The 68,985-nt window shown below is 58.8% G+C and overlaps 2 long non-coding RNA genes across 4 annotated transcripts; one reads left to right on the forward strand and one right to left on the reverse strand.

The window, feature by feature from the left end:
* Positions 1-24,888: 24,888 nt before the first annotated feature.
* On the forward strand, positions 24,889-36,323 carry LOC124080768 (uncharacterized). Its single transcript, XR_009225157.1, has 2 exons — positions 24,889-25,116; positions 36,101-36,323. It is a non-coding gene; the product is annotated as an uncharacterized LOC124080768 (long non-coding RNA).
* Positions 28,980-39,135, reverse strand: LOC124080766 (uncharacterized). Of its 3 annotated transcripts, none has more exons than XR_006847841.2 (4): positions 39,013-39,135; positions 36,069-36,207; positions 34,911-35,020; positions 28,980-34,752 (listed from the first exon to the last, which is right to left on the reverse strand). It is a non-coding gene; the product is annotated as an uncharacterized LOC124080766 (long non-coding RNA). The 3 variants fall into 3 exon arrangements; XR_006847842.2 differs by lacking the exon at positions 39,013-39,135 and adding an exon at positions 37,721-38,755; XR_006847840.2 differs by lacking the exon at positions 39,013-39,135 and having other exon boundaries at positions 36,069-38,755.
* Between the last annotated feature and the right edge of the window lie 29,850 nt (positions 39,136-68,985).

Genomic DNA, 68,985 nt, shown 5'->3' on the forward strand with positions numbered 1-68,985 from the left:
ACTCTCCCCTGAAGAAGAAAGAAGATGCTATAAAAATAGCAAGAGAGTGACGGCCTGCTTCAGAGCTGCGGCTTCCCACTGCTCTGCCGGCACAGTGCCCCAGGGCAGCCATGGGCCCCAGGCCCTTCCCCAGGGCCAGTGCCTCAGCACAGCCGGTGGCCCCTCAGGGCCAAGCCTGGGCAGCATTCGATTCCTGCCCCTCTGGATGCTCCCGGCACAGGGCCAAGGTGTCCACGGGATCACGTGTGCACAGGTCGACCCTCGGTGCCAAGTGCTGCTCTCGGATGTGTTTTCTAACTTGTTTCACGACAGAACGGGGGACCTTCCCAAGTGAGGAGGGGCGCCCTGCACATCTCAGTGTGGTTTTCCCTTCCTGTCCCGCACACGGAAGCTTCCGAGCCACAGGGACAGAGGGTGAGCTCTGAGAAGGGCCAGCGGTGATCTCGCTCCCTCCGCCGGCTCCCAGCCTGTCCTCCTGTGGAGTGCTGGCTTCCGCCCGCTCCTCCCGTCCCGAGAGGCTGAGACGCTTTCCTGGGTCAGTTCACACCCGAGCTTTGCTCTCATATTATGAACTGAAAGCGGAAACGTCGTTGTCTTAAGAGAGACATCAAAAGGGAAGGTGTGGAAGGTGACGAGCCCCCTCTGACCCGGGATCCCCCGAGCCTGCCTTCCTGCTGCGGTTGCCTGGCGGGAGTCAGGAGCGTCCCCTCCGAGAGCCCGAGCAGAGCCAGGAGCCCGAGAGCAGAGTGCCCGCCCCGGAGAGCCCGCACGGCGCCCCAGAGGGCCCTGCGGCGCTTCCTTTCCTGGGCATCCCTGAAACGCTGTGAGCACAGCTGCCTCTGGAGGGGCAGACACCCCCGGAACCTTCTTTAGAACGGGCGGGAGGCGGGACGGGGAGGGACTTCGGAGGGGCACCGGGGATGCGAGGTGCGCAGCCTGCCTGTGGCCACCTGACCCCTCTGTGTGCACACCAGCCTTGGTGCCTGCACACCAAGGGGACTTGGGGACTTGATTGCAGCATGAGTTGCAGGCCTCATTGCAGGCCTCATTGCAGGCCATTGCAGGCCACGCCAGGCCACGCCAGGCCACGCCACGCGGAAGGCTTTTGGCACACAGAGGCTTGTCCCCTCCAGCTGAGCGAGCGGCCTCTGGGTGCAGAGGGTGGGCTGAGGTCTTGGGCTCTCCTCGAGACGGGGCAATCCGGGTGCTGGAGTGAGGAGGGCAGTGGGGGTGTGCTGGGGACCGGCCGGCTCTAGGCCTGGGAGCGGCCATAGCATGGCTTCCTAGCTGCGCACACAGAAGCAGAGAACGGCTGGGGGCCCACCCGGTTCCCTGGGCTCCCCTCCTTCTGTGGACTGTGGGGCTGGGCAGGGGTGGGGCTCACCCTCGCTGCCCCTGCCAGGGAGGACCCAGCGTGTAGTTGCTCTGAAGCCTTGTGACAGATGTGGCTCCTCTGCCAGGTGTTAAAATGCTGCCAAAGAGCTCTGTGGAGGCAGCAAGGGCAGTGGAGGCCCAGTGGCCACAGGAGCCCAGGGACCAGGCATGAGAACAAGGTCCGGATTCAGGCTGGGCTGGAGGGAGGAGTCCCTGATGGCCGGCTGAGGATCTGCAGTGGAGGCGCCTGGTTAGCATGAGGACAGCGCCTGTGGCCTGGAGAAGGTGACAGCGAGGAGATGACCAAACAGCAGCCCTCTACAGCCAGGGAACGTGGCTTGGCCAGGCCGTGTCCCTGTTGGTGTCCGCACAGTCACTCGTTTGGGACTGGTGATTCTGTCCTCACAAGTAGGCTCTTGGGGCCCAAAGGTCTTGGCTTTGAAGGTCACAGGGACACAGCAAGTCTCAATGAGCCCTGAGCCAAGAGACCTGCAGTCCGGGAGGGACCTGCCACGCTGGCTGGGTCATCAGGAGGCAGGAGGGGCCAAGAAGGACGGCCGGGGGCTGGGGCTGGGCTCAGTGGTAGAGCGCTGGCCTGGCATGTGTGAGGCCCTGGTTCGATTCTCAGCACCACGGGTAAATAAATAAATAACATAAAGGTGCATCAACACCTTAAAAAATTAAAAAAAAAAAAAAAAAAGAACACGGCTGGTGTCTCCTGTGCTCTGGGTTGTTCTAGGTGGAGGGTCATGGGAAGCAGGGCGCTGTCCCCTCGGGGAGCCACCTTTCCAAAAGAGGTGCTGTCGGGGCAGCGAGGATCTCTGGGGGAGGAGGGGGAGGAGGGGGAGGAGCAATGCTGGGCTCCCTGGGAGCGGCCCTGCAAGGTCGGGCTCACCATGTGGTGAAGGTCACGTGGCCCACAGTCCATGACATGGGCACACTGTGCTGAGCCCCCAGTCCCCAGCCAATCGGCTGTTGGCGGCCAATGGCTCCTGTCTGGGTCCCTCCTGGGAATTTCCTTTGCCCCAAACGAGCTGCCTCACCCAAGCTGGCTCCGTCCCCAGGAGCTCATGTGCCCATGGCCGTCCGAGGCCCCAGGTCCACCCTGGCTCCAGAGACCTCTGAAGGCCACGGTGCAGTGGTGGGGGCTGCCACGCCCGTTATCCTCCTACTGTTCTGTCTGTGGTGGGGACGGCTCCTGGGGCCTGTCCCTCTGTGCTGCGTGGCCCCTTAGCCCCACGCTCCAGCTGAGCTGCAGCAGCCTTTCCTGTGTGAACGATGACTGTCGTGCTGTGCAGGTGAGGGGTCCCCAAAGCTCCCGTGTGAGGCAGAGCAGGAAGGTCTGAGGTGACGGTTGTGACCGCGACCCAGGCCATCAGTGAGTCAGTCTCGGCTGACTGGGTGGTGACTGCAGGCAGTGGGTGAGGCTGCAGCAGGTGGGCCTTGGGCGTGTGGCTTTGTATGCCCAGAGTGGAGCCTCTCTCTCTGCTTCTGATCATCATGTGAGCCGCTTCCCTCCACCACACTCTCCCGCCATGATGTGCGGCCTCACCTGGCGCCCTGGGGAATGAGACCCTCAACGCTGCGCCCTCACCTACGCTTTCCCTCCTTACAGTCCCCGTCCCGTCTTTAAGTCGCAGCAGTGACAAGCTTCCTAACCCACCAAGGGAGCTCTGGATCTCTGTGCTGCTCAGAAAGCCTTCGGGGGCACAGCGCCCCCCCACCTCGGCAGAACCCTCCTGGGGGATCTAAAGCCCCGCGGCGTTTCCCCGTCTCCAGGTCACCTGGGTGACTCCTGAGCACAGGGCCAGATGCAGCCTCAGGATCTGTCCTATCCTACGTCCAGGACCCGGCATGTCCTTGGCCACTGGATTTAAACACTAAGCACACAGCCGCACTTCCAAGGGGCCCTGGCTGAGGACAGCTTCCCCAACTCACCCAGTGTCACAGACCTGCACATGGCCTGGCCTCTGAACACATGCCTGCCCCTGGTGCCTCCCAGAAACCTGCTCATAACTAGTTCCAAAGAAGTAAGAGGGCGCTGTGCGTGTCCCCCCTGAGGAGCTCTGTGTCCCGCCTGAGGAGCTGTGTGTGTCCCCCCTGAGGAGCTGTGTGTCCCCCCTGAGGAGCTGTGTGTGTCCCTCCTGAGGAGCTGTGTGTGTCCCACCTGAGGAGCTGTGTGTGTCCCCCCTGAGGAGCTGTGTGTGTCCCTCCTGAGGAGCTGTGTGTCCCTCCTGAGGAGCTGTGCATGTCCCTCCTTAGGAGCTGTGTGTGTCCCTCCTGAGGAGCTGTGTGTGTCCCCCCTGAGGAGCTGTGTGTGTCCCCCCTGAGGAGCTGTGTGTGTCCCTCCTGAGGAGCTGTGTGTCCCTCCTGAGGAGCTGTGTGTCCCTCCTGAGGAGCTGTGCATGTCCCTCCTTAGGAGCTGTGTGTGTCCCTCCTGAGGAGCTGTGTGTGTCCCCCCTGAGGAGCTGTGTGTGTCCCCCCTGAGGAGCTGTGTGTGTCCCTCCTGAGGAGCTGTGTGTCCCTCCTGAGGAGCTGTGTGTGTCCCACCTGAGGAGCTGTGTGTCCCTCCTGAGGAGCTGTGTGTCCCTCCTGAGGAGCTGTGTGTGTCCCTCCTGAGGAGCTGTGTGTGTCCCTCCTGAGGAGCTGTGTGTCCCTCCTGAGGAGCTGTGCGTGTCCCTCCTGAGGAGCTGTGTGTCCCACCTGAGGAGCTGTGTGTGTCCCTCCTGAGGAGCTGTGTGTGTCCCACCTGAGGAGCTGTGTGTGTCCCACCTGAGGAGCTGTGTGTCCCTCCTGAGGAGCTGTGTGTCCCCCCTGAGGAGCTGTGTGTGTCCCTCCTGAGGAGCTGTGTGTGTCCCACCTGAGGAGCTGTGTGTGTCCCCCCTGAGGAGCTGTGTGTGTCCCTCCTGAGGAGCTGTGTGTGTCCCCCCTGAGGAGCTGTGTGTGTCCCTCCTGAGGAGCTGTGTGTCCCTCCTGAGGAGCTGTGTGTGTCCCACCTGAGGAGCTGTGTGTGTCCCTCCTGAGGAGCTGTGTGTGTCCCTCCTGAGGAGCTGTGTGTCCCTCCTGAGGAGCTGTGCATGTCCCTCCTTAGGAGCTGTGTGTGTCCCTCCTGAGGAGCTGTGTGTGTCCCCCCTGAGGAGCTGTGTGTGTCCCCCCTGGGGGGCTGTGTGTGTCCCTCCTGAGGAGCTGTGTGTCCCTCCTGAGGAGCTGTGTGTGTCCCACCTGAGGAGCTGTGTGTCCCTCCTGAGGAGCTGTGTGTCCCTCCTGAGGAGCTGTGTGTGTCCCTCCTGAGGAGCTGTGTGTGTCCCTCCTGAGGAGCTGTGTGTCCCTCCTGAGGAGCTGTGTGTGTCCCACCTGAGGAGCTGTGTGTCCCTCCTGAGGAGCTGTGTGTCCCTCCTGAGGAGCTGTGTGTGTCCCTCCTGAGGAGCTGTGTGTGTCCCCCCTGAGGAGCTGTGTGTGTCCCACCTGAGGAGCTGTGTGTCCCTCCTGAGGAGCTGTGTGTCCCTCCTGAGGAGCTGTGTGTGTCCCACCTGAGGAGCTGTGTGTGTCCCTCCTGAGGAGCTGTGTGTGTCCCCCCTGAGGAGCTGTGTGTGTCCCCCCTGAGGAGCTGTGTGTGTCCCTCCTGAGGAGCTGTGTGTGTCCCTCCTGAGGAGCTGTGTGTGTCCCTCCTGAGGAGCTGTGTGTGTCCCTCCTGAGGAGCTGTGTGTCCCTCCTGAGGAGCTGTGTGTGTCCCACCTGAGGAGCTGTGTGTCCCACCTGAGGAGCTGTGTGTGTCCCACCTGAGGAGCTGTGCGTGTCCCCCCTGAGGAGCTGTGTGTGTCCCTCCTGAGGAGCTGTGTGTGTCCCACCTGAGGAGCTGTGTGTCCCTCCTGAGGAGCTGTGTGTGTCCCCCCTGAGGAGCTGTGTGTCCCTCCTGAGGAGCTGTGTGTCCCTCCTGAGGAGCTGTGTGTGTCCCCCCTGAGGAGCTGTGTGTGTCCCCCCTGAGGAGCTGTGTGTCCCTCCTGAGGAGCTGTGTGTCCCCCCTGAGGAGCTGTGTGTCCCTCCTGAGGAGCTGTGTGTGTCCCCCCTGAGGAGCTGTGTGTGTCCCCCCTGAGGAGCTGTGTGTGTCCCTCCTGAGGAGCTGTGTGTCCCTCCTGAGGAGCTGTGTGTGTCCCACCTGAGGAGCTGTGTGTCCCTCCTGAGGAGCTGTGTGTCCCTCCTGAGGAGCTGTGTGTGTCCCTCCTGAGGAGCTGTGTGTGTCCCCCCTGAGGAGCTGTGTGTCCCTCCTGAGGAGCTGTGTGTGTCCCACCTGAGGAGCTGTGTGTCCCTCCTGAGGAGCTGTGTGTCCCTCCTGAGGAGCTGTGTGTGTCCCTCCTGAGGAGCTGTGTGTGTCCCCCCTGAGGAGCTGTGTGTGTCCCACCTGAGGAGCTGTGTGTGTCCCTCCTGAGGAGCTGTGTGTCCCTCCTGAGGAGCTGTGTGTGTCCCACCTGAGGAGCTGTGTGTCCCACCTGAGGAGCTGTGTGTGTCCCACCTGAGGAGCTGTGCGTGTCCCCCCTGAGGAGCTGTGTGTGTCCCTCCTGAGGAGCTGTGTGTGTCCCACCTGAGGAGCTGTGTGTCCCTCCTGAGGAGCTGTGTGTGTCCCTCCTGAGGAGCTGTGTGTGTCCCTCCTGAGGAGCTGTGTGTCCCTCCTGAGGAGCTGTGTGTGTCCCACCTGAGGAGCTGTGTGTGTCCCCCCTGAGGAGCTGTGTGTGTCCCCCCTGAGGAGCTGTGCGTGTCCCACCTGAGGAGCTGTGTGTGTCCCTCCTGAGGAGCTGTGTGTCCCTCCTGAGGAGCTGTGTGTGTCCCACCTGAGGAGCTGTGTGTGTCCCCCCTGAGGAGCTGTGTGTGTCCCTCCTGAGGAGCTGTGTGTCCCTCCTGAGGAGCTGTGTGTGTCCCTCCTGAGGAGCTGTGTGTCCCTCCTGAGGAGCTGTGTGTGTCCCTCCTGAGGAGCTGTGTGTCCCTCCTGAGGAGCTGTGTGTGTCCCTCCTGAGGAGCTGTGTGTGTCCCCCCTGAGGAGCTGTGTGTGTCCCCCCTGAGGAGCTGTGTGTCCCTCCTGAGGAGCTGTGTGTGTCCCACCTGAGGAGCTGTGTGTGTCCCTCCTGAGGAGCTGTGTGTGTCCCTCCTGAGGAGCTGTGTGTGTCCCACCTGAGGAGCTGTGTGTGTCACTCCTGAGGAGCTGTGCGTGTCCCTCCTGAGGAGCTGTGCGTGTCCCACCTGAGGAGCTGTGCGTGTCCCTCCTGAGGAGCTGTGTGTGTCCCTCCTGAGGAGCTGTGCGTGTCCCCCCTGAGGAGCTGTGTGTGTCCCTCCTGAGGAGCTGTGTGTGTCCCACCTGAGGAGCTGTGTGTCCCCCCTGAGGAGCTGTGTGTGTCCCTCCTGAGGAGCTGTGTGTCCCCCCTGAGGAGCTGTGTGTGTCCCTCCTGAGGAGCTGTGTGTGTCCCTCCTGAGGAGCTGTGTGTGTCCCCCCTGAGGAGCTGTGTGTCCCCCCTGAGGAGCTGTGTGTGTCCCTCCTGAGGAGCTGTGTGTCCCTCCTGAGGAGCTGTGTGTGTCCCTCCTGAGGAGCTGTGTGTCCCTCCTGAGGAGCTGTGTGTGTCCCTCCTGAGGAGCTGTGTGTCCCTCCTGAGGAGCTGTGTGTGTCCCTCCTGAGGAGCTGTGTGTGTCCCCCCTGAGGAGCTGTGTGTGTCCCCCCTGAGGAGCTGTGTGTCCCTCCTGAGGAGCTGTGTGTGTCCCACCTGAGGAGCTGTGTGTGTCCCTCCTGAGGAGCTGTGTGTGTCCCTCCTGAGGAGCTGTGTGTGTCCCACCTGAGGAGCTGTGTGTGTCACTCCTGAGGAGCTGTGCGTGTCCCTCCTGAGGAGCTGTGCGTGTCCCACCTGAGGAGCTGTGCGTGTCCCTCCTGAGGAGCTGTGTGTGTCCCTCCTGAGGAGCTGTGCGTGTCCCCCCTGAGGAGCTGTGTGTGTCCCTCCTGAGGAGCTGTGTGTCCCTCCTGAGGAGCTGTGTGTGTCCCTCCTGAGGAGCTGTGTGTCCCTCCTGAGGAGCTGTGTGTGTCCCTCCTGAGGAGCTGTGTGTCCCTCCTGAGGAGCTGTGTGTGTCCCACCTGAGGAGCTGTGTGTCCCACCTGAGGAGCTGTGTGTGTCCCTCCTGAGGAGCTGTGCGTGTCCCACCTGAGGAGCTGTGCGTGTCCCTCCTGACGAGCTGGGGATGAGGGGCCCAGGCTGGCTGCGGGTCCTCACAAGGTCTCTGGCTGGGTGACAGCAGCATGGGGAGGAATGTCCCCAGAATCCGGACAGCCCAGGGGAAGTGAACCCTGCAGGTCAGCAGGCCAACGCAGGCCTCTGCTGGGGAAGGTGCCAGAGGCCTCCGCTGGGCCGGCAGCACTGCCAAGTGGGCACCTTCCGGGCGAGCTGCAGGCCCCTGCGGCCACTCGGATTGCTTTCTGGCCTCCATTCTCAGGGACCCCATGACGTGCCCTCCCAGCACACCCCAGTGGGGCTCCTTTGAGGGAGTCCCACAGGAATCCACCCTCCTCCCACTGGGGACCAGGGACGCTGACTCACTGGACAGTGAACAGGCCACCAGGGTGGCCCACTGATCTCCCTCCCCAAGTGTTTTCCAAACCTGGAGCAGTCCTGCCCCTACCTTCAGGAGGGTGGACCTGCCACCTCTCTGGAAACTGTGAGGAAGCAGAGAAGCCCCAGGACTGAGTGTGGCCCGGCTGTCCTCTGAGCTGTCCGCGATGCCATGCCCGGGAGGAGGCTTTCAGGACCCGACGTGTCCGGAGCTGCCTACATCAGGCTCAGCAGCTTGCGGCAGTCCGCGCTGGGCCCAGCGTAGCCCCTTGGAAACCCTGCAGCTCTGGCTGCCTCTCCCTGGGCCGCCATGAGCCCCCCGCTGGGCGACACCCACCGTCCTCAGCCCGTCTCAGGAGGCACGGCCAGACTAGAGGGCCAGAAGCACGGCGATGAGCTTTAGATGAGATCAGAGCTGAGGGATGTGTCCAGAGCCAGGCCCCTGTCCTCGGAACACCACAGGGGACAGAACACAAGTCACTTAACAGATATTTCTTGGATGGCGGCTGTGGCTAAGATCTGGGGTGGTGGAGATCCTCCCGATGCACCGGCATTCACCGGGTGGGGCTCTGTGCTGGGTGCCGGGACGTGAGGGGACCCCGCTGGAACCTCGATCCTGAGCTGGACTTGCGGTGTGGTTGAGGAGAACTGGGGCCCACCAGGTGAGGCAAAGGCACCATGAGCCCAAGGGAATGGTCCTCTCTCTGTGCCTTGGACATCTGACCTGCCCTACGCTCCGCTTGGTGTGAGCAGGACCGTGATGGAGGAAGGAAAGAGGGAAGGAAGGGTGGATGGATGGACTGAGGAATGGCTGCTTGCGGGACGGAGATTTGAAGGGGTGAAGGTCTGGAAGCCCTCTGTCCTGGTGGGTCAGGCTGGTGTGAGTCCTGACTCCCCCACGTGGTGTCGTGGTCTGAGCGTGCTCCCACGGCCCCACGTCTTACAGTCTGTCGACTCCTCCTCGCGCTCTGGGAGCTGCTTTCTGGTGGCTCTCTTCTCAGAATTCTGAAATGCACCCCGCGGTGGGTGACCCGTTGGCACGCTCTCTGAGCCGCCCCCAGCCCTGGGGGCCACACCCTGGCCGTCTGGCCTCTGCGGCTCTATCCTCCGTGTGGTCTGGGCCCTTGGAGATCATGGGCGTGGCGACCTCGCAATGTCTGGAAAACATTCTTCTGTGCAGTCCAGTGTCAACGATTTTTTAAGACGCTTGTCAACATACGATAATATATGAACATATTTTCTTTTTACAAATCACACATGACGCTCATCCTTCTGGTGCTGTGCCAGTTCACAAATCAGGGAGTTCAACAGTGAGTCTCCAGAGGTCTTCCTTCACGTTTTTTCTCTAACAGCAGCTATGTGTTATTCCGACTCCTGACTCACTGTTCCTAGGCTCCGTGCACTGCTGTGTGCTGAGTTCTGGGCGTGCCACGTGCCAGAGTCGGCAGTGTGCTCTTTTGTGTCCAGCTTCTCACCCTTAGCATGGACTTAGCGTGGACTTTCAAGGTTCATTCGTTTGCAGAGACACCAGAACATCAACCCTTTATAGTAACACCACGTTGTGTGAATGGGAATCGGCTGAGGGGTCTGTCCCAGGACCCCTGGGCATGCCCAGATCTCTTCTAGGTCCCTGGTGGGGACCCACTAGAGCACCTGCCTCCTGGACACTCCCTGTCACCTCTGACATGACATGAGCGCATGTGAGGCGCTGCTACTGCATGGCTCAGGAGTGGCAGGAGACACACGTCCACACATCGTCGGCGCAGACACCTGGACCCCCGTGTGGTCAGTGGGGTCCAGGACTGGAGCCTGCAGGTGTGGAGGGCACTATGCTGCATTTGGTGCATCTGGTCCTGAGGCTGGTGGACCTTAGGTCACTCATACCTCCCAGCTACTGCGTGAGAGCCTGCGATGCGTCTCAGCCTGGAGGTGTCTGTCCCCAGTCCTCGGGCACGGGAACCTGGGAATGGAACTGGAGGGCACGTGGGCTCCGTCTCTGCCTGCGGAGGAGGGCCCAGCTCCTTCCAAGGAGGAGGATCGATTTCTAGCTTCCCTCAGGTAGGAGGGATGTGGCTTCCCAGCCCCCTCAGCACCTGCTTTTAGGATTATTATCAGCTCACATTTCAGTCTCCTGACGGGGGGAGGGTGGCATTGCAGAGCGGTTTGGCTTGTAGTCCCTAATGACATCTTTTTATGCTCCGATTGATCACTTGTTTATCTTATTTGGAGGCAAGAACCCATCAGATCCCTTGTCCATTTTGACACTGGACATCACTGGGAGATGCCTCTTTTCATGACTGGTTATGAGAGTCCCCTAACTCAAGTCTGTGACTTGAAAATACCCCCGCCCCTCAGTTTCTGGATGGTTCCATGTGTCATATAAAAGTTTTAGATTCTGATTAAGTCCAACTTTTTCCTTTGTGGTGTGCTTTTTGTGTCATATCTAAGAGTCCATTTGCTAACTCAAGGTCACCAGGATTCACCCCTTGTCTTCTCTTGTTTTTCTAACTTCGCCTCTTCCATTAGGGTCCATTTTGAGCTTCTCGGTATGGTGCAGGGTCAGACTTCATTCTTCAGCCTGTGGGCAGTTTTCTTAGCACTAATTTGTTCTTTCCCAATTAAACTGTCATGGATCCCTTGTTGAAATCAATTGGCTGTAAGTTTAAGGGTTTATTGGAATTCCCTTCCATGATCTGTATGTCTGTCACTATCTAGGGGCAGGCTGCTCGGTGACCACAGGTTGGCAACTTTTGAAATTGGGAAGTGTGGGTTTCACAACTTTGTTCTTTTCAAATTCGTTTTGGTTGTCATCAGTTTCACATTTCCATATGAATTATAAGGTTAGCTTGCTAATTTTTGCAAAAAAAAGTCCAGTTAGGAATTTGATAGTGATTGAGTTGAATCTATTTCAATTTGTTGAATATTTACCATTTTTTAAATAAATCTTCTCACCTGTTTAGATACCAGTTCCCTCCCAAAAGCTCCCGGGTGAGAACTTGTAAGTATGTTCAGAGGTGAAAGATAGATTAGGAGAGCTGTCCCCTAATCAGTGGATTGACCCACTGACATGGATTAATTGGGTGGTGACTGCAGGCAGGTGGGGTGTGGCTGGGGGGAGGTGGGTCCCTGAGGCTTGGCTTTGGGTATACATTTTGTCCTTGGTGAGTGGAGGCTGCACCTCCTGAGCTGCTCCCCACCCCCTACCTTTCTGCCATGAGGTCTGCCCCAGGCCCAGAAGTGTGCAGGCAGCCATCTGTGGGCTGAACCTGTGAAACATGAGTCCAAACAGACCTTCCTCCTCTCAGTCCTTCCCGTCAGGTTTTTGGTCACAGTGACAAAAAGCTAACTGAAACACCATCCATGGTGTGGGCTGCCTTTCCATGTACTGAGCTCACCTCTGATTCTTGCAATGCTGTGTACTTTCAGTGAAGAAGTCTTATAATTCTTTTAGTAACTTTATTCCTAAGTATTTATTTTTATTTTCTGGAGCGATTAAAAATGAAGTCGTTTTTCTTAATTGAGTTTGGATTGTTCATCGGAAGGATAAATAGTTTTTTCTGTAGATTTTGTATTTTGCAGCTTGCTCTTGCTTATTTCTATTTCTGTATTGCTGAAATTAATAGGTGCTGAATTTTGACAAGGGATTTTCTGCGTTGGTTGACGGGGTCATTCGGCTTTTCTCTTGTATCCCACTAATTTGTGCAGACACACATGATGTATACCATGTGTGTGTCATGCATGCACAAGATGTCTGCACACGCGCACGCCCGTGGAGAGTTACGCACAGCTCTGTGTGGTTTTATTAGGTGGTTTTACTGGATGCCTACAAATCTGGATTCTCTTTTCTCTCCTTTCTTGTTATCTCATCAATTCTTTCCCTTTATTTTTCCTTCTTTTGGTTTGTTAGACACTATTTAAAAATCTCTTTCCCCACTGCTTACCTTGGAGCTTGAAGACCTCACCCTGGACACTGGCACCTGCCACTCGGCAATGCCGTCCCTCGGGGTTGAGCTGGAGTGGCCCCTCGGGCTTTCCTGCCGGGCACTTGCCCTCTCCACCCGCTTCCTGCGGCTGCCGGCTCCGTGGGCCCTGGGCTGTGACCCACCACGTTTTCCTTGCAGGGAAACTCGCTGCTGTCTGCATCTCTCAGCTGGACCTCCGTCATCTCCCTTCTTCCTAAGAGTCTTGAGACCTTCCTGAGCACGGCCAGTGGGCGTCCCAGTCAGCTCTGTCTGTCTGAATACGTTTTCACCTTGACTTTACTTTTCCAGGACACTGAAGAAATGCTGTCCCTGATTTCCGGCTTCCCCTGGGGACCTCAAGGGACCCTCTGCCAGCTCTGCTGCGGCTCCATGGAGGTGCCCCCTGCTCTGGGGGTGACTCTGACCTCACCGTTGTCCCTCCTTACCACGGTCTTGGCACAGCGAGCCCAGGTCTGTCCTCCTCGGGGGCGCGAAGCCGGAGCTTTGAGGGACTTCATGCTTCTGTTACTTCAGTTCCCTCACAGATCTGGAGAGCCTCGGCCTCTCTCACCGTGGCCTTCCTGCGTCCCTCCTGACTCTCTGTCCTGAGTCCATCCTGGCCTATATTCTTCTCTTATCTTTAAAATGTTTTTTCATCTTTCAGAAATTCACCCACTTCAGTCAGATATTCCCATTCCTTCACTTCCAGTTCACTGACCTCCTCTTACGCAGTGTCCGACCTGCTGATGCGTTTGTCGATTGACATCTGAATTTCATTTAGTGGAGATTTAAGTTCGAGGATTTCCATTTGGTCATTTAGAACACACTCCAGTTCCCTGGTGAAGCCCTTCACGGTGCCCTCTTCTCCTTGACCATAAGGATCGCAGTTATTTTAGACTCGTGCCTGAAGATCTTAACAGGCAGACACTCTGTGGTCTTCCCCACAGTGTCCATAGCTGTCAGTGGTTCACTGTCCAGTGACCTTGTCTTTTGACATACTTGGTGTCACGGTCATGCTTTGGATCTTTAATGTCCCCCCAAACTCATGTGCTGCAGGCTCGGTTCCCGGCTGATGGGAGGTGGTGGAGACATCAGGAGGGACGGCCCAGCCCCAGGGGGAGAGAGTAGGAGACTGGGGGGGGGGGTGCCTTGAAGGTAGAGGGGGCCCTGTCCTCTTCCCAGACACCACGAGGTGGGCAGCTGCGCTGGCAGCATCCTGCCATGGTGTTTCTGACTCACCACAGGCCAAGAAGCAATGGAGCCACAACAAACCTTTCCTCCTTTACATTGATTTTCTCAGGTTTTTTGTCACAGCCCTGAAAAGCTGACTAAAACACCTAGTAATTTTTACTTCCTTGTGACTGGACATCATGTTTTAAAACTTGCTGCATTAAACTAGGTTCTGGGTGGTTTTGACTTTTTATAGAAGGATTCACTTTGCTTGGAAGGCAGTAGGGTCTGCTTCTGAAACACAACCCTAATTGGATCTGGGTTAGGCCTGACTGGGAGGTGGGCTTGGCCCCTGGATCAGGGAGGTCCTGCCCCTCTCCTGTGGGAGTCCTTGGGTGGTTCCAGGTGTCCCCCGAGTCCCAACTGGATGCCAGGCAGTCATCAGAGCTGTTCCTGGGGCCGTGGGTTCTGTGCGACCTCCTTTCTTGGCTTCTGGTGACAGGAGACCCCCTTCACACACAGGGCCTTCGAGGACTGGGGGAGGCCTTCACTGCCCTCAACCACTGCGGGCCAGTGGGTCCTCTGTGCTGCCTGGGGGCGGCAGGCGGGGCTGGAAGAGGCAGGGCCCAGCCTCTGAGCACACCTGAGCGGGGGCTCTAGAGGGGCCCGAGGTGCCTCTGTTGCCCTGGTGTCCTCCACGACCAGGCTGAGAAATGGCTCCTGGAAGACCTGGCGGGTGACACGGCCTGGGTAAGACCTTCTGCTGACTAACGTCTGTGCTGACCTGTCAGGCCAGCCCTGTCCACATTCCAGCATGTTCTTGGACCAAGTGGACTTTTAGATTATAAGGTGTTTAGTGAAGATCTGGGAAGAAGAGATTCTGTCATTCCAAGACCTCAGGGCCTCGCCCAAGGTGGCCAGGTCAGAGCTGGAGGCCCGGCAGGCCCGGAGCAGCAGGGAGCACTGGGGCAGGAGGGAGGTGGGTCAGGACCCAGGAGGGACGGGACCAGGCCCTGGGGTGGCTGGGCATCAAGCCAGAGTCTCAGGCCACCTGAGGAGAAGTTCACAGGCTGACGTAGAGCAAGGCCAGGCTGAGGAGTCAGCTCTTCCCTCAGGGCTGACCACATCCGCCGGACGCTCTGACCACTCGAGATCAGTGAACGGTCCTCTCTGGATGCCACCCCGCAGGGAAGAGCTGACTCCACGGGAATTGGGTCTGTTCTGTGTGGTCACGATGACCAGAGAATGCTTGTCACACGGCAGACAGGAGAGCACGTGCTGGTGACCTCGCAGTGCCTGACACCGTCACTCCTGTCCAGTCTGCTCACATCCTATTGGCCAAAAAGAGTCACGTGGTCAATCTTGCATCAGGGGGACAGAGAAGTAGCCCTTACCACAGGGGAAGAGGGAGATGGGTACATGCTGGCCAAACGGCCATCCAAAATCCAACTGAGCCCTGTCCCACGGGAAGGGCCTAATCTGGGTGGCTCCTGGGAAAGTGTCTGCGCCTGCAGATGGCATGGCCCACACTTGTTGCTCTGGATCAGAAAAGGTGACTGGAAGACACGGCTGAGACAAGACGAGGGCCGTGATGAGGCGGTGGACAGCCCGACCCCTAGGAGGGTGTAGCACAGCGGGTGCAGGTGCTCTGAGGTGTAAGGGACAGTGGACAGGTCCACGGGATGCTGACTTGTGGCAGGACAGGGGTGGTGGGGCTGGTCACAGCACAGGCGTCAGTGTAACGAGACAGCAGTCCTCATGTTTCACCTGTGCTCCGTGCCCCCTTGGGGTGTGGACAGTTCTTACATTGTGCCTAAACCTTAGTCCTCCATCTTGTTAGGTGGTAGTTTGCCATGAGCTGTTTCATTTTGCATTGGTGGATGACTCCGTACTGTGCTTTTTCAAGTGAACAACACCTTCTCCCTGGCACCACGATTAGGCACAAACTGAGAATAAATTAGTTGTTCAGTAAAAGTGACCACCTGTGTCCTGACAGAATTAAGCAGCGACACATCTGCTCAGGCGTGAAAAACCAGTCTCTTGGGCTATTGAACACACCAGATCACCAAACGAATCAAGCCCTCCCTCGAGGTCCATAAAAGGGGAACACCTCAGGGGTGGACATGGAGGCACCTTCACCCCGTCGCCTGGTCACCTGGTCACCAAGGTTTGCCCAGGAAAATTGCCACAGCAACAAACTTCTGAAGCTCATCCTCCGGTTTTAGAGGAGTCCCCTGACCCCCACCCAAGTCCCACTCCGAGCCTTGAACTGACACTCTAAGCTGACACGGCCTGACACTGTAGGCTGTCGGGAACCCCTGCCTTGACCGCCCTCATCTGACCACCTGCAGTGGCCCTGCGACTCTGCAGTCCTCTCTCTGCCTGTGCCCTGGACTCAGCATCCTGTGACCCCACAGCTGTCTTAACTGTTTCTCGGTCTTTCTGTGACCTATCTGTATATCCTTGTGAAGTGTGATGTGTGACTTGAGTGTGTGGATGTGGAATTAAGACCAGAATGGAAGAAGGTGTGATTGCCCAGCTGTGACCACAGGTGACCCACGAGTACTTGGTGAATTGCAGCCCCTGACGTGGAGTAGCCTGGGAACTCACTGGTGTCTAGAGGACTCGGGCATAGTGGGAAAGCAGGTGTGCAGTCCATGGACGGGGGGACTCGTTTGTCAGCCCTGGTCATGATCGTGCTGGTCAACGTGTGACAGCTGACTCACCAAGAAGCCAAACCAATGGGCTGAATTCCTACCACTGCCTGATCCCGGGGTGTGAATTCCCGGCACGACTGATGTCAAGCGTACGATGAAGAGACAGCGATGGACGGTGAGTGCCCCGTGGGCCCTCAGGAGCGGGCAGCAGCAGCCTGGGGCGTCAGGCCGCGCGCAGTCTGCTCCCTGGGCTGACTTCTGGGTGAGGCCCAGGTTGCTGCATGCTGAGGCCCAGGTGCACACCTTCATGATTCGCCAGGTGACGGGGCCCTGGGGGCCGCTCAGGGTCTGCCTCTGGCTCACCTCCACATCAGCTTCTGGGACAGAGAAGGTCCTCCTCTCTGTGACTGGTTGCTGGTGCCACCCGGCTGATTGACAGTGTCCCCCAGCCTGGATGGACAAGGGCCGGAGCTCCCGTGCTGAGCAGCCAGCGAGTGGCCTGAGCTCCCGGGAGGTTGTGGACAAGCTCACCACCGGCAGGGACTCTGCCTCTTCTGTGTTCCGCCTGTGTCTGGGACTGTGTCTGTCCCCACACCCTCGGACCCTGACTCCTGACCTGACCCAACAGCGGGCTGTGGCTGGACCTCTTTGTGAAGGCGAGGACCCTAGAAGATGGGCGGGAGGTGTGCTGGAGGTCCAGGGTACCCGGAGACTTCCTGCCACCTCTAGGACACCTAAGCTGCTGCCCAGCCTCCTCTGAGGTGCAGGGCCACCCCATTTCCTAGGGAGTCTCCAGCCCCAGGACACCATCCTGGGCTGGACTTGGAAGGGTCTCAGGTGGGCTCTGGGTCTGAGGACAAAGGCATGGACAGGGGTCTATGTAGGAAGCAGGTACATGTGCGAGGGGGAGCATGGCCATCTCGAGTGAGAAGCCCCCGTGGCTGGGGGTCCTACGTCACAGACAGGCTGCTGGGGGGCCGTCCGGAGGTGGGGCAGGGCAGGGCCGCACAGGTCTGTCACCTCTCGTGCGCTCCTGGACGTGTCCTCCGACGCTGGCTCTGTCTGCAGGAGCAGCTGAGTGCTGGGTCTCTGGGGAGCAGGGCAGGTGCTCTGTGAGTCTGGTGCAGGCGGTTCTCAGGAGGGCATCGGTCACCAATGGCCCACCCTTTCCAGGTAACCTGTGGTGTCCAGTCACAAGGCCACGTGTGTCCTCCACACTGTGTGCAGCCGAGCGTCGTCCTGCTGACTGTGGCCAACTGAGTCTCAACTCTCCTCTCTGCTGCCCGCGACCACCGAGAGCCTCCCTCAGGAGCAGGGCAGTTTAACTACCTTAATTAGTGTCCCTAGGGTGTCCGTGGAGCAAGCTCAGGGGTGGGTTGGCAGGAGAGTAGACCTGTCTGGAATGAAGGTCCTGGGGTCAGGGTCAGGCGTCTAGGCCTCCGCAGCGCCTCCCTCTGCTCTGGGAGGAAGCGAGCCTCCCCATTGCTGGGGGTCAGCCCTGGAGTCGCCCCCACGCTCCACAGAGCCTTCCAGCCGTCAGCCACCAGTTCCTCCAGAGCTGCTGCGCTCGGCCAGGGGCAGGACGGCCCAGCCAGCAGGAACCCCGCGGCCTGTCGCAGGAGCCTCCAGTTCTACCAGGACCCTGGTGGGAAGTCCACCCCATGCCACCTTCTAGGCCTGTGACCAGTTCTCCAGGAAGCTACTGCCCCCACGCTGGTGTGGTGGCCTGTGGAACACAGCCGTGGGCCTCCTGGGCCTCCTGCCCTGTGTCACATGGGGCTCCAGGGGGATGGGTGCTGGGGTTCCCTTGGCGTCCTCCTGCCCTGTCTCTCTGGCGCATGCCCCTGAGCCTCCCTGTGGGCTCCTCCTTCAGAGCAGAGGCCACTGCCCTCCACCCTGTGCAGCACACCCTCCATCTTGCCGTGTGTTGGGATCACCATGAGTAGCGAGTAGCGGCCACTCAGACCCCAGGAGACACAGCAGGGCTCTCACAGCTGCAGGCCTGACTCCCGCCATGGACAACCCCCCCCCCGCCCCCGTCTTCAGGAATCTCCACTCCCACCGTCCTCCCTGATGCGTGCACTGCCCCTGAGGGCCCCCATCTGTGTCCACTTCCCTCACTCTGCAGCCCTAGGCCACCCTGTTCTCCCAGGAAGGTCCACTGCTGACCATGACCCGGGACACCCTCTCCCCTCCAGCCTTCCTGTAGGATCTGCCCGGCAGGGGAGTGCCCAGCACCTGGGTGTTTTGACTGAGCATCTGCAGGACCAGAGGCGCTCCCGCAGCCTTGGGAGTGACCACTGAGGGGAGCAGCCTCCCGCCGTGGTGTCTGCTGGCCGCACTGCCCAGGCACCTGCTGAACCCCAGCACCTATCACCCGTCTCCCTGTGGGGAGAGGGAGGCCGGCAGGGAAGACAAGCAGCTGGGCTCTGCTGGGTACTCCCCAGAGATGCAGCTTTTGGGGTGACCAGAGGGAGGGTGTGTCCCCCTCCAGCCCCAGAGCACCCCAACCTGTGCTCGCTGGCCCTGCGGGAAGCGGAAGCGGTTGGGGCCCCTCTTCTGGGAAGGGCAGTACCTAGGAGGAGTGAGCAGAGTGGGGCTCTGAGTCCGCCTGCAGGAGGGAGGAGGGGGACTGGACGCTGCAGAGATGCAGGTGGCCACGCCTCTCTCTTGAGTCCCTGGGCTCTGTCCACTACCCTGGGTACGATGAAGACTGTACCCAGGGGCTGTGCCCTGCGCTGGGCTGGCACAGAAAGGTCCCCAGTGGCCTTCAAAGCCCTCCCTCCAGTCCCCTGGAGCCGGGACATGGTGAGGCTGGGGCTCCCAGGCAGAGCCAGGCCCTCCTCATGAATATGCATGAGCGAGGCTGTCCCTCTGGGGCACATTCCCACCCCAAGGCACTTCTCTTCTGTGGTGAACAGGGGTGCTATTGTGGGCAGGGCTGCAGAATTTTAATGACTTGCAAAATATAGTTAATTATGTAAAAAGACATCTTCTGCACTTTTTCATGTAAATGAGACAGATTAATTGGTGTTCAGTAGTTTGGAGAGTGCCCGGTCCCAGGAGGGGAGGAGGGGAGCCTCGGTTCTGAAGTAGGTGCTTGCAGAAAGCAAGGTAAAGAGGAGAGGCGCGAAGGCAATTCTGATCCATTTAATTAATCCCATCACTGACCGCGCGGGTTTGTAACTCAAACCGTGAGAAAGCGCGGCCTGCTGGTTCTCGCGCTGCCCCAGTCAATGAGACCCGGGAACCTCAGGAGCTGCCGGCAGAGAGGTGGGGGCAGGCCCCTGGGAGAACCCCTCCCCCACGCGGGTCCTTGGCCAAGTTCCCAGCCGTGGCCCTGGGTGGCGACCCAGCTGGCCAAGGGGGCAGCGGGCGGAGTCTCTGCTGGCTCCAGGTGAGTCAGGACGTTTGATTCACAAACTCCACCACTTCCAAGGCCTCCACAGGCGCTCTCCAGTGCCAAGGAGCAGCCGAGGGGCTCAACCCATCTGCTGGGGACACAGTCACAGCCAGGCCACAGGACGGCTATGACCAAAGCCAGCAGATGACTGGCAAGGTTGCGGAGGAGTCGCATGACCCAGTGCTGAGGGAGAGTAAGTGGCCAGCCACTCGGAAAGAGCTCGGCATTTCCTCAAAGGTTAAATGGAGTCACCACATGAGCCAGGAATTCTACTTCTGGGTGTAAACCCCGAGGAACTGGAAGTGGGGACTCAAAGAGGTGTTTGTACACCCACGATCCCTGGTGCATTGCTCAACCCCGGTCTCCCCCGCAGACAAAGGGACGGATATCACGTGGTCTACCCATACAATGGAATATTATTCAGCCTTAAAAAGGAAGGAAACTGTGACACAGGCTTGTGAATGGAAGAGCCCCAAGGACATCACCCTGCCCAGCAGTCAGGCACAGGGGATGTGACAGGCCAAGTCCACTCAGGAGGTCCCTGGAGGAGTCGCTCACAGGATGTGCAATGGGTTGCCGGCAGGAGGGAGCGTGAGTGTCCAGTGTCTCTGAGTTTGTCGGGGAAGGTGGACATTTAGGTACAGATAGTGGTGACGACAGAGGTCACAGCACAGAAAGCCCCAGGAGCTGCTCACTTATCAATGTGGTCATTGAAGAATCTGTCCCTTAGGCAGCCTTTCTGGACCCTTTCTGGCCTGCACTGGCTGTGCAGGAGGGCGGAGGCCCTTAGGCCTCCTGTCTGTGTCATGGTGGACGGCCTCCCCTCCCGGGCAGCTGGGCTTGGCTGAGCGCAGGAGTGGACCACGCCCCATTCCCCTCTGGTTCCAGCATGCACCACAGGTCCTGCCGTCCCCAGGAAAACTGTGGGAGAGCCTGGCCCCAAAGGGTTGACCTCTAGTCCCCAGCGTGTGCTCGCGGGACCAGGAGCCCTCTTGTTATGCTTGGGATGAAACCGACTTTCACACAGCTTTCTGAGTTTTGCCGATTATGAAAATGAGAACCAGGGAATGGTACTGACCCCTCCATATCCTGGCGGGCAGCACAGCTCCCTGGGCCTTTCCAGAAGCTTCCTAAGGACCCCGGGCAGGTGGCAGCAGGATTCTGGAGGGTCGGTGGTCATGCCAAGCTTCTGCCATCTTAAGTTTCCACCCAGAACCTCGAGACAGTGTGCCCCCCAGTCCTGACCCTCACTGCTCCCCAGGTGTGCTGCCAGGGCCCTGGGCTAGGCCAAAGCTGGTCCCAAGACACGGGGGAGGGAGGCGCCATCAGCCCCAAGGCCGGCCCCGCTGCAGCTGTGTGGGACGCCCTGGGCCAGGAGTCTGAGCCTGGAGATGGCACTCCCCAGTCCAGGCTGCTTCCCAGGCGGCCCCTCCTCAGGCCGAAGCTCAGGCAGCAGGGACGGAGTGAGAGCTTACTCCTAAGCTCCGGACACCAAGCTCAGGCCACCCGGGGCTCTGCCCGGCTGCCCCATCCTCTGGGATCTGGCGAAGTCCTTGCCACAGCAGAGCCTGAGGGCAGTGCCCAGCTGAGAGCTGGCACAGGATGCTGCCTGCAGGGCTGGTCACCCTGAGCTAAGGTCCACAGCCAGCCTGGGCAGCAGTGGCCCACCCAGACCAGGTGACCACCCAGGACTCATACCAGCTACAGCGACTAGACGGCTGGGTCTGCTGGGGCCAGGCGTCCAGACCATCACAGCTACGACCGCCCTGCTGCCCTTCTGTACACGGGGCGGGGTGTGAAACCCCCAGAGCAGAGGCTACAAACAGACCTCAATAAAAGGTACTATGTGTGCGGAAAATGCTAGAAAGAAAGTAGCTCTGGAGCTGGTGCATCTGGGAACTCAGGGAGATATCAGGCCTTGGCTGGGACAGACCTGTTGCAGGACAGTTGGCAAAAGCCACCTCTGGCCTTGCGCCTGCATCTGGTTTCTTATGGCCACAATCAGCAGATTTGAGTTCTCACCAATAGGCAGAGTGTCACCGGTGGGAGCTGGGTCATTCTGGTCCCTACCTCCTGCTACCCAACACCTCCTGTGTGGTGACAGAAGACCACTCAGGGGAGTCAACTTTAGACAGCAAGGATGTTCACGGAAGGGCCCACCCAGTGGAGGGAGGGAGAGAGCAGGAGAGGAGGAGAGGGAGAGAGCAGGAGAGGAGGAGAGAGGGAGGGAGAGAGAGCAGGAGAGGAGGAGAGGGAGGGAGAGCAGGAGAGGAGGAGAGGGAGGGAGAGAGCAGGAGAGGAGGAGAGAGGGAGGGAGAGCAGGAGAGGAGGAGAGAGAGGGAGAGAGAGCAGGAGAGGAGGAGAGAGGGAGGGAGAGCAGGAGAGGAGGAGAGAGGGAGAGAGCAGGAGAGGAGGAGAGGGAGAGAGCAGGAGAGGAGGAGAGAGGGAGAGAGAGCAGAAGAGGAGGAGAGAGGGAGAGAGAGCAGGAGAGGAGGAGAGAGGGAGGGAGAGCAGGAGAGGAGGAGAGGGAGAGAGCAGGAGAGGAGGAGAGGGAGAGAGCAGGAGAGGAGGAGAGAGGGAGAGAGGAGGAGAGGAGGAGAGGGAGAGAGAGCAGGAGAGGAGGAGAGAGGGAGAGAGCAGGAGAGGAGGAGAGGGAGAGAGAGAGAGCAGGAGAGGAGGAGAGGGAGAGAGAGCAGGAGAGGAGGAGAGAGGGAGGGAGAGAGCAGGAGAGGAGGAGAGAGGGAGAGAGCAGGAGAGGAGGAGAGAGGGAGAGAGAGCAGGAGAGGAGGAGAGGGAGAGAGAGCAGGAGAGGAGGAGAGAGGGAGGGAGAGCAGGAGAGGAGGAGAGAGGGAGGGAGAGCAGGAGAGGAGGAGAGGAGGAGAGGGAGGGAGAGCAGGAGAGGAGGAGAGAGGGAGGGAGAGCAGGAGAGGAGGAGAGGAGGAGAGCAGGAGAGGAGGAGAGGGAGGGAGAGAGCAGGAGAGGAGGAGAGAGGGAGGGAGAGCAGGAGAGGAGGAGAGAGGGAGGGAGAGCAGGAGAGGAGGAGAGGGAGAGAGAGCAGGAGAGGAGGAGAGAGGGAGGGAGAGCAGGAGAGGAGGAGAGAGAGGGAGAGAGAGCAGGAGAGGAGGAGAGGGAGGGAGAGCAGGAGAGGAGGAGAGAGAGGGAGAGAGAGCAGGAGAGGAGGAGAGGGAGGGAGAGCAGGAGAGGAGGAGAGGGAGAGAGCAGGAGAGGAGGAGAGAGGGAGGGAGAGCAGGAGAGGAGGAGAGGGAGAGAGCAGGAGAGGAGGAGAGGGAGAGAGGAGGAGAGGAGGAGAGAGGGAGAGAGGAGGAGAGGGGGGGAGGGAGAGAGGAGGAGAGGAGGAGAGAGGGAGGGAGAGCAGGAAAGGAGGAGAGGGATAGAGAGCAGGAGAGGAGGAGAGAGGGAGAGAGAGCAGGAGAGGAGGAGAGAGAGGGAGGGAGAGCAGGAGAGGAGGAGAGAGGGAGAGAGCAGGAGAGGAGGAGAGAGGGAGGGAGAGCAGGAGAGGAGGAGAGAGGGAGGGAGAGCAGGAGAGGAGGAGAGAGGGAGAGAGAGGAGGAGAGGAGGAGAGAGGGAGAGAGCAGGAGAGGAGGAGAGGGAGAGAGCGAGAGGAGGGGATGGAGAGAGAGCAGGAGAGGAGGAGAGGAGAAAGGAAGGGGGAAGGAAGGGGAGGAGGAGAAGGGAGGAGGGGAGGGGAGGAGGGGAGGGAAGGGAGAAAGAGAGGGGAAGGGAAGAGGGGAGGGGAGGGGAGACAGAAGACAAATGGAGGGAGGTGGAGGGGGAGAGCCAGGGAGAAGGAGGAGGGAGGGACAGGAGCGGATAGGGCTGGCCCTTGAGCCAGAGGGAGTGGAGGCCACCTGTGGGCCAGGGCAGAGCTGGTGCCCAGTGCTGCTGACTCCAGGACATCCGGCAGGAGCCACGTGCAGGTGCCTTGCACCTGGGAGCAGCCCTCTGCTCTCCTCCAGAGGAACCTGGCTGGCCAGCGCCAGGCCGGTGCGTCCCTGAGGGGCTGAGGAGGCTCAGTGGTGTGACCTTGGTTCCGCACACTGATTTGCCCTCTCTGTAGGCTCCTGGGTGCACCAGGTTAGGTCTGACTCCTGTCGCCCCAGGGTTCCCCGCACAGGCCGGGCGACAGGACTTACCCTCGTGTGTGTGCACGTCCACAGTCCTGGGGCCTGGTGACTGCTCGTCCTCGACAGCCCTGTCGGGTCATGGCCCTGGGAGTTTGGGGTCCGCTGCTGGCTCTGAGCCTGTGCCCGCTGCACGGGGGACCACAGGCTCCTACAGGAGGCCCCGAGGGCTTACGGTGGTGTCCAGCCCCCTCTCCCAGCCCCCCGCTCTCCCACAGGACCCATGAGTGGCCAGGGCACCTGCCACGGGACACTCAGGCTGGAGTTTCTGCATCTGTGGTTGGGGAGCCGCTGCCAGCGGGCTGGTTGGTGCCCTCCTGGCCTGGCGGGTGGCACGTCTCCCTGGTGGCTGCTGGGTACCGGCGGCCGCTCCCATCCCTGCCTTCTTTCCTTCTGGGAGTTGGCACATCCTGGGTGCTGCTGATCCTTTGTGCTTAATCTGTCACAGACACCTCCTCGCCACGGCGTCACTTGTCTGGGGATGTTTTTCAGCCTCTAGAAGTCATTAGGATGCACGAGCTGAGTGCCAGTCAGCACCCTTCGCCCTCCGGGGTCGGGCATGCGGCAGGCACCCCCCAAGGCTGCCAGCTGACCCTGAATGGTGGTCCCCTCTGTGCCAGGAGACCCAGTGCCCATGGGAGCCTCTGGGTTCGGCTGCAACCTGCCAAACCCCGGCCAGCCAGGTGCTCCTGGACACCGCTTCCCCTTCCTTTGTCCTCTGTCCCCGTGGTCATGGCCAGACACTCTGCTGCGTGCGGCACCCGCTGGGCACCTGAGGAGGGGTCAGCAGAGACGCCTGGCTGGCGACCCGGTCCCCCATTTTCATCTGCCCGTCCCAACACCTAGTCAGCCAGAAAGGACCCCTGGGTCCTCAGGTCCCAGGGTCAGCTGGGCCTGCTGGTTGGCAGCTGCAGGCTGGCCCCTCCAGAGCTCAGCAGCTTCCTGGTGTCCCTTGGATGCCGTAGCCCACCCAGACCCGGAGACTGTGAGCGGCAGAAGAAGGGGCTGGGCCGCCTCCCTGCCCAGGTGGGTGTGCAGCCAGGTGGGGTGGCCAGGCAGGCTCAGGACAGAGTGTCCACAGGGAGGCAACGCAGCGGGGCGGGGGTGGCAGGTGGGTCTGCAGACTCAGGGACGAGGTGCTGGATGACATGTCATGTGGGGTTGGGTGGCCAACAGCTTCGGGGTGTCTTCTCTCCCGTGTGGCCACTCCAGCGTCCTCAGTCTGCTGCTGCGGGGCATCCACAACCCACTGCAGAAGGGCCCAGGCAGAGGCTCCCTCTGCACACACAGGCTGCTCCCCAGGGCCCAGGCAGAGGCTCCCTCTGCACACACAGGCTGCTCCCCAGACCTGGACTGGCCAGGCCCACAGGCTGGGGCCAGCAGATTTTTCCAAACTCCCTGGGTGGTCCCAAGGGGGCCAGGCTGAGCACCACCGCCCTCAGGCTGCTGAGCTGGCCCAGTGCTGGGGGCTGTGTGGGGTCCGCCTGGCCGAGCCTGGTGCCTGCTGAGCGCCTGGGAGGGGAGGGCTCCTCCCCATGGTTCTCCTCTGGGGGCTCCTGGCACCCCCATACCCACCTTCCGGGACAGTGCCCCGCGCTGGGGACGTTGCAGCTGCCTAAAACAATGTGGTGTTTCGTGGTCTACAGCAGCCTCCATGGGCCTCTGGGGGCTCTGTGCGGGTCACCGAGGTTCTCATCATGGCCTTGCCAGCCGGCCAGCCAGGGAAACAGGCCACGCAGAGGGCAGGGCTGCAGCTGGTGCCCACCAGTGCTGAGGGACAGTGCCCACGTCCCCCAGATTCGGGCCGGAAGCCGGGTGCTTGCTCTGGTGAGTCTTCCTTCCTGGGGTCCCGATACTTCAGAGTGTCATTCATACTCTTTCTTTTCTCCCTCTGCCCCTCGACACCCTCTGCCTGAGCCCTGGGAGGGACTGCGGGAATGATCCCTCTGCTAAGCGCCCACGGCGCTGCCTGCTTCTTTTAGTCAAAAGCCAAGGACAAAGTATTCTTGCGGGTCAGCGACAATGTTGCATTCTGCACGCAAACCCGGCTGCCGGCTGCCGGCTGCTGCTGTTGCTGCAAATTCAAAGGGGAATTCCATAGTCTTTCCCTGGTTCTAGTATAAACTTCTAAGTTTTTGGTAAGTTTGGAATGTTGTTTTTTCCTCCCGGCAAGTCCCTGTGCCCCTAGTTAAGGCGGTATCGTTCCAAGGCACAGCACCAAGGAAGGGTCTGGCCTGCTGGAGATTTTCGGTGTCGATGGGCGTGGGATGTGTCACGCTGTGGGCTTCCGTTGGGCAGGGAGGGGTCGACTGACCATCTTCACGGTGGGCCCAGCTCAGGAGGTGGCTTCGCACTGCTGTGACAGCCTCCCGCACAAACAGGCCATGGCTGCAGGCTGCAAGCCACATGGTGAACCGTGGGCATCTGTGTGGCTGGCAGCTCAGGGCCATGAAGCTGGGTGCGGCCCTGCTGGCGGTTGACACGCCTCTCGGAGTGGGGCTCTCCGAAATGCCCACACGTGCGGGCAGCCACTTTGCCGAGGCATAGAGATGCCGATATTCTGTTTCAAACAGAGGGTGCCAGACTCCTCCATGCAGCAGCAGCGAGACACGCTCCTCTGGGCACCGTGGGGGGACCGACTCACTGTCAGCAGCTCCGTGGGCTCCAAGCTGCTCAGTTTCTGCAGAGCTGCTATGTGCGTGGTTGGATCGGCTCCTGCCTGGGAGGGACGATGCCAGGCTCCTCTTCCTGTCACCACCCTCAGAACACCTGGTCTTGCAGCGTCTGCCCCAGACTCAGCCCCTTCTCACATCCACTCGTCCCTCCTCCTCTGGCTCTGGGTGGGAGGGTCTGCCGGTGTGCGTACTGCCAGAGTCTTGCTTTGCTCCCAGAGCTGCCTTTCAGACGAAATGACATTGTGGTATTTGGAACCCACCCCTGGAGCTGGTCCTGGGGAGCCTTTTCAGAGTTCTGGAAAGTCCCGGGTTTCTGAATGTCACAGGGAGAGGAGAGAAGGCTGCAGCCAAGGGGGCTTTGTGTCCATGGGGCAGTAGACCAGGGCGGGGCGGTCGTGTGGAGCCAGGCATCTGCGCCCACCAGGGCCTTCCTGCAGTTCCAGGGAGAGCCAAGGGGCTGTGGCAGAATTCAGAGGGAGGGGCAACCAGGCTGTTGATCCCCTGGCAACTCATCTCGCAGCTTGGGTGAGGAGGGCCCCTCCGGCTGGGCCTCAGTTTCCCCACCTGTGCAGGGAAGGTGTTGGCACAGAGGTCTCTGTGCACCTCTGCTTCCCCAGCCTGGGCCCTGCTGTCTCCCTCTCGCCATCTCTTTGGCTATCAGCCGTGGAATGAGTGATACTCATGTGCCCGGGGTCCAGCTGCCGAGGGGGCTGTGCAGCGTGGAGGGAGTCACTGCCCTCTCTGTTCCTTGGCATTGGGGCTGTAGTCTACCTCATAGCTGTCACTGCTTGCCCAGGGGGTTGGGGCTGTCCGCTGAGTTGACATCCCAGCTCCGGGGCTGCACGCCCTGCTCTTGGCACTCGCTCTCTCCAGAGGCTGCATCTGTAGGATGCGGGCGAGTGTTCATGTTCCAACACAGGCTCCTGGCAGGAGGCTCTTCCTTCTCTGGGCCTCTTTCTTTTCTGTTGGTCTAAGGCACCTGCCCCTGCATTGGGGACGGGAAGCATTTGGGGTGGTGGCCAGCTCCTAGAAGGCTAGAAATGAGCTGCCCAGGACAGCAGAGCCAGAGTTGGCCCCGCCTGCGGGCGCAGGGCTTCCACCCACACCACAGGGCGGAGCTCGGAGCCAGAGGGTCCCCAGGGGAGGGTCTCTGCTTCTAAAGGGAAAGTCCAAATGATGCCTCTCAAGAGGGTCGAATGAAGTACCCACAGCTCAAGAGGATTATTAGAAAGGTGATCGCTTGTCAGGAAAAAGCAGCAACATTCAGGGGTGGACAGCGAGTCCAGTGTGAAGGAGGAGGGGTTCAGGAAGAAGCAAGGCCAGTGGCCGTGTCCAGCGCCGAGGCTCAGTGCCCTTCCTGACGCCCAGGGTGTGTGGGTAGCCAGGGACGCCCAACTCCGTTCAGATAACTCAGGGAAGCTGAGCGTGAGGGGAAGGCTTGGGAGCACCCCCAGCAGATGGACGTGGCCTTCGGAAAGGCAGATATTTAACACAGAGCCACAAAGATCTCAAGTGACGCCTTCCCTGCAGGGCTGACCAAAAGGGCGGGAGACAGCGCTGGCAAACTGGAAGGTGGGTTTTCAAAATGACTCAAGTTGGAGGAGAGAAAAAAATGCACAAACACAGCGCCTCCCGGAGCAGGGCCTGGTCAGGTCCTGACACTCATGGCCACAGAGGAGCAGAGAGAGTCCAGCCAGATTCCAGGAGAAAGGCCCGTCCGCACGTAAGCAGGGAACGAAGAACCAAGATGGATGAACCCAAACGGGTGCAGACGAGGAGAGCCAGCCCCGGGCACAACACACTGCCGAGGACACACGGGCAGGGGCCTCGGGCGTGGCCAGCACAGGGGCTCACGAGGTCGGAAAGAGGACCCCACGGCTGCGCTGAGCAAGGGACGCCCACCAGGGGACGCCCACCAGGGGACTCCAGGCCTCAGGGTTGAGTTCTATAAAACATTAAAGAAAAAAATAACATCAGCCTCACTGAGTTCTCAGAAAACAGAGGAGGGGAAAAAAAGCATGTAAACTTATTTTGAGGCCAGGACACTCCTAATACTAAACCTGACAAAGACAGACAGACAGACATCCTCATGAACACAGATGTGAAAGGCCTCCCAACGTCGCCCACCTGCAGTCCCAGCGACTCACAGGCTGAGGGGGTCACAGGTTTGAGGCCAGTTTCAGCAACTTAGTGAAATAAAAAGGGCTGGGGACGTGGCTCAGAGGTACAGCTCCCTGGGTTCAATCCCTAGACTGTAAAAAAATAAAATAAAATAAATTAGGTTAGCTTTGAAAAAAACAAAACAAATATTTAAGAAAAAATTTAAAAACGTAGTCCAGGAATACATAAGAAGAATAACGTGCCAGGGTTGGGGGAGATTCACCCCAGGAATGCAAGGTTAGTTCAATATTCAAGAACCCATCGATTCAAGTCTTCACATTGGCATGAGGAAGGGGGAGAGAGGGCCTACAGCTGAGGGCACCTGACGCTTGTTCAGCTAAACAGGAAAACTCTCACAGACCAGCAACAGGGGACTGCCCAAACTGGAAAAGCAGTGAGGGGCCTTCGTGGGAACCCACAGCTCACTCAGTGCCAGGTTGAGGGCTGTGCAGCCCACTGTCAGGAGGGAAGGAGGCCTGTCCTTGCCTCTGCATCTCACCTCGCCCTGCAGGGCCCAGCGAGTGTCACAGGGCACACAGACACAGAAGCCACACGTGCTGGAGGAGAGGACCTAGGACCTTCCCATGGAGAACCCCAAAACTCATTCTGCAGAACTCTTCCAGACATGAGAATCCCATCTCAGAAGGTCACCGGACACAGGTCAGTGTCAACAGTCAGGGTGTCTCCACGTGCTAGTGGCCAAGATGGGACAAGCAAAATTTAGAACTTATTGCAGTGGTGTCTGCGGCAGTCTGGCTGGGCACAATTCATGAGCCACTTGTCAAGCAGAAACGAACTTTATTTTTAGAACACACACACCCCGCACCACAGGAGCTCTTCAGGAAGTCCCTCAGAGCCCAACTGCCACCACTGGCTTCCCACCAGCCTCTCAACCCCCACTCCTCCTGCTCTTGAGGCCGATTGGCTGGGTCGTGTGGGCGGAGCCAAAAGAATCCCCCAATGAGCAGCTCCGTGGTCTGAAAGAGCAGGGAAATAGCCCAATGAGCATCACCGCAGAGGAGCCAATCAGCTGGCAGCTGGAAGTTTGCTGGGGCTGCAATGAGCCAATCAGCTGGAAGTTTGCTGGGGCCCTTCGGCTGTGGCTCTCGACAGGTGTCAACATATAGAATACTTAGGAATGGATCTAAGTGTGTTATTACCTGTGCTCAGACCTAGGACACGCAGCTGAGAGTGACGGACAGATGGAAAGCGGGAGGTCACCCAGTCACGGGTGCCAGGTCCAGATGGTTGCTTGGAACCTCAAAGAAACCCCCGAGTCACTTTGTAGGAGTTGACTCAATCCCAACAGTGCAGGAGCCCAGAGAGCCACAGCTGGAGACGGAGAGGTGGAGGAGGCCCATGGTCCAGGGGGCCCAGCATGGCCTGGCCCCTTGCGGATCAGCGTGCAGAGTGAGCCCTGCCAGGAGCCACGCTTGGGCACTGTCCTCCCGGGGAGGGGCCCACACACCCTCACTGCAGTGCCCGCCAGTGGGTGGCCCCAGGCCTCCATCTGGGGCCGCCTCGGGCAGTGGGGCCGGGAGAGCAGGGGAACAGGTGGGGGACTGCGGCCCTTTCTCCCACTCACCGGGGCCAGCACTGCCCTCAGCGGCCACTTCCTGTGGCTGCCTGCAAAATAAAATGCCGGGGACCGTGTTCTCGTGCCAACACCAAAGCAGTGACAGAGGAGAGGAGGAAGGGACAGACTTGCCTTCGTTAAAATGGTCAGTGTTGGGCGCAGCGTCCCACGCCTGTAATCTCAACAGCTTGGGAGGCTGAGTCAGGAGGATTGCAAGTCCAAGGACAGCCTCAGCTGGGTGAGGCCCTGAGCAACTTAGCAGGACCCTGTCTCGAAATGGGCTGGGATGTGGGTCCGTGGTGAAGCAGCCCTGGGTTAAATCCCTGGAACCAAAAAATAAATCCATGAAGGAGGACACAGAAGGGAGGAACTGCCGGTGTCAGCAGGCCGGGGACCGGCAGCTGAAAGCACAGGGCGGGGCGTCCCCTCCCCCAGACAGCTGGGTTCACAGACGCTCCCCTCCCTGGGGCAGGGGATGCGGAGCAGCTGGCAGCTGGTGGGACCGGGAAGGCCCGCATGTCCTCTGGAGACCAAGGCCAGCCTTCTCCTGCCCCGGCAGCAGCTCTCCCCCAAGAGGCACGCCCACGAGAGGCCAAGCACAGTCCTTTGAGAGAGCACTTAGAGCAGCTTTGCTGAGGACAGGTCAACTAGAGGGCGGCTGGGACCCCCTCCCAGGGGCACTGGCTGGGCAGAGATGGCCCCCACAGAGGGCAGCTGGCAGGGAGGGCGCACCTTGGAAGCCCCGAGGCAGCATCAGGTAGGGAGGAGGCGGGCTCTGCCCTGTCCAGTGACTTCTCACAGAGCCCAGGAGGAGCAGAGCTGACCCGTGGTGAGGAAGCAGGGGCTTGTGGGTGGGCACTGACCGCAGCTGCTGCAGAGGGCTTTCCGGAGCCTGGATGGGGTGGCCGTGACGGTGGCGCCTTCCTGGGGGGGGGGGGCGGCACGGGGCTCCTCGGACTCCGGCGTGCGTCCACCCTGCGTAAGGCTGACTTCCAGAGTCGTGGAATGAGGCCATCTGCACGTCCCTGGTGTCTTGCCGTTGGGTAGGTCATGCAGGGACCCTCGAGGGCGGGCTTCATGCCCGTCCTGGCCCAGCGAGCAGACCTCAGAGCCAGGGTCCGCTGCGGCTGTGCGCCTGCTCCCGGTTTGGGCTTGCGGAGCTGTGGCTCTCATCTCAAGGCAGATTTGGTGACCAGACAGGTGGCTGCGTCCCCACGAAGTCCCCGGGGCTCCTCCCCGCCTCTCACATTCATGGTCCAGGTGGTGAAGAGGGCACCCAGACCACCTGGCCCTCCGTCATCGGCAAGACCCAGTCTTTTCATTTGTCTTGACTGGGCTTTTTATTTTGGTTCCGGGGATTGGATCCAGGGTGCCTAACCATTGGGCTACATCTCCAGCCCATTTTAGTTTTTGCTTTGAGACAAAGTCTCACTAAACTACTGAGGCTGGCCTCCAACCTGAGATCCTCCTGCCTCAGCCTCTCGGGTCTCTGGGCTCACAGGCATGCACCCCCATGCCTGGCTGTAGGAGGAAGTCTTGACTGGGTCCTTGGTGAGATGTGCCCATTACTAGGTGGACCACCAACAGTCACACCTTGACTGAAGGACTACAGGAGGAGGGTCTGGAGGTGGCCCCAGTCAGGAGGTGCTCTGAGGACAGAGAAGCCCTGGTGGCCCTCCCCTCGAGGAACATACCTCCAGGCTGCACTGTGTGGGTGTGGCTCAAGGCCAGCCTGACCACCTTAAGGCAGGGAAGTGGCACTGATGCCTGAGATCAGCACCCAGCAGGCTCATCCTGGGCTGCAGAGCTGACCCATGGTGACCCCTGGCCTGGCGACTGTGCTCACTCCTGCCAGCCACTGGGGAGCGTGATGGTGACACAGGGGTGCAGCTGGCCATCTTCTGCTGGGCTCCTCGAGGTGTCCAGCAGTCCTGGTTGCAGAGATGCAGGGGCAGGACGGCCCAGCCAGCAGGAACCCCGCGGCCTGTCGCAGGAGCCCCCAGTTCTGCCGTCCTCCCAGCTGGCTCTCGGTCTGTGCTAAGATCATCTGCCCAACCTCTTCACCTCAGGCCCTGGGGAGGAGACGTGGGACTTCCCTGGACGGGGAGCTGGTGGCCGGGCAGCGCGGGCCTCAGAGCCTGGGAGGCAGAGGGGCATTGAGGCTGAAGGAGACCCCCTCGGGCTTGCGGAGACATCTTGGAACGCCTGGCCCTGGCCAGGGGACTGGCTGGCTGGGGGCCTCCCCGGAGCAGGGCCTCAGAGCCTGGGGAGGTGTCTGGTCAGGGAGCCCCTCCCCCACGGGCTCTTGTCACGAGAGGAGGCCCAGGGGCCGGGGCACAAAGCTGCCTCTGTCCTAGAGATAAGTCCCAGCGGCTACCTCTGTTGTGTTGTCAGAGAGCAAAAATAGACCCAGAAGGGGCCGGGTGGGGCAGGCCAGCCTGCTGCCTGCCCGCGGCCTTGAGTGGACATGCAGGTGTTGGTTACCAGCCCAGCTGGGCCCCTACCCCCCTAGCTGGGCTCCCCCCAGGGGAGGCAGAAGGACCCGCTGGCCCTGCATGACCGTCCTCCCTGGAGTCCCGGGTGTGGCCACAGCCAGGGCTGGATCCTGAGGCTGCTGGCGAAGGCCCAGCTCCAGAGCCCGAGCACCCCCTTGGAGCACTCCCTGCTCTTGCCAGGCCTGGTCACCCACCAGGCTTCCGAGGGCACCCAGGGTCCCAGACCACGCAGGTGGTGGGCCACGGCACCCAAAGCAGGGAGTGTGCTGCCGTCTCCGGGGCCAACCTGGGACATGCTGGCCACTTGGCCTAGGTCTGTCCACTCCTAGAATCTCACGCCCTCAGTGAGGAACTCCCTCTGGACACCTGAAGGCAGAGTCCACATGCCCAACACTGCAGGAGGGGCAGAGGGCCTCAGGACCGCTTCCCTGGGCAGGGGGCCGTCTTGGAAGCGGAGGTGAATGGTCCAGGGGATGAGTCTCCAGAGAGCCCAGGCCCTGCCTGGAGGCCCAGAGAGAGGCCAAGCGCTCTGACCGCAGTGTGCCATGGCAGCCCCGCGAGAGTCAGGCCTGGGGGACAGCAGAACTGGTCCTCCTGACCCAGGAGGGCAGCGGGGTCAAGGGCGTACCGACCGGGGCCCAGACACGGTGGAAGCCAGGGCTGTGCTCAGCCGCCTGCCCAGGTGGGCTTTGGGGAAGCACGGGCCCAATACAGGTGGCCGCTCACATGCTGGGTCCCCCCAGATCCCCAGGCCCTGCCTCAAGCCCTGGGACACCAGTGTGGAGCCAGGTGAGGGCCCCCAGGTCCCCAAGGGGGTGCAGCATGGCCTCTGCCTCCACCTGGCAGGGCGGGGGGCTGGACGGGGGTCTGCGGGAGCCCCCAGCTGGGCTGCGCTACCCGGCGGCTTTCCCCGCGGCCAGTCCGACATGTGTGTGCCCCCCTTCTCCCTGGCACAGCTCCGAGGTGGATGTAAAGAAAACTATGATCTTTTAAAATAGATTCACGGGGAGGTGAGGGAGGGAGCGAGAGGCCAGGTAGGCCCTGGGCGCTCACGGCGGCTGGCCGTACCTCTGCGCCAGCCCTGGGGTGTCCTTGCGGGTGCCCCACCTGTTCTTAGGCTCCTCAGACCAAGCGCTGCGTGGCCGACTGGCCTTTGTGGTGGTCCGTGAGTATGGAGGCGTGAGCTGGAGAGGTGTGTGGCAAGGGACAGGGACGCCTTGCCCGTGGCCCGCTGACCAGCCAGTGCCCGAGGCGGGAGTGGAGGTGGCAGCAGGAGGTGCGCTGGGGGCCTGTGCGGCACCAGAGTGCCTGCCAAGAGTTGGCCACCCGCAGCCCGACCCTGCCTCGCAGCTCCTCCAACACGCGCCCGGAGGCCCAGAGAACCTCCTGATGAGTGTGGCCAGAGGAGCTGGCCCTGCTGCAGGCCCGTGCAGCCAGACCCTGACTTAAACTTTGTGCTTCACAACATCATTCAGGGGCTGGCGGCAGGCTGGACGCGTGGGGGTGGCCCCTGTGGAGGGTGCTGTAGCAGGGTGGGTTTTCCTGCCTGGAGGTGGCCCTGCCTTTTGTGGTCTCTGAGCCGTGACCTCAGCTGAAGAGGCTGCAGGGCCTGGTGAGAGCCCCCCACCCCCAGCAAGATGGCTCTTCCCCCCAGAGTGGTGGCGTCCTGTCTGGCACTTGTGCCTCCAGGAGGCAGCTGGCCAGCCAGACCAGTCCCGAGGGTGGCTTCTAACTTAGTGGTCAGAGATTTTTCCTGTGCAAATGGCAGATGTCTCTCTCAAAACTTGAAATAGGACAGTTGATTGCTCCATAGAATTGGAAAATGTAAGGGGCAGATGATGAGCTTCAGGCACAGCTGGATCCAGGAGGTTTAGACTGTACAATCTCAAAGGTCACGCGAGTCTCTCTCTCTCTCTCCTCTGCTTTCCTGTGTAGTTTTATTTGGCTTCCACTCCAGGGGGACATAGGTGGTCATGGACACTCCAGGCACAGAGCTACTACTCTTGGCTTCCTATAAACTTCTGTCTCCCCCCGGACGCAGATTAGCTGGCTTGGGTCACAGTCGGGGTGGCTGGCTTGGGAGGGGTCCTTTGGGAGGAAACAGGGAGTCGATCGATACCTAAGAAAGAGGGTGGATGAGGGGTGGGCAGAGCCATGCTTACTGCTACCTGTGGCCTCTCTGGGCGGCCAGTGAGCATCCCCTGGAGGAAAAGCGTCTCTAAACACAGAAGCCCTCGTGGGAGCGCGGGGTCTCCGGGCACCGGCCTCTTTCTTCTCTCAGAGAAATGCTGCGGCGGCCAGGACCCGCCTCCCCGAGCCCCGTCAAGCTTCAAAGAGCCACATCCATCTCTCCAGCTTTCAGCTTCCAGAAATAGGATCAGAAGGAACCTGTGTGGTCCCAGGGATGCGCGGCACCTTCCTGGGCAGGAGTCAGGCTCTGTCACGGCCAGCGGCGGAGTCACCGTCTGAAGGGCTTGAGTGTCCTCAAAAGCACTTTTCTTTTTATTTTATTTGAAATTCAGCAATGAGAACTGCTCCTGTCTTGCTCATCTGTACACTGTGAGGGTGAGAAATGACCAGGCTGGGGTGCAGGACAGCTTGGGGCTGGAGAATCAGGACCATGGACCAAATCCCAGCTCAGCCAAGCTGCTGTGTGTCTTTGGGCAAGTGACATCCCCTCTCTGGGCTCCAGTTTGAGCTTTATGAAGACAATACCTTGCATCTCCTCGTAGTGGGTCACCAGCATGATTCTGGGCCAGGAGAGGGCTGCACGTCCTTCACACCTGATGCTTCTAGGCTCCCGCAGCAAGATGTCAGCTCCAACTCTTGGATCAAATGGAACATGTGCTTCATGATCACTTCCAACAGCCAACCTCCCAGATCCCAGGTCCCAGAGTGGGAACAGAGAAGGGGTTTCTAACAGGCAGGGGCCGTGAGCACCCAGGACACAGAGTTGCTTGGCCAGCAGAGCCCTGCAGCCGTGGTCAGAGAGCCAGCTGGGGGAGACGGTCAGGGTGGAGCCAGCTGTCGGGGTGCAGGGCTGGGGCAGGGGGCAGCTCTGAGGAGACCCCTGGGCGGAGGACCCAGGAGGGCAGGGAATGGGCCAGAGTGGGGGCGGGGGCGGGGCCGGTGCAGCCGCATCCTGGGGGAAGAGGCTCCTGCCTGACTGCCCGAGGCTGTGACTGAGGGGAGGTGGGGACGGGACCCTTGAGCGCCGCCCAGGGTGGGCTTTGGAGGCCCCTGCAGCTGGGGTGGAGAGTTTCAGGAGGCTGTGCCGGCCCCGGGGCAGGCAGTTGGCTGTGACGGCTTTGGTCTCTGCAGAGCTGAGGACCATGGACCAACGAGGTCAGTGCTCCTCCCGAGGCCAGGGCCTGCGTGTAGGTAAGGGCCTGGGGCTCCGCCTCGGCTGATGCTGTCAACTGCTCTGTGTGGCACTGGGCGGGGACGCAGGGCACCAGACAGGCACCTGCCGCTTAGGGCTGAGCCTCAGCAGCAAGGTGTCCCTGGACTCACCTGGCCGGTGGGTGGGATTTGGGGCTAAGGGCCAAAGAGTTGGTGACCTGAGTTCTCAGATGTGCAGCGCACGCACGCTCACCACTGGGTGGTCCGCAAACACATTTCTGATGCCAAGCCCCCCTCCCGGTCAAATCTGACCTTCCAGACCACGTGACTCAGGTCCTGCGCCAAGACTCTCCTAGCCAGTGCCCTTGAGATTATGCCCACCTCCCAAATCAGGGGTGGCACAATCCCCCGACAGAAGGGCCTGAGCAGGGGACATGCAAGTTTCACCCTTCCCAGATGGGAACTGTCTCATGCTCCTGCTTTAGCACCGGCTGTGAGGGCTCAGGGTGGAGGAGTCCGCGCTTCTCCTACCAGTTCAGGGGAATGTTTCTTCTCGTGTGCAGAGACGCCAGGTTGGAAGGAGAGAGGACACCGATTCCCGTGCAGCCTGGAGGTGGAGCTCAGTGGTCACCGGGAGACAATAAGAAAAGCTGCCTCATCAGGAGGAGCCCTGCAAGGTCCCAGATCAGATCAGACACAGTGGGGCGGTCAGCGGAGTGGCCATCTGCAGAGTGAGCACTCGAAGGGCTTTAAGTCAAAATCAATTTCTATTAAATCTTTGGCTAATTTGGTTTGCAATTTCTTTCAGCTTGAACGGGTGTGCAATACCTAGAGGGCCTCCTGGCTGGAGGCCTGGAAGGACCCGGGAAGTGATGTCCCTGCCTCCCCGAGGGAGGTGGAGGCCCGTGTCTGACCCAGGGACAGATGAGCTCAGTACTGCCCCCGGTAGCCACGGGGGAGGACTACCAAGTCCCTGAGACAGTGTCTGTTCCCATCCTCTGGTCCTAATTCTCGGAAGGCCCTGAGAACCTGCTATGGACAGGCCATGGAATATGGACCCACTGGTCCTTGGCTTCCCTCAGAGGGAGGCTCCTACTCAATGTGTGTAAGCAGAGGCTCAGAGAGGGTCAGTGACTTGCCACCAGCCACACGGTTTCAGTATCTGTCCCCAATGCTGTGTCCACATCCAAACCCTGACACTTGTAAATGTGACCTTATTTGGTGTCTGCAGAGGTGACTCCGATACCAAGATATGATCACCCTGGACTGAAGGTGGACCCCAATCCAATGACTAGGGTCACAAGAGGAAGGAGAGATGCTTCAAGACCAGGAGGCGTGAGGGGCTGGGGGCCAGGGAAGACAGGCAGAGGCCGGGCAGTGCTGCCGGAAGAGGAAAAGGACCTCCTCAGGGCCCGGGGCCAGCAGCACTCCACATCAGGGCCAGGCCGGCTCAGCACGGCGCCTCTGCCAGTGACCAGCAAGAGCAGGAGAGCAGGGACAGGGCCTCATGTCCCCTGGGTGCTCAGAGCTCCCGGCTGTGACCCAGGCTGTCTGGAAAGAGGTGAGCCCTGACCCCAGCACCTCCGGCCTGCGCTGGGGCTCTGGTGCCCTTCTGCCCACTCCATGTCCAGCCTAGATCAGGCAGGCCGTGGCAGCCTCCTTCCATTCTGTGAGGGCAGGGTCAGCATCCCCAAAGGAGACAGGGGCCTCTGAAGGTGACATCGCACTACCAGGGTACACGGAGCCCGGGCAGTGGGCCCAGCACACACTACTGGTGCCCATCTCAAGCTGCTCCCACTGCCCCTGTTTCTGTGGGTTCTAGGCCAGTGTCCCCAGGTGGCCTGCAGGCTGCCACCCACTCTCAAGCCAGGCCCAGGCCCTTCCAGGAAGTCTTCCCTGTACCCAGCTCCCAGCCCCAGGCCCAGCCGAGAGAGCTCCCGGGCCCTCCATGTGCTCCTTCCTCGGGTCCCAGCAGTGAACCAGGAGCTGGCCTGGAGAGCGTGCCCTGTGGTGGGTGTGGCCAGGGCGGGGCACAAAGCGAATGTCCTCCACGGAGATCGAGGACACCATGGGATGTGCACCCTCCTGAGCTCAGGCCAGTGGCCACACCAGGACGGTCCTCCCAACTGGGGACAGTCAGGGCTGGCGGGGCCCCTCACGGTGTTGGGAGGCCGGGACCCTACCTTCTGGGTGCCTCCTGCGCTGTCTTCGGTGCCTGACAGGGAGGTGAGAACCAGCAGCCACTCGGGTCATGTGACTCATCCAAGTGTTGTTAGCTGCTCATTATAATTAAATCTTTGATGAGCTGTTTCTTATCTTCTTAATTAAAATAATTATGATGAATGGAGTGTATGGCACTACACGGACTGACCGGGAGTGTGCTGTGGTGGCCAGCCTGGGTTCCCAAGAGCTGGGCCCACTGTCATGGCTACAGGGAGTTTCGGGTCACCCTCAGGCACTCGGAGCTGGTCCACGGCCCTGAGGGAGGGAGGGGGTGGAGGAGCACTGCCTCGGGCCTACAGGGGTCATCTGCTCAGCAGCCTCAGGCTTCAGACTAGGGCTCTGATCCAGACAGGAAGTGTGAGGAGAGGCTCTGGCAGGGGACAGCAGAGGACACCCACCTCTGCCCCGGACGTGGCTATGCCCCGGGGCCTTGCACATGTTGGTCTCAGCCCTTAGTGACTGGACACAGGTGACCACACAGTGCTCCCCAGTTTGCAAAGCCCTGGCTGAAAAAGTGTCTTTACAAGGTCCTTTTCCTGCAGCAGGGCCACTGTCCCTTCCCACAGAGTGCTGGCTGCTGCTTAGAGTGGCCAGTCCTGGAGGTGGGGCTGGCTCCCCAGGGGCGATGAGCTGGTCAGCAAGAGCACAGAGCCGGGCCTTCCCAGGCCACCACCCTGACCCTGGCCTTGCAGAGCCGGGAACACCCACGTGAGGCCTGAGTGTCCCTCTGTGAGAGAAGGGTGGGCGGCCTGAGTCGGCTTCATGAGGTCATTGAGCCCAGATGGAGAGCCACCAGACACAGAAAGCAAAGGTCCCACCTACCCCACTGCCACTCGGGTCCCTCCCAAGAGCAGCCCCTCTGAGTCACCGTCTGGGGCCAGCTGACCCTCTGAGGCTGAGGTTTGTTTAATCACTCCACCACAGAGACTCGGGCGAGCCGGGGTCCTCTCCTCTGGGCGCTGGCTGGCCACAGCCCTGCTGCTCTTCAGGGTCCAGCGGCCAGTCCCTTGGCCTCTCCCGGCCCGCGGCGGGGGTGGGGGTGGGCGGGGCTGAGGGCTGGTGCTCGCCACACTTTTCAGGGGAGAGGGGTGCAGCGACGTGCTGCTGGGACCTGCTCTGGGCCTCAGGATCCTGTGGCCAGCCCCATCCCCCGGGCTCACGGTGGACAGGCCGGCAGGAACGGGGCCCAGCGCGGTGGCCGGAACCGTGGCCTCTGGAGCCAAGGCTCCCTCCAGCCCCGCCCGGGGCGCACCTGCGGGCCGTCCCTCTCTGCCTCCTCTCCGCGGAGCGCCTTCGGGGCAGAGGCCGGGGTCTCCGAGCGTCCCCAGGAACCCGGCCATGTCCCCCACTAGGCCGACTCTCCCAGGGGACCCCCGTACTCCCGGAGGGCCGCAGGGCAGTGGGGAGGGGTGTCTTCTGATTGGCCAGCCTGGGGCAGGGCAGTGTGATTGACAGGCGGGCCCGCCCCTTCCCGCCCAGCGCGCTGGGTCCGGGGCTCGGGGCTGGGGCGCGGGGCTGGGGCGCGTTTCCAGGGTGAGGCCCTGGACCCCGCCAGCCCGCGCAGGGGACGCGGCCTCCTTCTCTTGCCCCCCCCCAGGGCCCTCCCCACCTGGCGGGTCGGAGGGCGACGACGCGCCACCGCTGCAAGCTGTCGGAGCCTGAGCCTCGGGAGGCCAAAGGCCCGGGAGTCCCAGGCCGCGGTGCGCCAGCGGCAGGGGAGGCCGCGGAGCAGGGCCCCAGGCAGCTGGAGGCCGCGGAAACAAGAGTCCTTCTCACCCCGGTCGCGCCTCTCTGGCTGGGCCTCAACTCGCACACCAAAGAGACAGTAGATGCATTTACTCGGTGGCACAGTAATGGGCCCAGCCCGCCCGCAGGTCAGGGGGGCGAGCAGGACCCGCAGCTCGGCCGGTTCCTGGCAGGGAGCTGGTTGCCTTTCAGACCTGGGGGCTGCATGCAGTCGCAGAGCTGGGATCACAGGCAGTGAGTCCTGCTGGCCACCTAGGGGCTTGCATTCCTGAGTCTTCCTATGTGAGGACATATACTCCCAAGACTGGGTCACAGTCCATGAGACCCCGGACAGAGACACCACTGAGCTGTGCCTGGGCTTAGGACCCGTGAGCTCTGAGACAGCAGTTGAACGCTACTTTAGCCCACTAAAGTGTGGCTCCTTGTGACCCAGAATAGTCACAGACAATGTGTGCACGTGGCTCTGCAACCCACTGGAAGGTGGGCCCTGGCTCTGCCCTTGCTGGTTGACCCACCTTCCTCTGTCCTCTGCCCTTAGCTGGGCATCATGGCAGCAGGGCCTGGGTGGTGTGGAGGACAGATGGCAAGTCCGTGGACAGTTCCACTCAGACTCAGGGCAGTGAAGCCTCGTAGCCCACTCCCTGGACACTGACCTGGGCCAGGCAGGGAGGGGTGGCAGCTGGTCTTTTCCCAGATGAGTCCAGAGACAGCGTCTTTGGAGACAAGCCCTGGTGTGGTGCTCCAGGGTCACTCCCCCCACCGGGGTGGGAGTAGGTGGCCATGGACGGCAGCAGGGATGGAAATAGAACGGGAATGCTGTCCTTGGAGGGTTCCTTCTGAGGTGGGAGGGGGTAGCAGGAGCCCTGAGAACAGGCAGAGCCCTGGTCCCAGGCCCTGTGCCTGTGGCCCTGCATTGTAGCTCCTGGTCCCAGTGGCTGGACAGGCCCATCCCAGGGAAACGCCCGGGGTGGCTGGTGGTGGGAGCAAGATGGCTTTCCTTCTCCTCTGCCCCAGAAGCTGGAGCGGGGCTGGCCCATGTCCAAGCTGCAGCCAGACGAGCCCCGAGCTTGGCACCAGCAGCCCTGTCCAGCAGCGCTCCTGAGGGCTTCTCACTGCCGCGAAGAGCGGCTGTGGCTTACAGGGTAACTGGCCCATCCTGTGGGCGCTGAGCCCAGGCTCCCTGGTGGGGGACCGACCACCTTGTAACAGGCCCGAGGAGGCGTGCCGAGGGCAGTGTCAGACATCAGGTTCTGGGGAGAATGGGCCAGGGTCCGTCTCCCTGCTGCAGACAGGCCTGCTGTGGCGCTGCTAGACGACAGCTTCCCCAGGTGAGCTGGTGCCTGGGCTGCGTCTGCACAGATGGACAGGGCTGCAGGGGGGGGGGACCCCGCGACCCCCAGGTGTCCATCGGCTCGGAGCAGCTCCTGCGCCTTCTCCATCTGCTCCTTAGTCTTCAGAGCCCCTCCCGCCCCCCAGCGCTCCAGGACGTGGACTCCCAGGTAGGTCCCTCTCCTCCGCGCTCCAGGGCAGCTTTCCTGCTGAGTCAGCAACACACCTCTGCCCTCATAGATGCCAACAAGACAACGAGACCACATGGGATGGTTGAAGCTTCTAGAGCTTTTACACCAGAATACAAACCAGTGAGCTGAACCCCTGATCAGTCTTGGCCTGAGGTCACGGGAGCCGCATGGGGCTAGGGCAAGGGAGGAGGGCCCAAGGGAAGGCCGAGGGGAGCCAGAGGCCTTCCTGCCTCTACCGCCGGCTGCTGCGACCAGCAGCCCACCCAGCCCAGCTGCAGTGCCCCCACTTCAGGCAGCTGTCCAGGGCCCCTCTGCCTCCTGCCTTGTGGTATTGCCCCTCCTGCTGTCCCCATCTCCAGTCTCATGGAGCCATGCTTCTGTGGCTGTCCACAGGGGGAGCAGCTGTCCTCTCGCGGCCTTCGCAGCATAGGGCAGTAGATCAGGGGAGGGGCTCTGTTGGAAGTGGCAGGGGACAGTCCCTGTCCCGTGGGTTGTGGTGCATGGCTGAGGGCAGGTGGCCACCTCCACCCTCCCTCACGTCCACTCTGGCAGTCCTGGGTTCTTGCTTATGCTGGGCCTGGCACCTTCCTGAGGTCAGCATTAGCGGGAGGTCCCACCCATGGTCAAACAGGAGCCTGCATGCCCACAATCTTCCCGCCCTGACTGTCACCTATCAGGAAGCATGTGGTCAGGAAGTCCCGGGGATGGTCTTGAAGGAGGCCCGGGAAGAAGTCATGAGACCATCCCTGGGAAGAGCACTCTAGGGAATGGGAACAGTGAGTGCCAAGGGGACACTGTGGCCGGAGCCCAGGGACCAGGGCGGGAAGAGAGGATCCCTGCAGCTAGGCCTCACTGGCCGCTGTGAAGGTGACAGCTTCGATCCCGAGCTCTGGCAGGACTGGGGGCGCAGCGAGGCCTTCACGTCCTCTGATCCGCTTTCCCACAGGGTCCTCCTGGCTGCCACTCAGAGAACAGACGCAGGTCTACACTGCAGGCCACTGAGGAGGCTCCAGGATGGTGGGATTCCGGGTGCACCCTGAGGCTGAGCCAAAGGTGCTGGTGGGCTGGGTGAGCCCAGGAGAGGGGGGGTCCAGACACGGGGCTGGAGCTGCAGGACGGCCGACCGTGCACTAGACAGGAAGAGGGGCTTGGACCAAGTTTGGGGTGGGGGTCCTGGGGAATCTGCTGACAGAGTTGGTTCCTGAAGGGTGAGTCCTGTGGGGACATGACCCCCCTGCAGAGGAGGGACGGAGCCCGAGGGTCCCCAGCCTGCCTGAGCAGGTCTTTTCTTGAGAGCCACTGTCCCCTTGCCTGGGGACAGCCGGGCAGCTGGCTAGTGTGCAGGGGCTGAGGTAGACAGACAGAGCGAGACTTTGCTCCTTGGCTGAAGTGTGTGCACATGTGTGAGCGCACCTATGTATTTGGGTGCATGCGAGCACCTATGTGCATGCACACCCATGGCACACGTGTGTGCTTGCACATGTGTGCATGCCGGTGTGACTGTTGTGAGCCATGTGGAGGCCTGGCTGCAGCACTAGTCTGAGCCCAGCTCACGCTCCCTCCAGGCTGACCTCCTCCTCCCGAGGGCCCTGTGGTGGTGAGGTCCGCCCGGCCCTGCCTGGCTGTGCTGGAGGCCTCAGCCTGATGGTGCGCGCAGGGACCAATCCTGGAGACTCGGGAGCTGCACACACCACCTGAGACGCCCGGGCCGCTGTGCTGTTGGTCTCCCAACAGTGCCCCATCTGTGCAAGCCCGTGGTCATGACTACCTGCAGGTCTGCAGTCCCTCCCCACAGCCCCCATGTCCAGCTGCTCACAGAAGCTCCAGTTCCACCAACAGCCGGACACAGCTCCTTGAGTGGCACTGGTGGTGCAGAGCTCTGGGCGAGGCACAGGCGTGTTTATTTTGTCATGAAAACAATTTAAAGGGAAAGTTCCAGGGACAGCTTGGGAGGACAGAGCAAAGGGGTGCAGGGAGAGATCGGGCTGGTGCTCCCCCAAGTGAACCTCGGCTCCTGGCTCAAGAGAACCTCAGGTCCTTTAACCCAGATCCCAAGTTTCTGGGCCCTGAAACCACAGCATGGACAGGGCAGAGCTGTTTGGCGTTTCTAGTCACATGAGAAGCAGTCAGGGCACCGCATCAGCCCACAGCAAGTCCAGGGAGGTGCCGGCCAGGGAGGGCATGCCAGGAGGCCACTTGTCCCTGTGGACACCAAGCACACAGCCCAGGAGGTCTAAGCAAGAAATGAAAAGAACTCCTTGTTAGAAAGGATACAGAGTTGTTATGATTTTTTTTCAGGGAGGGGATACTGGGGACTGAACCCAGGGCACTAGGCCACTGAGCCACTTCCCCCGCCCTATTTTGTATTTTGTTGCTTAGCGCCTTGCTTTTGCTGAGGCTGGCTTTGAACTCGTGATCCTCTTTTCTTAGCCTCCTGAGCCGCTGGGATTACAGGCCTGCGCCACTGTGCCTGGCTATTTCTTAACAGTTTATGCAACCCAGATAACAAAAAGTATTTTTAAAAAAGTTTTCCAGTAGAATTCTCAATCAGTAAAGTATGGCTATATATACAATCTGTGTTTATGTTTATCAGTTCTGTTTTCATATTTATCAGTATTAAGAGCTATATTCCTATCCACTTATCAGCATTTGATACTGTTTACCAGTACTTTGAGAGAAAAAAAAAAAAAGAAAAGAATTGAATTCAACTTGCAGAATAAACAAACAACCCAAGAGGCCAGAGATCCGGCACCTGCCCGAGGAGGCTGCGGAAGGCTCGCTCCGGCCGCAGGCTGCTATCGGGGGCCCACGGGTGGCTCCAGCCCCAGGCCCTGCACTCCTGGCACTGGATGCCGCCGACCAGTCGGTGCCTGTGGCTCTGGGGCTGGCCTGCCGCTTGTGGTGCTGTCCATCAGGTGCCCTCTGTCCACACACGCTGAGGGTCTAATGCCTGACCTTCACCTGCCAACCCTCATGGTGGGTGCAGAGACAGGCAGAGAGTCCAGAGAGTCCCCAACGCCAACGGAGAACAGAAAGTACTTGATGAATAATGAGATTAGACAGTTTTTAAGGAAATCACTTAGGAGAAAATATAGGAGTAAATGTTTGTGACCTCGGGTTACAAATAAATACAAAATAATTTATTCAATAAAGACACTGAAAACACACACACAAAAAGATAGATTGTCTAAAATTTTAAAAAGTCTGTGTTGCAAAAAAAAAAAATCATTGAGAATGGAAAAGAAAGTCCCCAGGGAGGAGAAAGTATCATCAGATCGTGTCTGATAAGAGACTTTTATCCAAGGATCTTCATAACCCACAGTGAAAAGACAGATCACCCAGGATCCGAATGGACGTGGCTCCAAAGAAGATCTTACAGATGTCTACTAGGCAGCTGAGAAGCGGCTCCATGTCACGGAAGGCCAATCATCTGGTGTCACAGGGTGCCACTTCAGACCCAGGAGGGTGACTACGTAGGAAGAGGGCAATAGCAGGTGTTGGACGACTTGGAGACGCACCTGCTATGGTGCTGACGGAAGCACAGACGTTCGCGAGCAGGACTCCTGTCCCACACCGGGATGGCCTGGCTGTCCATCACGTGGCAGCTCACAGGCTGTGCCACTGGACGATGGAGGGGAGTGGGCATGGACACTGGCCACGGCTTGGATGACCTGCAAAGACAGCCTGTCAGCCACACGCAGCACCATGTCCTTTACAAGCACTCTCCACACAGCAGAGAGCAGACGCGGGCTTGCCTGGGGCTGGGGGAGGGGGTGGGGACGTGAAGAAGCGGCTTCTTGGGGGTTGACAAAAATGTCCTAGAATTTGAACAGGGTGATATCTGGAAAGCACTGGAACTTTGCATCCACGCTCTAGGTGGGTGGAGCGCACAGTGTGGGAACCCTGCCTCGCTCGCTCGCCTGCTAACGAACGCAGGAGCCTGCCCTGAGCCTCCAGGCGGGGGCTTGCCATACCCCCAGGCAGGTCTTACTCCCCGTCTCTGAGGGTCAGGATGCTCTGAGCAGAGACGTGTGGCCTTGGCACCCACAGGGCCCAAGAAGCTGCTGCCCCGTCTCCTCCCGCAGAGCTGCAGGTCCGGACTGGGGAGGCAGCACCAGAACCCAGCTTAGCAGGCCACACGCAGCCCCTGCCAAGGCCACTCCAGGGAGCCTGGTGGTGCTGCCCTTTGGCCCTGGGCTCCACATATCACCCTGCTGTCTCCTGAGCACCACCAAAGCCCCTCTTAGCCTTGACCCAAGGTGCCACCTTGTGCCATGGCACTCACTGAGTCAGCAGTGAGCACCCTTTCCAGGCAGGACAGTGGCAACCAGACCTGGCTCCTGCCCCCAGAGATCTCCCCCAGGTGGACAGGCACCGAGCACCTCCCACAGACTAGGCTAGAGGGGCCTTCAGAGTGCTCTGGAGCCCAGGGGAAGGTGCGGCCGGGGGAGCGGAGCAGGAAACCCTGGGATGGACTCCCAGGTAGGGCACTGTGGTCGAGGAGGCGTCTAGTCATGGGGAGATGAACCTGCAGCAGATGGGTTTGGGACAACTGGCAGCCACGTGGACGAAGATAAGACTGGCCCCGATCCTTCCTCACAGCGAGGCCAAGAGGCCCTTGCAAGTGCAAGACAAAAACTGGGCGCCCTCCTTTCCAACCCGGGGCATCGGGAGGCTCTGAGTGGGAGTCAACCGGAAGTCGTCCAGCAAAGGTGAGTGGCTCTGCCTGCGTGGAACCAAGACCTCTAGGTGGCAAACACGTCACTGCCGAGGACACACAATCAGGTGTCTGAGGCGAGTGGAAGAGTCCAGGGCGGATGCCGCTGAACAGGTAGTTCCTTGAAGGTGAGGAAGGGCCCAGCGATTGTGGGCAGGCAGACAAGACACCAGCACATGAATGTGGGGGACGAGCAAAGGTCCTGACCATGCGAGAGGGCCCTGACCTTGCACACGGACAACATGCAGATTCAGGGACATCGAGATTCCACTTTCACTTCTCAGGTCCACCAAACCCCAAAGACTGGACCACTGATGTGCTGGCGAGACCCCGGGGACACGTGTGGGAATGCAGCTGTGAGGAACAGCTCGCCAGGCTGCAGGCGCATGTGGCCTCCAACCTATGATGCCACCCCTCAACCTCCACCCAGGCCGCGCTGGAAAAGGTGTGCAGACCTTCGCTGAAGACCGTCCCTGGTGGTCATTCACAGTGGTGGCCAAAGCAGAGAGCTCCCGATGCCCGTCAAGGGACGCTGCTGGCCCACACTCAGTCTGACCACAGGACTGTGTGGCAGTCACAGGAAGGCGAGGAGGTGTTGGGCGGAGGACTCAGTGACAAAGCAGCACCCCCAGATGGTCGGGGCTGGACGTCTGTGCTTCCAGAATTCTCTAAAAGAACTCCCTGGGTGGCAGAGGGCACGCGGCCCAGGAAGGGAAGCCAGGCCTGGGCTGCCCACTGACTTCCATGGCGATGCTTGCCACGGCACCGTGGAGCTGCTTGGCCGAAGAGGCGCCATAAAGAATGGGAAGAAACCTGCAAGAGAGACACAGGAACAAGAAACCCAAGTGGTGGTTGAACTGGCACAGAGGCTTTTTTAATATCTGTTTTCAGTTATAACAATATCTTCATTTTATTTTTATGTGGTGCTGAGCATCGAACCCAGGGCCTCATGCATGGTAGGCGAGCCCTCTACCTCTGAGCCCCAGCCCCAGCCCCAAGAAGCTTCCAAACAGCTTTAAACAGCACTATGTTGAGTATCCAATCTTGTGAGATAGAGTCTAAGAACAACAACAAAAAGTTATTTTTTTAAAAAGTTCTCCTGAGTAAAAGTAGCTTCAGAAGGAAAGATAAGGACGTATTCTCTCTCCCGTCGGGGGCACGGGGAGGCGGGCAGCCAGGCGGGCGTGGCCAGGCTGCCAGTGGGAGCTTTCTGGGCTCTCTGGATGGCCAGAGAGCGGGCGTGTCCACGAGGAATAGGAGAGACCCTTGGTGCTGAGGCTGGACCTGCTGAGCTCCCACGGGCCAGACCTCCAGGGCCTGTCCCCGCAGCAGCCCAGGCCCCGGTCCCGTGGACACCTCTGGGCAGGAGGGAGACGGGTGCCCGCACTTGGCACTAAAAGGGGAAATGCAAACAGGGAGGAGGTCTCGGGAGGGAGAGGCAGGAGAGATCGTCGCAGCTGGTAGGAACTGGGGCCTCTCTTCCTCTGACTCCCGTCAAGGCCCTCGACACGCGGCCGCAGACTCTGAGGAGCAGGGAGGCTGCCAGGTCCTGCGGCTCCTGGGCCCTGGGCGGGGTGGGGGTGTGTCTCAGATGCCTGGCTCAGCTGCCCTGAGCCGCCCACACCCATGTTCACAGAACCCCACCCTGACCCCAGCTTCCAGCTGTGGGGCTCAGAGCCTGGCTGGGGACAACGGCTGCCCACCCTGGCCCACCTCGCCACAGCTGTGGGTCCATGCCCTCAGATCCTGCAGCCTCATGGGGAGAGTGGCAGCCCCTCCCCGACAGCAGGCTTCAGCTCGGTCCCTGAAGGGCAGGAACAGTGGAGGTGCCACCGCCCCTGGCCTGTCACTGGGAGCCAGCCGCCTCCTGTCAGCAGTCCTTCAGGGCCAGCACCACCCAGGCCCCGCTCTCAGCCAGCAGCCTCTGGGCCCTCTGGCTCCGGGGTCTGGCCGGGCCAGGCCCTGCTGGGACATGGGACTGAGGCCAGACCTAGTGGAGAGCCTGGGGAGGCAGGCAGGAGAATAGCTGCTGTGTGTGTGGGGGGCGTGGGCGGCTCCCCGGGGGAGGCACAGAGACAGGCCAGGGATGGTGTCCCCTGAGAGGGCAGAGGTGCTGACCGGAGGCCCCAGTGAGCATCAGGAGGGAGGAAGGTATGGAGCAGGCCAGTCCCAGGGACCTCCCTGGGGACCATGGGGCTTGGATAAGTGCACCAGCAAGGGTGCATCCCTGGGCTCTGGGTGGGCACAGCCCCACTGCAGCGGGCTCAGGGCTGGGGAGTGGGGGTGGGAGGTCCACACTGGCACAGAAGCTCTCACCAGCCGGGCCCCCCACAGGCCTGGGCAGAGGGCGCCAGTGCAGTTGGTCCTGCAGGGCAGGGTGCCTGCTGACTCTGCGGCTGGGCAGGACCAAGAGCTGGTGTCTCCCAGCGCTGCTGCCTGCAGACGCGCCACTCCACACACCTGCCACCGTGTCCACGTCCCGCCCACACCTTCAGGTGGGTGCTTCCGTGGGAAGTGCTTCCTCTGTGTTGACACATCTGATGTCATGCACCTAACGTCACCTGCAAGGAAGTCCACAGTCCCGCCAGCTGCTGTGGGGGGCCACGGTGCAAGGAGGGTCCAGTGTTGGCCACTGTGGGGCAGGAAGCTCCTTGAGGCCAGTGGGAGAGGCACAAGGAGGAGCTGGGGCCAGCCTGGGGAAGCCATGTCCTCACCCTCCCAAGCCCAGGATCTGGGCAGGCCCCAGGGCTGGTGGCCAGGCTGGCGAGCAGCAGGGGCTGTTTTTAGCTGTGCTCAGAGGCCGGCCACAGCTGGGATCAGGCAGGCACCGTGACCTTGTCCGGGAGTCACCGGCAAGCACCAGTCCACACCCAGGCTGGTGGGGTGATGGGCAGGGACTCCAGGTCTGGGGTGGCCTGCGTGTCTCACTCCTGTCATTCCAGAGCCGGCCCCAAGCTGGGTGTGTGACAAGACTCTAGGGCATGGGCTCTGCAGGGGCTCAGGAGGGTGGGGATGTGCATGCAGCCCCCGGGCCCGAGGCAGGTCTGCCTGTCCCCCGGCATGTGGCACCTGTAGCCCGAAGTCCCCACAGCAGCCTCCTCCTCCTTGTTCTCACCTTGCTCAGCTCACCTGCAGGTGGGTCAGCATCCCCCGGGACCCCGCATGCTGCAGGGGCCTCCTGGGAGAGTGAGCTGGCCAGCCTCTGGAGCTCCCTGGGGATGCAGGTTCCTGCTCAGCACTGGCTGCTGCTTCCAGGTGGAGGCCTAGCAACCATTTCCTGGGCACCGAGCGACATGCTGGACTCTTGCTGACCTCCTCGGTGCAGGGCCACTGAAGTCAGCCAGGATCCCTGCCAGAGAGGCCTATGTCCCTGCAATGACCACATAGTGACCCCCACCTCACTGGTTCCCAGCAGCCCTTGTTCGCAGCTTGTTTACCTTCCGTTCTCCTCTGATCCTGCGCAGCCTCAAGAGCTCAGCTTCCAGGCTCTCAGTGTGGTCTTAGGAGAAGGGAGCTGCCAGGCCTGGAGCGGCTCGCTGGGGGTGCTCCAGAGGCGAGCAGTCCTGCTCACCTCCCCCAGCTGCTCAGGACACAGAGGTGGAGGTGAGGCTGAGCACTTCCCTCACTCACCGCCCCCAGCTGCTCTCAGGACGCAGAGGTGGAGGTGAGGCTCATGCTGTTGGCAGCTGAGGTTCCGGGTTCGGCCCAGCTCAGCCACTTCTGTGCTGTGTGAACTCAGACAAGTGTCAACCTTCTCTGGGACTCAGCTTCATCCCCTGTAAACTGCAGGGCGTCCAGCATCCGGTGTCCTGCGTTCTGCTGAGCTGAGGCCAAGGCGAAAGCATCCACAGAACATGTGGCATGAACCTGGCCACGGTACGAGGTGGCACCTGCTGGCACTGTTCCAACCAAGCCCAGGCGACCAGGGCACAGCCGGGAGTATGCACAGGGCTGACAGGGCCGCGAGTCCTGCGGACACAGTCGCCACAGGGCAGGCAGGAGCTGGGACAGCCTGGAGAAGGCTCACGTCCAGGTGGCTCTGGCTCCACACCTTGGCAGCGTGGCCGGCCTGGGTGAAGCTTGGTCTGCATGAGGAGCTCCTTGGGTTCCACACACGCCTCTCCCTGCAGCCACTGAACAGAGGTCTGCCCCCCTTTAGGCCACACGGTGCCCACAGAGGCTCACTGTTAAGGAGACCTTGTCTGTCCACTGTAGAGGAGGGACTGACCCTTCCCCACATGGGAAGCGTCAGGCCCAGGTCTGCAGGCCACTGCCCCAAGAGTGAGGTCCCCATCTTCCTGCCCTTCCTGCAGGGCCAGCGATGGGGTTCCACCCACCCCAAGCCAGAAAGGAAGGGCTACCTGCACTCCGGCTCTGGAGCTGGTGGGGGGTTTCCATCTGTCCCTGATGAGTTGGGGTGCAGACTCCACAGCAAGCCCACTCTGGAGGACGCGGTCAGAGGGGTGGCAGCAATTTAGAGGGCTCCACGTGGGATTCCGGGGCCAGGCTTCCCGCGCCTCCTTTCAGGGTTCCCGGGACCTTTCTTGAGCGTCAGCGCCCCCTGGTGTCGGGAGGCAGCCATGTGTGGCCCTGTGGGTGCAGAGCGTCTGCTCTCCCAGCCCTCAGCCCCGGGGACCAGGGGCTGCCCTGAGCCCACATCACAGGAAGGACTTCAAGAACCTGGCTGGAATCCAAAATCACGGGGAATGCCAGAGGTTGGGTCCCCGAGGGGACAAGCCTGGGGACCCACTGTTTGTGATCCCAGGACAAACTGACCTCTGAGCCTCCTCCCAGGCAGGACTGGGCTCCAGGAGGGCAGGACAGCCAGCATTTCGTTGTGACTCCAAATTGCCCTCTGTGCCCAGCCCAGCAGAGGGTGTGGCAGGGCCTGCTGGGTGGGGCGCTCCTCAGGTGACAGGCCAGGGCCTGGGGCTCAAGTGTGCAGAGATGGCTTGGGGTTCTCCAGAAGCCCAGCTCAGGGCCTGGCTCCCTGGTGGACCCCTGGGCCAGAGCACGCGTCCCTGGGAAGAGGCTGGCTGGGGAGGGACGGGGAGGGCCGCCAAGGTGCAGAGGCGCAGCAGACGGGGGAGGGGGGGTTTCCAGCATTCCAGCCCGAGGCAGGGCCACCACAGTGAGCGGCAGCCCAGCCATAAGAGAGATCTGCAGTGTTCTACGCTGACATGTGACACCCTGATGTGACCATTATCACACCCACGCATTGAAATGCCACATTCTGTCACCTAAACACGTTCAATTACACGTCCATTGAAAACTCATGGAAAAAAGGGAGATGGACAAGTAGGCTAAGCATGGCCAGTAGGCACACGCGGTATCCTGGGGCCTGAGGTCGGCTTCTGTTCCTGCACAGACGGAGCCACCTGGGGCGCCTCTGTCAGCTGGCGCGGGCTCCCCTGGGTGGCCGTAGGCTTGAGTGCAGCAGGCCTGCCCTTCCTGAGGCCTGGCCCCTCCTGTGTCTCCTCCCTGCTTGCAGGTCCACAAACCGCCCCTCCATGTAGTGTTATCTACCCCGTCCCTCCCACTCTCCTCGTTACGGTCACTATGGAACCCCCCTCAAACTAGGTATGCAGCTTGAGGCATGGCGTGGGGCGGCACTGGCCTGTGGTGTGACTCAGGAAGCTCCAGTGGGTGCCATGACACAGGGTGTGCAAGCCGCCAGCACCTTCCCTCCACAGGGGAAGGGTGTGGGAAGCAGGGTCACTGTGGACACTCGCGGCCTGGGTCTGGAGGGGAGGCTGTGTGGGGGAGGCTGTACTTGGCCTCTAGCATACAGATTTTCCTGTCGTTAAGATCAATTTGTAGGCAATGTAGAGTCTGAGGATTGCAGAGAAATGTTGAGGCCAGAGGCCCCTAATCTGCCTCCAGAGGTACTGGCATCTGGGCGTGCCCCCTGTGTGCACTGGTCGGGACCCTGAGGGGAGGTGGCCCGTTTCACCAGGGTGAAGACATCTCCTGAGCGTCTCCTCCTGTTCCTTCAAGAATCATGGCATCAGCATTTTTTCTCATTAAATTCTCTCCATGGGCCTCACACCTGGGCCTCCAGGCGCCTCTTCCTGCCTGCTGTGAGCAGGCCGTCTGTGCTGTGCACTGCGGCCTCCCTGGCTCCCTTAGGATGGGTCCCTCCAGGTGCCTGCGCCTTCTCCCTGGCGCCCACAGGCCTGTCGGTTCCAGCTGCTCTCACCTGAGCGAAGGGTTAACCACTTTGATGTTTTCAAAAGAAAAAGGACTATCTTGTACAAAACTGGGCGTGTTGTTTAGGAGGAGCTGAATTCTTGGGTTTTTCACCATATGTGTTCAATTTGGGGGGTCGACAGATCGCATTTCCCATTTGTCCTTAATTCATGTCCTTTCACTCAGCAGTCCTGCCAGCATCCTCTCTGGGTTCTGTTCATTGGATATGCTTCTACACACAGGCCACTCTGTCACCACTACTCATCTCTAGCATTTGCTCTGTGTGTGAGGAGCTGACCGTAGCTGGTGGACTGTCCCTCACCTGCCCACACGGAGAAGCCGCTCCCTCCACATTTTGGTGGATTCTGTCTGCGGGAAGCACCCAGGGGCTGCTGTCACCGATCCTTCAGACCCTTCCTTCCGTCAGCGCACCAGGGTGGCACTGGCTTCATCCCTGAGGTTTCATTATGAGTTTTAAAGCCGAGCTGGTTCATCCTGTGTGATAACGTATGCTGCTTGTTTCTTTCAAGTACATTTTAGGGGACTTTATTTAATTCCCAAATATTTCCTTCTAAATTTGTTTTCCTTGCTAACGTGTTAAGCGTGTAGATCAGTGAAGGTCAGCAGTCTTTGGGGCCCTGGCTGCGTATCTGCACGAGGTGCAAGGCCTTGGGGAAGTGTGAGTGAGCTTTGTTGTGATCTGCCTCTCAGGCGGATCACACAGCCCTGATTCTTAGGGTTTGGTTTCCTCCTCATTGTTGTGGGATATTCAATGCAATTGTGAAACTTGTTCATGTGTTTGATTATGTGCTTTCCCAGCCTATTTAAGCCCACAGAAATTATTGGATTTCTTTCTATACCCTACTTCTTTTTTTGATACTTCTTATTAATCCTGAATTTTCAGCTGATTCTTTTAAGGTTTAAAATAGCAACAGTTTTTCCCCTTCAGCATATTCTGAGAATTGGACACCCTCACTCCTCTGGTGAGGCCTCTTCTTTTCCTTAATGACTCATTGAGTTAAATGATTGTGTAGTTGGCAAGTGACGGTTTTTAATTTCTGATTTTAAGGGTCCTTCCTCGGGAGCTCACTGTCAAGTATGTTGTGAAGTGCTGTTTTGGGGACATGGATCTCTGCACCCTGATCCCTCTTCCAGCGAGGAGTAGCTCTCCATCTTTATCAGGAAGTCCTCTAGTGTCGCAGCAGGGGGGCTTCCAAGCAGGGCCAGCTGGCTGGAGTGGAGCTGGCCCCTTCCCCTCCCCAGGCCTTGACCCACGGGCTTGGCTTACTGCTCAGCCCCTCCCCTTCCCAGGATGCCCAGAGATTCAGTTTCCATGGAAAACGCAGGGCTTTCCCTGGAATCCATCCCCACCCCTGTGCACCAGAGCCAAGGCTCACTCACAGAATGCAGAGTGGAGGGGCCCTGCTCCTGGGCCTGCCCACTGCCCTCCCCCACCTGAGCTAGTGCAGCAGCGGTTCCTTCCCGTTGTACCAGCCACACACGGCCTCCACCCAGCACTTCCCAATTCACTGCTCATGGCCACATCCACTGCCCCCACGCCTCACAGAGCACCCTCTACAGCCCCTGCCCAGCCGTCCACAACCCCTCCACAGCCCTCCACAACTCTAGACAGCATAGACCTAAATAGCCCTGCATAATGCTCCATGGCCTCCATGGCCCCCCATGGCCCCCCATGGCCCTCCATGGCCCTCCATGGTCCCTCCCTGGCCCCCCATGGCCCCCCATGGCCCTCCATGGCCCCTCCCTGGCCCCCCATGGCCCCCCATGGCCCTCCCTGGCCCTCCGTGGCCCTCCCTGGCCCCTCATGGCCCCCATGGCCCTCCATGGCCCTCCCTGGCCCCCCATGGTCCCGCATAGCCCCGCATAACCCCGCATAGCCCTCCATGTCCCTCCATGACCCTCCATGGCCTCCATGGCCCTCCATAGCCCTAGTCTTCCATGGCCCCCCAAGGCCCCCCATGGCCCTCCATGGCCCTCCATGGCCCCCCATGGCCCTGCATAGCCCTGCATAGCCTTCTGTAGCCCCAGGGATATGCTGCAGTCTTTCTCACACTGACTGGTGATCTCCTGAGAATGCCCAGCCTGCCAGCCTCTCCCGGTCTGACCCCTCCACTCCAGTGACACTCACAACTCTTTGCTGGAACTTGCTATGACAGAAATGCACTGGGACCTCTCTCCCTGGCCTGGGAGCAGGTGCCTGCTGCTCCCTGCTGTTCTGCCAGCTGCCTCCCTCCTCACCCAGGGCAGGGCCCGTGTCTTGACCACGCTGTGCACACTCACCACCCAGGTCCCATTTCTTCCTTCAGGTCCACTGGGTAAAGTCCACTCCCTAGTCATTGCACATTTGCCTCGAAGCTGTTGTCCTCCTGCCAACATCAGCATGAGCCACTCCTAAGAGCAAGGGCCAGAATGAAACCAGCCTCACCTGCAGCTGCCCACACTGCCCCCTTGGGCACCTAAGAAGTGGACAGCTGCAGTCTTTGGGGTCCTGGCTGCATACCTGCAGATGCAAGGCCTTTGGGAAGTGTGAGTGAGCTTTGTTGCCCAGGAGGGAGGACGACCAGCTAGAAGAGGGGCCGAGCACATGTGGACACGTGGCCTGGTGAATTCCACTCTGGCTCTGTGGCTCCTTGGCGCTGAGGGATGAGGTCCTCACTGCTGGTGACTCCTCCCGGTCAGCCTCCTCTCGAGGACTCCTCTCTCGTGTGTCGGTCCTCCCAGCTCTTTCTCTTTTTCATTTTATCTGCTGTGGATCTGTCTGTCTTTCCGTGCTGTGGTCTGGATAATTTATCAACACTACTACATTTGTCTGTTGGGCTGCCAAGCAGAGTGCTGCAGACCGGGCAGCTCAGACAACAGGAATTTGTCCCTGGAATTCTGAGGTTGGAAGTCCATGGACCAGGCCAGCAGGTGGTTCCTTCAGAGGCCTCTGCTTGGCCTGTGGGTGGCATCTTCGTGCAGGACGACCTCACACGGTCGCCCTCCCTGCATGACTGTACCCTGATCTTTCCTATAAAGACTCTGGTCCTCTGGGATTGGGCCCAGGGACCACACTTCGGTCTGCCACCTCTTTGAGGATGCTGTCACCCAGCAGTCACACTCTGAGGACCCGGGGTCAGCTTCCAAACCTGAGCTTGGCTGCACATGGCTCAGCCTGGGACTCTACCTCCCACTGGCTCCTCGAGTTCTGTTAAGTTTCAGGGCCAGCCACCTGCACAGTCATTTCTGTGTCTTATTCACATATAACATGGGTCCTCGGGGTTTAAGTCTCTGCCATTTTAAAGTCTATTCATTTAAACCCTTTATTTTATGTTAACTTCCAAATTGTTTATCATGTGAAGTTCTTAGGGCAATAATCTTCCTGGTTTTGGTGAAATTTGGCAGGCCCCCCCACAGACCACAGGGAGCCGAGGGGGCGGGGTGTGGGAACGGGCCTCTGGACCGCTGGCTTGGCTTTGGTTTATTCCAGACAACCCAACGACGACGAAGCTGGGGCTGATTAAATGTTACTTCCTGGTTTAGTGTTCCCTGTGGCCTAAGTCTGGGTCCCCAAAGCTCCAGGTCCAGGTTGGGTCTGTCTCTGCCTTGGGTTGGGTGAAGACAGGCTCAGGGGTGGGGGGATGAGGGTCTCCAGGCCGCTCTTAGCCATCCCCTCCAAGGCTCATCCAGGGGCCACAGAATGGTGGCCAGAGGTAAGAGGTCCAGCAGCCAGTCTCTCTCCTGGGCCCAGAGCTATAGCTCCATCCACGTGTAACAACTTGGGCTGGATCCAGCTGCTGTCCTACCACCAAGGCGCCTGGAGCTCGCGTGGCCAGGTGCCTGTGCCTGTTAAGCCTGGGTGAGATATGGGTGTGTGCATTTGTATCTATACTTTTTCTATAATTTCATATAAAAATGAATACAAACAAGAGACAGTTTTCACCCTTGACTTATTTGATCTCTCTCCAGCTTTTCAGAATGTCGAAGGTAACAGGAGCCTGCTTCTGACACTTTTCTGGCCAGCTGTGGCCTTTCTTCCTCTAGACACTGTCACGTCCTGTCCCTTGGGACTCCTGGTCAGTCTCTCCTCCTCCTTCTCCTGTTCTTCTCTTCTCACTTACCAACGTCCTGAGGGGCAGTGGGGTGGGCCTCACTCAGTCCCAGGTCTTCAGTGACCATCTTTGTGCTGCAGACTCCTGATACCCATTCCACCTCCGGTCCCCCTGGTGAGCCAGGCCCTGGTGTGCTCCGGCCTGCCCTCGGGTTCCCTGGGCCTCACAAGCCTCTAAAACCCAAGCCTCTGGCTGAGCTGGCCTGGGGCAGTTATTCCCTCAAGAACTGGACCTGGCTGCTTGCTCCACCCCCTAGGGGCCGAGCACCCTCCCCAGACTCCACTCCAGGGGTCAGTCTGAAAGTGCTCCACACTCCCATGGTGCCCATGTGCCCGGATGTGACTTTCCACAGTCTCTGCTCCTTGGTCCCTCAGTAGTCTAAGGGGGCAGGCCATGGGTGGAACCCCTCACACCCAGACAGACATCCATGGCCGGTGACTGGGCCCTCCAGGGACCAACCTTGCCTGGAGAGCCGAGCTGGATTCTGGGGACAGTGTGGACTTCCTTCTGTGTTTGCACAGCCCCTGTCCTGGATGACTGGGGCACCAGGGGACATGAGACTGCTGAGGGGTGGCAGCCCCCCTGGAGGCCATTCCTGCTCCCTGTGCCAAGCTTTAGTTCAGTGGTGAAAGTCACGTGCCCCATTTGCTCGGTGATGCTGTCACTTCCGCTTTGTAGACACAACATCACTGGAAGGATGTCACCAGGAGATGGGAGGATGGTTATTTTATTTTTAAATTTTTTGTGTTTCATCTGAATAGTTGTGACTTTTATTAAGATTTTTTTTTTGAAGGGCTTTCTTTGAAGCATTTGAGCTAAGGATTCTCCCTTGCTCTGCTCAGTGGAGATTCAGGAAGGCGTGGCCTGAGTCCTGCCTTGCCTGACCCAGCAGGGCTACTGCGAGACGTGACCCTTGGAGAGGTGTCATCCCCAGATCCACCCCGGGTGCTGGGAGTGGAGCCAGTGGCCGGACCCCAGGAAGAGCAGCCTCTGTGCTGGTCCGCAGTCCTGAGTCTGATGTGTCTCTGCAGCCCAAGTACCCAGCCCTGGACCTGCGGCCCACCTGGGAAATAGGAGCTCCCTCCCAGGAAGTGGGTGGGGTCAACCCCTGTAGCCCGCGGAGAAGCACCCAGCCCTGGAGGGCGTCCTCGCAGGTCCTGTTTCCTTGGAAAAATGCTGCACTCACAGCGTCCACTTCCTAGATGTGAGCTTCCGTGGTCAGGCAACCTCTGGGAGCCCAAAGCCTCATCTGTCAATCCAGATGCTGCTGCCTCGGGGGTGGGGTGGACAGGTAAGGGACTTGGCTCCGTGCCAGGCTCCTTTTGTGCTCTCCCCAGCAGGGCTCAGGTCTGTGTTCCCTTTCCTGTCCCCACCCTCCTGAGGGCTGGGGCAGCTTGGGCATCACCATCCTGTGGTGGGACTTGGGCTTTCCGCTGTTGGAGCTCACATGGCGCTCCGTCTGGGGCAAGGCCCCTGGAGGGGGGCAAAGCTCCCCCGAGAAGACCCCGCCCTTCACCTCCCCATCCAGCCCACTCCCCTCAGAGCAGACTCTGCTCTGGCCTCTGAGCAGTCCCTGCCCCTGCATTTGAGCTGAGCAGATCCTCCCGCAGCCCTGCATCCAGGGGATCCGCCCATGACCCCCATCTGGCAGATGGAGCTCTGGCGCCCACGAGCGGATCCCGCCCCAGGCCCCGCCCGCTCCGCACGCCCCAGGCCCCGCCCCCAGGCTGAGGTCGGCTGAGCTGGCCCTGCCGCGTGCTCACCTGCCTTTCACGGCCTCGACGTCAACAGACTGCGGATCCCCAGCAGGTGAGGCTGCTGTTGCTGTCCCAGCCAGAGTGGAGCAGGCCCTGTGTTGCTGCCCCCTCCTGATCCGGCCTTTCAGAGTCCAGCTGTCGGAATCTCAGTGCCTGGGGCAGCCCCAGCTACCCTGTTGCACGGCCAGCCAGGAGCTGGGACGCTGCTCCCCACTGTGCCCACCCAGCCTGCTGGAGCCAGGGCATATGCTGGCCCTGGCAGGCCCCACTCCATCCAGAGCCCACACCCCAGGTCTCGGGGGCTGGAGGTGTTGCTTAGGCTCAGGCCTGCTGCCCTGGGAGGGTCTGCCTCTCCGCAAGATGTGTCTGAAGCTCAGTGCTGTCTGGACCACCTTGACCGTACTACTGCCCTGCTGTTGGCCCCGCCTCCTTCCTCCTGGCTGAGGGCCTCCTCTGTCCAGGGCATCTCCAAAGCAGTGCTGCTGCCCTCCTCCAGGCCCCAAGCCCACCCTGCTTTCCTCCTTCCCAAACCTCAGCTACTGGGCCGGGCAGGCCAGTGGGTGCTGTGTCGGAGCTGGAGGGGCCCTGAGGATGGGCTCCCACCTCACAGCCCAGCCCTGAGGGACCAGAGGAACAACTACCTGTCCTCTGGAGCTGGGCTTTGAGTCAGTCCAGGTGGCCCCAAGGGCCACATCCCAGGGCTTTCCTAGGCCTCACAGCTCCACATGGGACGCCTTTCCCCGCCACCAGCCTGAGTGACCCAGCAGAGGGGCAGGACAGCCTGCTGGCCCTGCCTGTGGAGCGGCCTGTTTGAACAGGACTCCCAGAGCCCGGCACAGAGCAGGATGTGCCCAGTGCCCTCCTGGGCAGCTCCGGACCTGCCCTTCCCCCAGCCTCAACCCCTGGGCCATCTGGGTGGGGCTCCGTCAGGGCAGGACAGCTCAGGACCCAGGCAGCTCCAGATGGTGCATGTGGGAAAGAGGTCTCCAGCGCGCTGCGTCACCGGCCCAGGAAGGCAGTGGGGCTTGGGCAGGCTGCGTCCCAGCAGGTTCCAGTGCTCAGAGGGTGCTCTGATGGAGTCGATGTCATTCAGCGGGGCTGCGTTCTTGAGCAGTGACGAGCAGGAGGCTCCCCAGTTGGTGTGTGTTCTGACACCCATCGAGCACGCCATCGCGGCACAGCACGTTTACACTCACAGCGTTCCTAGGAACTTCAACTGGGAAACGTGACCAGGTCCTAAGCAGATTAAGTATGGAGCAGTCAGAAAGGCAACTGCGATCATGGTGTCTATTCCTGAACCTCCCAGGTGGGACTGAGGGTTGGGCTGCAGTTCAGAGCTGGAGTTCAGAGCTGGCGACTGCAGTCATGGTTTGGTGGCCTTCCTTCCCGGCACCCGAATTTGATTTATATTCACATGCTGCGTAGGGGAGTCGAGAGGCCTTGGAGCTTCTCAAGTTGGTAATTCTCAGACACAGAGGAGACGGCATCTGCATTCTTAAATCAGGTGGCCCTGTCCTGAGGGCAATTTCAAGGTGAGTGCTGAGCAGGCATTCAGAGTGACCTCAGTGTCACAAAGGGCAGAGCCTCTCTGGGGAGGGCGGGTGCCCCTCGTCAGAGCAGGAGCAGATCTGTCCTCCCTGGGGAGGCCTCCCCTGTCCTCGCACCTGCACTCTCTGGCACTCATACTCAAAGGTCTCCTTCCTTTGAGAGGGACACAGTTATTTTCCCAGAGTTACATGGAGGAGTCCAAGCAGAGGAGCAGCTTCCCTCCCTCTTCTCTGTCCCAAGCATTTATGATTCACGTATGACTCACGGAGGCCCTACTCCCTGTGCCGAGCGTGTCTAGGGCAGGAAGGTAGAGGGGAGCTGGCAGGCTGGGTGGCAAAGGCCACGGCTCCCAGCAGCCCAGTTGCTCTGGGACCACCCAGCAGGGCATCTAGCCTGTGGGGACCTTCGTGGGTGTTGCTGTAGTGGAGCCTCACAGAGCCAGGGCCTCGCAGACGGAGGATGAGCATGAGCAGCTACCAGAACAGAATGCACGAGGGTTCAGAGGCACTGCACGACGCAGCCCAGCGGCTGGGAGGTCTGTGGGTTGGGCACCAGAACTGCTGGGGAAGGCCACGCTGGGGAGTGCCCAGGTGGCAGGTGGCCCTGTCCATGTGGGAGAGACATGTTGACATTTGTCCTGTGAGCATGGGCACAGGGAAGAAATGACAGATTGAACCCATGCATTCATTCCCTTCCTTTGTCTCCTTCTGCAACGCCCTGCAATGAAAAGGAAGGGGTTTTTAAAAAGGCATAAAACTCACAAAGAATGCAGGAGAGGAGACCACATCTGCATTCTTAAATCAGAAGCAGCGTTGGAGAAGTTGTCCCCAAGAAACGGGGGTGCAGAAATCAGCCAGTGGGCGTGGTCCCTAGGTTGGAGGGCCTCCCAAACACACAGCCCAGGAGGCGGAACAGACATGCCCAGGCCCGTGGCTCACCTGCAGCCACAGGCAAAGCAGAAGTCCTGGAAGCTTCTGATCCCAGGAGAAATCCAGATCTCTGGATGGGCTCAGCCTCTTGTTGGCAGCTTTAGAGGTGATCAGAGGAGTCGGGCCTGGAACCCAGGGGATTTCTCACCACAGCAAGTGACACACAGAGCCTGGCCCGAGGCATGCAGCCTTCAAGTCTGGTACGCTGGGGAGCTCCTGCTAGACTCTGTCGTCCTGCTCATAAAGGAAAAAGCAGCACCTTCTGGAAAAGATGCAGAAAGAAGCCCCACATGAGTTTAACCTGGAAAGTTAAAAAAAAAAAATAGAGGCAAGCAATCCTAGAGGAGGGGTTTCCATTTCTATCCACTTATTCCTGCCGCTTCTATGCTGAGGAGAAGCTCAGCGTTGCCCAGGAGGATACAGATGCCGTGGAAAATCTCCGCCATCTGGGAAGTAGTCAATGCACTTATTAATAACCCAGGGGTCAAAGAAGGGCTCAAAAGGAAATTTAGAAAGCATTTTGACCTAGATGGGAATAAAAACAAAATTTATAGCACAAATGTCTATTTTCAAATGAGAAAAGTCTCAAATCATTGGCCTGATCTTCCACCCTTAAGAAACCAAAGAAGTTCTAGATGCCTTCAGTGGAGGGTCTCCTGTACAGAGAATCTTGTCATCAGTAAATAGGGACAGTCTGAGCTCTTCTTTTCCTATTTGTATCCTTTAATTTCTTTCTTTTGTCTAATTGCTCTGGCTAGAGTTTCCAGAATTATGTTGAATAGAAGTGGTGAGAGAGGGCATCCTGGTTTTATTCCAGGTTTTAGAGGGAATGTTTTCAATTTTTCTCCATTTAGGATTATCTTGGCCTTGGGCGTAACATACACAGCTTTTACAAATGTTGAGATATGTTCCTACTATCTCTAGTTTTTCTAGACTCACGGAGTATTTTGAGCATGAATGGATACTGGATTTTGTCAAATACTTTTTTCTGCATCTATGGAGATAATCATGTGATTCTTGTCTTTCAGTCTATTGATTTCTATATGTTAAACCAACCCTGCATCCCTGGGGTGAATCCCACTTGATCGTGGAGTGCTATGTTTTTAATATTCCTTTACGTGTGATTTTCCTTTATTTCTTAAGGATGCTTGCATCAAGGTTCATCAGGGATAATGGTCTGAAGTTTTCTTTCCTTGATGTGTTTGTGTGGTTTGGGGATCAGGGTGATACTAGCTTTCTAGGATGAGTTTGGAAGGGTTCCCTCCTTTTCTATTTCATGGGATAATTTGAGGAGCACTGCAGTTAGTTCTGTTTTGAAGGTCTGCTGGAACTCAGCTGAGACTCTGTCTGGTGCTGGGCTTTTCGTTGATGGTAAAGTTTTGAAATTGTCTTCAATTTCATTGCTTGAAATTCATCTGTTTAAATTTTCTATGTCCTCCTGATTCAATCTGGGTAGGTCACATGTCTCCAGAAAATTGTCAACGATTCAAGATTTTCTATTTTATTGGAGTATAGATTTTTCAAAGTAATTTCTGATTATCATCTGCGTTTAGGTGGTGTCTGTGGTGATATTTCCTTTCCCATCACAAATTTTAGTAATCTGACATTTCTCTTTCTCTTCATTAGCTTGGCTAAAGGCTTGTCAATTTTATTTTATTTTTTTCAAAGAAACAACTTTTTTTCCATTGATTTTTTTGAATTTTTTTTGTTTCAATTTAATTGATTTCGGCTCTGATTTTAATTATTTCTGTCTTCTACTGCTTTTGTTGTTGATTTATTCTTCTTTTCTGGGGCATTGAGATGTAAGGTTAGGTTATTTATTTGGTAACTTTCTATTATGGTACTGAATGAGCTGAATGCGATGAACTTTCCTCTTGGAACCCTCTCATGGTGTCCCAGAGATCTTGATATGTCCTGGGGCTATTCTCATCTCCCTCTCTCCATTGGTCATTCAATAGTCTATTATTTAGCTTCCAGATGTTAGAGTAGTTTTTATCTTTTATTTTAATGTTGATTTCTAATTTCATTCCATTATGATCTGACAGAATTCAAGGTATTATCCCTATTTTTTTGTATTTGCTAAGAGTTGCATTGTGGCCTAAGACACAGTCTATTTTAGGGAAAGGTCCTTGTGCTGCTGAGAGGAGAGTGTATTCGCTCACTGATGGATGAAATATTCTATGTATGTCTATTAAGTCTAAATTAATAATTGTGTGTTTTAGTTCTCTGCTTTCTTTATTTAGTTTTTATTTGGAGGATCTATCCAGTGGGGAGAGAGGTGTGTTAAGTTACCCAGTGTTATTGTGCGGTGGCCTCTCTGATTCTTGAAATTGAGAAGGGTTTGTCTCATGTGCACAGATGCTCTTTATTTGGGGCATAAATATTTAAAGTTGTTATTACTTGTTAATGTATAATTCCCTTCAGCTGTCTGAAATGTCCTTCTTTGTCCATTCTGATTCATTTTGACTTGAAGTCGATTTGATATGAGGACAGAAACCCCTGCTTGTTTTTGAGATCTGTGTGAATGATAAGTTTTTTCCCATCTTTCACCTTCAGTCTGTGGCTGTCTTTTCCTGCCTCTTAGACACAGTATATTGTTTGGTCCTGTTTTTTAAACCAATTTGTCAATCTATGTCTTTTGATTGATGAATGTAGGCCATTTATTATTTATTATTTAACATTAAATAATAAATGATTTTTAAAATTCTTTTTATTTGCTTTAATTAGTTATACATGACAGCAGGATGCATTTATGCACTTTGATATATCATAGATGGGATATAGTTTCTCATTTTCCTGAGTGTAGTGTTGCAGAATCACATGGTATACACACAGTAACCATGTCTGTTCCATTCCCTACCTTTCCTATCCCCACACCCCTCCCCTCCCATCACTTCCCTCCACCTAATCTAAGGCAACGCTGTTCTTCCCTTGTGCCCCCTGAGGGATGATTTTTATTCCCTGTCATTTTGGTTTATTTCTGGTTTTTAATTTGAATTAATTCATTCTTCTTTGATAGACTATTCTTCTAGTGTAGTCCCCCCCTTTGCTGATTTTCTCTTTTGTTTTTCATTACTTCTTCATGAAAGATTTTGCTGAGAATGTTTGGAATATAGGCACAATGGAATATTAATCAACCATAAAGAAGAATGAAATCATGGCATTTGCTGGTTACTGGATGGAACCCGAGACTATCATGGTAAGTGAAATAAGCCAAAGTCAGAATGTCCTCTCTGATGGGCGGAAGCTGGCTCCCAAGCAGGTAGGGAAGATCGGAATTCACGGCGAGACAAGGAGGGAAGGGAGGGGAGGGAAATAGAAAAGACAGTGTCTGTCCTATTCTCACGTTCAGATACACGACCGTGTGCGGCCACATCATGTACCCACTACAGTGGGGCTCACTGGAACAAGTCGTGCTCAGTCCACGTGTGTGACATGTCAACCACGCTCTACGGTCATGTCTGTCTAGAAAGGAGAAATAAAAAAGTGGGAAAAAAAGGAAAGAAACAAGAACGAGAAGAGAAAGCCCAGTGGGAGCCCCCGAAGGACGTGGCCATGAGCAGGAGGCAGGAGCCCAGAGAGAGGGCAGCACTAACGGAGGGGAGAGCCCGTGAGGGGCAGGGCTGGTGGGCGCCTGCCAGGCCCATTTGAAGAGGAAACAACACGTTTCCACAAACTCTGAAAGCACAAGAGGGAGGCAGCCTCCGTGACTGGGAGGCCAGCAGCACCTGCTGCCCAGAGCTGCAGGGGGGCGCTGGACCGTCCACTCAGCACCTCCCCAGGTAGCGCGGGTCCTGCGTTCATGTGTGTGTGTGTGAAACACCATGATTTGGACCCATGTTTGCACATGTAAACACACGTAAATGTAGACTATAGAATTTACATTTGTGCATTTATTATATATGAGATAAATTGCTTCCCGTACGATAAATAATGCATATGTAAATGATCGTACATAACCACTAAATATGATACCTACAAAACACACAACACGTACAATCATGTATAAATCTGGCCCAGATTCTCGGGGCAGGCCCTCGGCCCCTGCGCCTAAGCAGCACCACGTCATTTGCCAGCGGCAGGTGAACCGTGTCCAGAGCGGAGGTCTGCGAGGAAGGCCGTCTCTCCTGCTGCGCACGCGGTGGCCAGGAGGGCTTCCTAGCACGGGGGACTCTCGTTTCCTACGTCCTTACTTATAGATGCTAAAATGTATTTCTTCTTTCAAAAAGAGGGTCAACTCAAGGAATCATGAGATTCTGCCTCGTAAGAATAGACTCCACATTTCATGTTGGATGATTCTTGTAGTTCAACTCCACCGCCTCTATTTTTATCAGTCTATTTTTAATGATAGCTTAGGATTGACTATAGCAATCTACACCTAAGATACTGTGTTAAATTCATGTATGATTATAAAAATTATATATCATATTTACTGATAAGTTATATATAAGTACTTTACATACAAATAAAAATGTATGATGTATGTATTTTATACATATACACATAAATAAATGTATAATATCTATATGTAGATAGTACATTTCAAAATATATCTGCAAGATATCAGCAAATCTAACCCAAGCGTAGGCACATGGATCTAATCTGTGCCTCATCTCTGCCCCTGCACACGCACCTGCATGTCAGGTTTCACACATGGGGTGAGAACAACAGCGAGGAGTGGCCCAGGGCCTCTCCAGGAGGTGCTAACGGATCACTTGACAGGCCCCACCTGGGAGGCACCAGTCCTCAGCAGGCAGGAAACGGGCAACTTGGGTTCCGTCCTGCGCTTCTGCAAAGAGACGGGGCTGCCCGGGAGTGACGGACCTGGGGCGCTCACCCTGGAAGACGGGACCAGCAACAGCTCTGGCTCCCCAGTCCCCAGCGCAGCGCCCCAGGGCCGCAGGGGGAGTTGTCATGGAGACCCACAGAGAGCCTTCGCTGCCTTTCCTCCCAGAGACTTGGTGGCCAGGTGGCCGACCCAGAAATCCTCAAGGACAGTGCCAGACGGATGGAAGAGGAGCTTGTTGGCAGAGATCCATGGGCGTCAGTGGACACTTGGAAAGTCCATTTCCAACAGCATCAAACACCCGGGGCGCGGGGCTAAAGCCAGCACTGGCCACCCCCAGGACAGGAGCCCAGCGGGAGAAACAGAGTAGAAGAAACCAAAGATCCGCCTTAGTTGACCTCTGGAAAGGCCAGCCACGTCCACGTCGTCCATGACAAGGGGGAGGGAGGCGTGGTTGGGAATTCAACCTCCCACAGTGGCCTGCAGATCCAGGTCGGTCCAGATCCCGGTCAGTCCCAGCCACAGCGAGTCCTTCTAGCTCTAGAACAGACCTGCAGGCTCTGCTGCACTACACAGGGCAAAGCTTGAAAAGAGCAGGGTCAGGAGAACTCCGACCGCCTGAGGCCAGGGCACCCCAGCGCTGGAGGTCAGCCCAGTGAGCACCGGCCCAGCGCGAGAGAGGGCCTGCCTTCCACTCCTGGCTCCGAGAAAAGGAAAGGGAAGGACGTACAATGAAGTGCGGGTCATCTAAAGTGTGATGTTGGCACAAGAAGGAACAGGTACGTCAGAGGACAAGGGGAGTCTGGAAACGGAGTTCGCCTTTTATGATCACCTGATTTTCGACCCAGTCAATAAAGAAATTCAATGGAAAATGTTTTGGACAAAGGGGGCTGCAGTCACTGAACTCCACAGGGAGACTGGAGCCTCCATGGGGACTCACCAACCTTCACAGAGTGACCTCAGCACGGTGCCTGGGTCTGGACGAGAATGGGAACCACACAGCTCCAAGGAAAACTCGGGATCCGGCACATTTGTGAGGCAGGCAACGGAGGGAGACGGCCGGGGAGCGACCGAGCCTAGAAGAAAGAGGACTGACCAGACCAGACCCACGGAGAGCTCCCACGCACGGGGGACCAGCTGAAAAACGGACAGACAGGCTCCACGTCAGGCAAAGCAATCACCACGGACGTGGCTGACCATGGCCAGCGTGCAGGAAATGTCAGGAACAAAGTCACCTCTGACACGGCCACCCCGGTAGGCGGAGGACTCCTGCAGACGTCATGAGAGGAGATGGTGGTGCCTGACAGGTACTGAGGAGGGTCAGCACCATTAGACCTCTGACTCAGGAGGTCAGGGCTGCCTGCCACACCTGCTAGAATTGGCAGATGGGGGCAGGAGGGTTGGCCAGGCTGTGAGCAAGCGGACCAGTCCTCGGCTGGAAGCGTCCGGCAGTGTACACCTGTGCTATGACCTGTCCACTCCTAGGTAGGGACAGTGAGTCCGATCCTGACAGGAAGACTCACACAGGAATGTTCACAGCGGAGCCAGCAAAGGGCAGAGCAGCTTGGGGTGGTGCAGTGGGGAGCAGATAACCCAGTCTGGACCCGCCACACTGCGCCATCTTGCTCACCCACACCACAGGCTGCGACTGGCATGGTCCACCTCAGATGCCCCATGTGGAGCGAAGCAGCCACACAAAGCCGATGTCACATGCTTACAGGAAAGTCTACAGTAAAAACCAACGTAGGTTCTGGGAGTACCAGCATAGGTGTCGTGGCAGACAGCATGGGCTGGGAGGAGGTGTGAGGGTCCCCAGGCAGGGGACCGTCCCCATCTTGACAAAGGCCTGGCTATGCAGGTGCATTCATTTGTTAAATCTCACCAACGAACACTTAATACATGGACATTTCATTCTATGTGAATTTTCCTTCAAGATGAAAAATGCCATTAGCAAAGTCTTGGTCATGATGTGGGGACAGAAGTGCCTTGGGGAAGCTGAGGTCTGGAATTTACTTTGAAATAGATCAAAGAATCAGCCAGACGACTGACGGGACAGCAGAGTGGACCTGCGAGAGGACAGACGCAGTGGACTCTCAGTGGTGAACATACGGTACTGACTGACAAGCTTCAGAGTGAAACGTGGAACAAGAAAGTGCCCCAAACGCCTGCTCTGAGGAGGGCCAGCAGAGCAAGGGCAGGCCAGGCAGGGGGACAGTGGCTGAGCAGGAGGGCCAGCCAGGGAGGCGGAGGGCTCCGGGAACCAGGCGGACCAGAAGGGCAGCATGCAGGCAGAGCGAGGCCAGAAGTTCCAAAGAGTTCTCCAAGAAGTGGACCATGTGCCACATCCAACAGTGAGACGGAAACTCAGCCAACGGTAGAGAGCCCAGGCTCAGCAGTCCCCGACGCGGAGAGCTGAACAAAGACCTCCATCAAAGTCAAAGCCAGGAAGGACAACCAGCCAGAGCGCACCGCGCGGCTCAGTGACAGTGACACGCAGCTCCTGAAGACACCGACTGCAGATCCACTCACACCAGGATCCAGTCGGAGGATCTCAGGAGGGGTGCATGTGTGTGTGTGAGAATGAAAGACCCAGAAGTAGCGAGCTGTGCGTCGAGCCAAGAGCTAAGCAGAAGGGAAGCTGTAACGGCCCATGCCTGCTCCTTGGGCTGCCCCCCTAAGTGCAGCAAAATGCCCGAGGTCCGACCTCATAGGGAAGAAGCTGTCTTTAGCTCACAGGCTTGGGGGCTTGGTCTCTGGCGAGGGCCACTTGGCTACGCATTTGGGAACAGAAAGTACATTCAGGGACACTGTGTTACTGTCCTCTTCTTTAAGGACCATGTGGTGCCCTTATAAGAGAGACCCCTCAGAGACCCCTAACCTCTTCCTATGGGTAAGAACACAGTGAGAAGGTGGTCCTCTGACCTGGCCGTCATAGACACTGGATCTGCCAGCACCTTGATCTTGGATCTCCACCTCCAGAACTGTGAAAACACATTTCCGCTTTTTATAAACCACCGGCCTGTGGTGTTTTGTTATAGCATTGCAAAAGACCGAGAAACATGGAACGTCAGGCATTCACCAAACAATGCCTCTGAGGACCTCCAGAACACAGAGCAGCATGTGTGACCTGATGCCAACCTGAGTGCTCTCCTGCCACCTGGATGCAGGGTGCGCGTCTGTGAGAGTCCTGCATGGGGCGGAGGGAGCAGGCTGGGCCACACAGCTCCATCAACCACAGTGGCTGATTGCAGTGACCACAGCCTCTCTTGTTGCTCTGAATTTCTGTCCAGGTGCAGGGATTGGGCTCTGGTTTGTGATCACATGGTTTCTGGAGTGAGTTCCCAAGTGTTTCCTTATTAACAAGCTGCAGCCCCTGATGACACCTGTGTCCTGGAAAGAGGGGGCCGGCAGGCTTGCTGTAGCCTGTGCCCTCCGTGCAGCTCACCCTTGGGGGCACCTGAGGACTCTTTGGCAGCAAGGTGAGGTGCAGTGGCCCATGGCGCCAGGAAATCCCCCTCCACACTGAGCTGCTCACCCAACAGGGCACGGTCTTCCATCCCACCAACACCGCCTCCCCAACTCCCTCCCAGAGTGGGGTTTCTAGATGGGTTCCACACAAGTCACGCGCTGTCCACGCGGGCAGCTCACCGTGGTCTTTTGGACCGTAAAGCCCTCAGCAATTGAACCCAGGCTCACCAGTAATTTTGAGTAAGTGGAACACACAGTCAGTGTCAGAGGCAGGAACGTGTGCCCAGCTGTGTGCAGCCCAAGGACGGTCCCAGAGCACAAGGCAGAAGAGGCTGTTGGACACAGAAGAGAGTGCTGCCCAACCCCGCTCGTGCCCCAGAGCTGCGGACACACCCAGGGCACAGGAGCGAGCAGCAGCCTGTGGGTACGTGTGGCGGTGAGGACGCCAGGCAG

The sequence above is a fragment of the Marmota monax genome, unplaced genomic scaffold, assembly GCF_021218885.2.
Source record: "Marmota monax isolate L192 unplaced genomic scaffold, Marmota_monax_Labrador192_F-V1.1 WCK01_AAM20220418_F8-fsc00298, whole genome shotgun sequence".
NCBI lineage: Eukaryota > Metazoa > Chordata > Mammalia > Rodentia > Sciuridae > Marmota > Marmota monax.